This window comes from Rhopalosiphum maidis, chromosome 2 (genome assembly GCF_003676215.2).
Source record: "Rhopalosiphum maidis isolate BTI-1 chromosome 2, ASM367621v3, whole genome shotgun sequence".
In the NCBI taxonomy this organism is placed as follows: Eukaryota; Metazoa; Arthropoda; class Insecta; order Hemiptera; family Aphididae; genus Rhopalosiphum; species Rhopalosiphum maidis.
Window position 1 is genome coordinate 49,703,489 of NC_040878.1, and position 57,416 is coordinate 49,760,904.

At 25.6% G+C, this 57,416-nt stretch overlaps 5 protein-coding genes across 5 annotated transcripts; 2 read left to right on the forward strand and 3 right to left on the reverse strand.

The window, feature by feature from the left end:
- Positions 1 to 11,235: 11,235 nt before the first annotated feature.
- LOC113554751 (probable cytochrome P450 49a1) lies at positions 11,236 to 17,775 on the reverse strand. Its single transcript, XM_026958724.1, has 11 exons — positions 17,530 to 17,775; positions 16,443 to 16,646; positions 14,904 to 15,150; positions 14,429 to 14,545; positions 13,101 to 13,177; positions 12,819 to 13,020; positions 12,531 to 12,699; positions 12,290 to 12,459; positions 12,118 to 12,196; positions 11,580 to 11,780; positions 11,236 to 11,457 (listed from the first exon to the last, which is right to left on the reverse strand). The coding sequence occupies exons 2-11, from the start codon at positions 16,624 to 16,626 to the stop codon at positions 11,350 to 11,352; spliced, it is 1,554 nt and encodes a 517-aa protein (XP_026814525.1). The 5' UTR covers positions 16,627 to 16,646; positions 17,530 to 17,775; the 3' UTR covers positions 11,236 to 11,349.
- Positions 17,776 to 19,103: 1,328 nt separating this feature from the next.
- LOC113554752 (MATH and LRR domain-containing protein PFE0570w-like) lies at positions 19,104 to 21,335 on the forward strand. Its single transcript, XM_026958726.1, has 5 exons — positions 19,104 to 19,127; positions 19,517 to 19,718; positions 19,802 to 20,251; positions 20,866 to 21,025; positions 21,107 to 21,335. Exons 1-5 carry the CDS (start codon positions 19,104 to 19,106, stop codon positions 21,333 to 21,335), a joined length of 1,065 nt encoding a protein of 354 aa, XP_026814527.1.
- Positions 21,305 to 27,002, reverse strand: LOC113554753 (probable cytochrome P450 301a1, mitochondrial). Its single transcript, XM_026958727.1, has 10 exons — positions 26,991 to 27,002; positions 26,131 to 26,341; positions 24,584 to 24,830; positions 24,360 to 24,476; positions 23,963 to 24,241; positions 23,395 to 23,560; positions 22,885 to 23,054; positions 22,739 to 22,817; positions 21,706 to 21,906; positions 21,305 to 21,530 (listed from the first exon to the last, which is right to left on the reverse strand). The coding sequence occupies exons 2-10, from the start codon at positions 26,330 to 26,332 to the stop codon at positions 21,414 to 21,416; spliced, it is 1,578 nt and encodes a 525-aa protein (XP_026814528.1). The 5' UTR covers positions 26,333 to 26,341; positions 26,991 to 27,002; the 3' UTR covers positions 21,305 to 21,413.
- Positions 27,003 to 32,569: 5,567 nt separating this feature from the next.
- On the forward strand, positions 32,570 to 47,308 carry LOC113553336 (PAX-interacting protein 1-like). The gene is given in 24 exon segments (XM_026956620.1): positions 32,570 to 32,638; positions 32,640 to 32,690; positions 32,749 to 32,933; positions 33,063 to 33,243; positions 33,641 to 33,803; positions 33,863 to 34,026; positions 34,154 to 35,290; positions 35,723 to 35,932; positions 36,005 to 36,136; positions 36,198 to 36,368; positions 36,439 to 36,604; positions 40,928 to 41,064; positions 41,128 to 41,292; positions 42,875 to 42,997; positions 43,700 to 43,801; positions 43,891 to 44,128; positions 44,193 to 44,383; positions 44,463 to 44,663; positions 44,665 to 44,720; positions 44,827 to 45,011; positions 45,114 to 45,343; positions 45,403 to 45,571; positions 45,643 to 45,945; positions 47,157 to 47,308. Coding segments are annotated over 24 exon segments (4,824 nt in total). The 3' UTR covers positions 47,252 to 47,308.
- Positions 47,309 to 51,517: 4,209 nt separating this feature from the next.
- Positions 51,518 to 53,958, reverse strand: LOC113552502. Its single transcript, XM_026955370.1, has 3 exons — positions 53,811 to 53,958; positions 52,101 to 52,469; positions 51,518 to 51,531 (listed from the first exon to the last, which is right to left on the reverse strand). The coding sequence occupies exons 1-3, from the start codon at positions 53,956 to 53,958 to the stop codon at positions 51,518 to 51,520; spliced, it is 531 nt and encodes a 176-aa protein (XP_026811171.1).
- Between the last annotated feature and the right edge of the window lie 3,458 nt (positions 53,959 to 57,416).

Consider the following 57,416-nt stretch of genomic DNA (forward strand, 5'->3'; position numbering starts at 1 on the left):
AAATATCAACTATATACTTTATTTTTCAGAAATCTTATATATATATATATATAATTAACAACAATTAATGACAAACATTGTTTCTAAAATAATGTCATCTTTATGTCTTTGACAAATGCATTCTTTATACATATTGGCTTCTATGACTGGTATCACGTCAATATTGTTCGCCGATAATAGTTCGCGCAACAATTGCTAATGTAGCTATTTAACACAGTCCATACAGTCAAGTTCGACGACAGGATAATTATTCAAATGAGACAAGTATTGTTGGCACATACATTGTTCATAAATAAAAAAAATAAGACTTGATTGTCATGTAATATATTTTGTTATCTATGCGGCAGTTAATATATAAGTATATAACTAGTAGTTAGGTAGTCGTAGAGGTTAAAGAAGAGATTCGACCATCCCCATTAGTGGATGGAACTGTTATGATTTAGTAGCGGCAAGTCTTCTACGAACTAATTATTCAGTTGAAGGATGGCACAGTTTTTTTTCATCTGCATTTAATTCATCCAAACATCCAGCAATTTGGAGATTTATTCATGCACTCCAAAAATAAGAAAGTATTAATATGTACTTTAAAAATTCAGCAGTATGTCGTGAGATAAGAATCATCACTAACAAAACTTAATCTAAATAAAAGTGAAAATTAAAAAAATAAAAATATGTTCAGATTATAATAACCGTTCAAAAATTGATTATCTTCGAATGTTGCATACGATTTTCAATTGCAAATATAAAAACTATTAACCTTCATATTGGCATCCACAAACGTGAAAAAATACTTAATTACATATTATTTTATTATTTATTAGTATATTAATCAGAAAAAAAAATATATATAATAATAATAAAAAATATTTTAATGTTTTTTAATGTTATGTGATCCTGTTTTAAATTAACAATATATTAAACATGTAAACAATGTATATACACGAGCAACTATCGCGTGAACTTTATTCGGCGAACAATTTACGCATACCTTCTATGACCAAATTATACTGACGAACCTAATGCTATCACCAATTATGACTTACCAAGTCTCGCTTATATTTATCTGATTTCGTTTACCTCATATCTATCATTCTTTTCCAAATTAACTAAAATTAAGGATCATAAAGTAAAGTTGTTTCCAATATTTTACCGAGTCCTATTTTTAACTATGTCAAAGCTCTTTAATTGTATCCTGAACTTTTGAGATTTTTCTGTGACATGTTTTATCTTATACTATGGACCCTATATAGACAAACCCTCGACCTGAATGCCAGAACCCTAACAATTCAAGGTCAGGGGATTGATATAGCAACACATCATATTTTAATATATTATGCGATGGAAGATCTACTTTCTATTTTACCTAAATGTCAAAAATGTATATCTAAAAATATTTAAATATATTTTTTTGGACAAATATTTGATACATTATTGACATTTTATCATAGCCAATTATATACAGAACTATTTACATTCAATTATGTCAAAGCCCTATGTTTCTGTTTTGAGGTTTTACTGTGGCGGGTTGTTAGCTTATCGACAAGCCTTCAACCTTGATAGTCAGAACCTCAACACAAAAGAAGGTAGCTCTTAATAAATCGTTTGACTTAACTATAGGCGATGGGAGATTCACTTTCCTTAATCTAATTTTTTAATAGTAATATTTATAACTTAAAACGTTTGAATACATTCTCTTAATTTCTATTTGTTATCAATTTATCATTGTATTTATATTATTAAGGTGTATAACGCACTAATTTTATCACATTTTTTAACATTGTATAAACACAACTTTAATAAATAAAATAATCACATGTTTATGATTCAAATCAATCTTTATACGGAATTTATAATATTGTATTAATTTATAACTGTTTATTATTTTATTGCAATCGTGTAGTATTTTTTAGCCCAGGTAAGGACACACATTTATTTATTCAGTCATTACTACAGGTGTTACCTAATAGTTAATACTTCACTATAATAAATTTAATATTAGTAATAGTATTTTGATAGTTAAACCTTTTATTTAAGCGTTTATATTAGTACTTTGGTATTTTTTTAGATAAAATTGTCCGATATTAAAGCTTAGAGCTATGATAACTTTAAAAGATAGCTTGGCCACATTCCTTGTAATAAAAAAAAACATATTTCTTTTCTTTTGAATAGTGTGATATTGTTTAAAGAAGTTCATAGATATAATGTAAGGTTAAATAAAACTAAATGACTAAAATATTCTTTAACTATATCGAAAAATATTTTAAATATAAGTATCTTAATCACCTTTAAATAAATTTTAAATAATTATATATATATATGTTTATAAATTTACAGCAGGGAAGAGTGGGTCCACTTATTATTATAAACATTACACATTTTTATTTTCATTATTGAATTAAATAGCAGGTCCTTGTAAATTAATTGATAAATTTTTATTCACTACAGTGTACACAATAGATTCTATTGAATAGAATATTGTTTATAGTGCGATTTTTGTTTATTTTGAAACGAAACATAGATTTGTATCTAAATTACAAACGTGAGTTACGATTAATGAACTATTCTTAACACAAACTTAAACCTTTTAAGATATAATACAAATATATTTTTGTTTACCATCTTTTTAATTAAATAACTGTATTCATTTGTGTTTTTAATTAACGTAATATATCAAATTATATTGTAAAATATCTAGTATTTTGGTAGTTTATTAAATACCATATTTGTATTATTATTTTCAAACTTGTATTGAGTCATCAAGCATTATTACTCGCACATAAATATTTTATCACAAGTAAATGAAAAATTCTGAAAATACCATTAAAAGAGCTTAAATATCTTGAAAAATAAATCATATTTAGAAAATACTAGGTACATACTATAAATATTTTATGGAAAATGCAAATATGTAATAGTTTCTTTTTAACCATTCAATGTACCAACTAAATCCAATTTACTACCAGAAGATACCCTCAAAATTGAATATAAAAGCATATTTTTTATTGTAAAGTGTAATTAAGTTAGAAATATCAAAAATTACATTACTACAGATACCTTCATTGCTCCACTTACAATCTAAAACAATCTAATCAGCAAAAAAATAATCATTCAATAATGTTTATTATTTGTTTATTAACTGATCAACTGTATTTCAAATCGTATACTTTAATTACCATCAATGTATTATTTTAAATAATTATGTTTATACGTTTACAGACTGGATTGGTAAGTTCGTCAATAATTTTATACATGTTAATTACGCACATAATATTAAAATACATTTGATTCTATTAAAAAATATATTATACATATCATAAAAATGTATGAATACACGAGTATTGAATGAAATAGTACGTCATCGTGAATAAATGTATAGACTTTTATATATTGCAAAATCGAACATCATTTACTATTGTGTATTTTTAGTGTGATAATTATTCATTTTAAATCCATATTGATTGTAAAAACCAATATACATGAGACATAGGTCTATGTTCCTAAGTAAGTTACGGTTAAAAGACTATTCTTGTCACAGGCTAAGCATTTTTAATATTTTTATGAATATATTTTTGTTTAAAATTGTGTAAATTAAATAACAATATCACATTTATTTTTAAAATTATTGTAGTATTGTAATAGTTTTTGATTCATAACACTAATCAGTTATTCACGTTTAAACATTCACAGGTGGTGAAAGTAAGCTTATATAATAGTGTAATGTATTAATACTATGTTATATTTATACCTAATTTATAATAAATATTTTAGTCATATTTATATTTAATTTAATGTTATTCTGTAACCTATTGAATTAGAAGTTTATGAATACGAAACCACCTCTAAAATTAACATTAATCAAATGTAGATAAGTTTAACTTAGTTATGCCTATACCTATACCTATACCTATACTTATAAGATCATACTTGATTTAAGTAATAACACATTCCTATCAAATCGTCATAATATCCCCTACATTTAATATTAGCGAATTCGATTCTAATTATCTGTTTCCATACCATATTTCTTAAGTTTTTTTTTTAATAGTGTGTTCAACAGGCTTTTAAGGTTTTTTGCATACTTCCACCAAGCCTTGGTGGGAATGTCTTTACCGACTTCTTGCCATTCCCACCGTCATCCCATCATCTACTTCTTTTATATTATTATTATAGTATACCAAAATATTAGATTTTTTCAATTTTTTACTTTTTATTTTATATTTCATCATTTGCGATTCCTCTAAAACCTTAATCCAGAGATTCCCAACGTTTTTTGACTCATCACGGCACCCTTAGTCGTTTCCTAAAAAACCAGAGACACCTTATACCTATTTCCTATAGACTAAAAATATATTTCAAATAATTTCGCAGCACCCTGATTGGGAATCTCTGCGTTAAGTTCTTGAAACCTGTTTCGACTTAGTCTGTTAATTTGGGCTCAAACAAGTCCAAAATACACCAGTGATGAATGATGACTATAACTCTAACTCAGCTCTCGACTTTCCACATTTTAAAAAAAACATCTAATCTAAACAGCCGTAGGTGAATAACTCATCGAGGACTGATTTTTAATGAACCAATAATAATCTATTGAATTTCTTTGAAATCAAGTTACCGAAATACACAAAATAAGCAAAATAAAATATACCTTTACATAGTGTTTAAAAAAATAAAAATAATTTAATTCAATGATAATGTGGATATGGGTTAAATTAGAATAATACTATACAATTCATCAGAAATTTATAATTTAATTTACAATTTTTGTACATGTTTAGGCTGTGAAGGTAAGATAAACGATGTTACTTTAAATATTTTTTAAAAAAAATTACAATAAAAGTGCTGCCCAATATAAACATTTTTATTATTAAAATTGTTATTCATTACTATTAGTACGCATTTAATTGCGTTTGTAGTAGAACATTAGAATTATAATATTATACATTTTTATTAAGAATCACTAAAATTAAATAACTTTTATGGTGAGTATAATACTTAATTTATTATTAATTAAGATAAAAATTCTCTGTTAAGTTCAAATAAAATATCGTATAATTTAATATTAAGTATAATATTTATAGTTAAATATTTTAGGTAACATCACTGGACGACTTACCCACTCACCTCCTGGTTTCTTCCCTCAATTTTTCTTATTGAGCGCATTGCATATTGTACACATTTTAATTTTTATATTAAAGATAAAAAAATACAATAAAATAGTTATAACCAAGAAGGCGTATTTATAATTTTCATATTTTTCTTGCAAATTTAGTATCAGACACCATATTATTGTAATAATATTACATACAATATTAATATTTTAGTTAAAAAATAAACTTTTTTATGGGTGGAAATTGAAACTGGTGAAAAACTGTACCTTACTTTTGGAGAGAAATAGTTCCACGGTAAATTCATATATTACTCACTGGGAAATTAGTTTAAAAAAAATAATGACTCTGTGACTACGTGGGTGGGTATTTAAATTATATTTTTACAAATTAAAAACGAGGTATACTTATAGTATATAGTATACCTAGTAACACATACAATATTAAATAAAATAAATTTTAATAGAATAATATGACTATTACGTATATTTTAGATGATAATCCATACGCCAATGTCATAAAGTCATTTAATTATCGTAAGAAAATTATAAGAATACAATATTCAACTTAAATTGAAATAATAACAATTACTTATGTATAACAATGTATTATGGATAAACTATATTTCGGGGGAAATACATTTGGGCGTAATATTTTCCTTCATAATAACACGTTTGTGTACATATATTTTTTGCAAATATTTAATATATTAGTATATTATATTAAATCTAAGCCTATTAGCTTTAGTGCCTTACCTAGAAGACACAGCGAGGAGGTTGGCTCAATAGTCTTCTAATAATATTTAAAGATTTTTTTTTTAATGTCCTAATAATTGAATTTTGTTTACCAGTTTATCACTAGTTTATTATTTATTTATTTATAATATTTTATATTATGATCTTTTCTATTAATTAATACATTTTTATTAGACCGCAAAATGTAGTTCTAATATTTTATGTAATTTAATATATTTTTTTTAACTTCATAAGTTTCCCAAAATTATATCAAACGATTTAATACTTAATATTAGATTAGATTACACAAAACTTGCGATTACTAGTTACAATATTCAATATTGTGCCCAACGGCGTTTTAATAAATACACCCAAATGTGTTCACAATTTTCAGATATATTTTTTTTAAATTGCACCTAAACGGGTATCCTCCAATATTTCGATACATTGAATATTATATTTATATAACTAAATTTTCTTCCAAATTATTTACGATCTTTTTTTTAGTGAAATTTTTTTACTATAGATATTAATAAGAGCTTATAAATTATGACCTTATTACGCCACATTTTTTTACGACTATTCGTCCTAAAAATGTATCGAAGTCCTTAATTTGTAAATCTTTCTTGTTCCATTGTTCAATGAGCCATAAATTTAACTTTTAATTTTCATCTGTCGAAAAAAGAAAGTCTTACAACTATCTGAGCTTAATGGTAATAAAATATTATGTTGATTAACATAAACGTCATTGAACTAATTTTATCAAATATTCCCTATGTCTCTTCTGAATCCTAAGAACCAATTAATTTAAGCATTAACAAAAACTAAAAATATATTTATTATTATTTTATTTATCAGGGAGTGAAAATATAAAAGGAGAAGGTAATAACAAAGTAAAGTGTAAAGTTTTATATGTACAAAATTTTACACTATTTTTCCTGAAATTATGCTACACTATTCATAGTATAATAAATGGATGTTGATTGAGATTAGAATTAGTATAGTTCCAAGCAGCACTAACTTATTTATTAAATTTTGTTATAGAAAACAAATTAAAAAAGAAGACCGTAGATGAACTTTCAAGTATTTTTTTTTTATATATATCATTTTTCTGGAGTTTAAAAGTGTAAATAATATATTATATACAAAAAATAATTCATGATATAGAAAATGAATATTAATCTATCATGATTCACGATATTTTAACATAACTTGAGTTACATTTTTAACGTATTTCAGTTGTTTTTGATAAAATTAATTGTATTATAATTTATAAATAATCTCATTTGAAGAACTTAGATTTAGATTATTTTCTTCAGATCGTCCTATCGAAAAGTAACAATCAAATCCATTTTTTTTTTTACCAAAAACCAAACCTAAAATTGAAGATTGAGGCATATTTTATTACTCACTTTTATTAAAAACATATATTTATATAATGTATTTCAAAAACAATAAATCAGCAGTGATCAAATTTACAAATACCTACATTGCAATCTCTATTTTATAGTATGAACATATAATTGATAACAAATATAAAACAAAAAAATTGCCCAATTCTATTACTAATCAATATAAATACGTACCAACATTTTTTAAGTTGTATAATTCTTTATTTTAGAGTATCAAAAAAAATACTACAATTATCATCAAAAAATATGTACAAAAATGTATACAATGATGATATTATATAGTACGTATTCTTGTGAAAAATAATTAATATTTATTGGTTTTCAGTTGAATAATAAAATAACCGTGCAATATAACCAGGGATATAATTAAGGGTAATGAGGGGGTGAATTCTACCCAGATTAGCGTTATTTTACTAATGTTTTGCAGTATTTATAATTTAATAATAATCCAATCATAATATTATAAATAATTGTCTTCTTAATAGAGTTTAAGGTTTTTTTTTTTTTTTTGAAATAATAAAATGTACAATTTTCTATTATAATAAAATGTAATCCCCCACCACCAAGTAAAATGCTTAATTACCCCACTGAATAAAACACTAGATATAAATTATGATTTTTACATAATAGTAATTTAAAACTATAATACATCTCACTGAAAGTATATATAAGTAATGGAACACATTAATATACCAATTTCTTTACTATCTACGTAATGACATTACAAATAAATAAAATAAACAATTTAATGTTAAATAACCAGCCGAAAAATCAATTTTATTTTATATTTCCACGTGATAATAACTAGAATAATAAATTGTTTAAAGTAAATAAATAATACACGTGATAATACACGTGATACAAAATGTTTAAGTTTAAAAGATAAATTAATTTCAATATTTATTATTTCTTAAATTACATAAAAATACTAACATTATTATACATGTATTTTGTTTAAATATCCAAATTTGTCAAAGTTTAAAATCGAAGTTCAAAATGTCACTTTTACAATTGCACCATGATACTTGTTAATTATAGTATTTAACTGATCGAAATTTTGGGTGACGCCAATGGTTTATAGTCGGGATCCAACTTGCTGCTTTCAAAATGAACACAAATGATCGCGGACCTAATTTACCTAACCCCTATTCAACATAGTTACAGTATCAATGATACCTACTCTGCGCGTGATAGCCGGTAAGGCAGCCTGGACAGGTCATTTTCGTTACGTAAAACCTTAAATACAAAAATAACTTGTTTCGGAGTTATATCATACATTCATACCACGAATATTTTAAAGTTAAATTTAATGATAAATGGATAATAATAAATGTGTACATTATTTTCACATATTAGTATTTGTGATGTGATAATACTAACAATATTTTAAACGATTCGTTTTTTTCAATCGTTACAAATATTACAAAAGGTATTTTGATATTTTATTATTTCTTGTACTTGTATATTATATAAACTATATTCATTGTTGAAAAATGTATACACTTTTTTTTAATTTTATAAATATATACAAATTTTACATGTCTGCAATTAAACCATATTTTAATTTTAAATTAAACTTAGAATTTTAAACATTTTTATATTTTTATTATTTTATTAAGTTTGATAAAATATTTTAAAAGTTTGGTTCGGTTTAGGGTCGAATATTGAAAAGTCTATATGTTTGAACCGTTCATATTAGTTGGTTTTGAGAAAAAAAACTACTCTCAACATAAAAAAATATCAAAAAACTATATTTTGTTGGTTTATTTCTAAGTTACCTATATTCAATATTGTGATTGAGATGATATATCCTTGAAAATATAATGAATCATAATATAAAATCTCATACAATTAAAAATAATTATATATATTAATCTGTAAATATATTTAATTCACTTTGAACTGACAATTATTTTATTGGAGTGTGTCTGAAAAAAATGGATTGAATTGACAAAAATTAATGTTAATGATATTAATGTTCTTAGGTAGCCATTTAGTTAATAACTCCAGAACGACCAGAACTATTGAATAGTTTCTTGTTTCATTTTAAATTTTCAGTTATTAATTATTTTTAATTGTTTGAGATATTATTCAATTTCACGACAATTTTGTAGTATTCATCTAATTTATTAATACATACATAAAACCTAACAAACAGCCAGATGTTTAAATAGTTTTGGTTAATTTTACATTATGTAATAAAAAAATGTTATTTTTTTATTATTATTTACAGATGTACAATTTTTGAATGTAATACAATGGTGCAAATTAAAATATATTACCGGTGAGAATCAAGAAACTAACGAGAGTGAAAAAATCAACGAGATTCAAACCAACGTGACTAAAATCAATACCAAAAATAAAAAACGCCAAAAATTTTAGATAGTTGTATTTCAATGTTATTTAAATAATTAACTAACTTTCATTGTATTTTAAAATATATAAGGCAACTAGGTAAAAATTGAATTTGATGTGTTTTAAAAGGTTAACGTGCTTAAAAAAATAATTATTTTATTATTATATTTACGTAATAATAAATATTTTTCCTTAGTTTTTTGTTTATTTTTATATTTATAAAACAAAATACTTGGTTTTTTAATTATAACTTCTCTAAAGCACAAACTAGATCCAATTTTACTATCCAAAACCATCTTCAAAACTTAAAATTGAAGCTTTTTTCGATTACTTATCGTGCACACTTACACACAAAAAACATATTTTTAAAAAATCAATACATTTATCGCTCCACTCAAAATACAAAACATTTTTACATACATTATACATATTTTTGATACTTTCAATTTTGTTATAAAAAATAACTTATATGGACCTATTATCTGTACAAATTTAGTAAAATCACACACATAATATCAAATCATTAACTTTACAATTATTATCATACTCAATTCAATGTATAAGTATACTTATATTTTTAACTCAGTCCGTTATTTATACATAACTCGACTTGTCTTGAAATAAATTGGAATTCATTAGATACATTTATTGTCTATGTATAAATTAAACAAATATCACACTATGCAGCGCTTGTTAGAAGTAATTTATTGTGTCAAAACATGCATAAATAAAATGTAAGTGTTCAAAAAAATGATTTCAAATGCTCTCTGTGTTTCGAACAAAAGGAATCACTGAGACTTTGAACTATTTTCTATCAAGTCTCATATACTTCTTTAACCAAATAAAGTTTGCCAGCAGCGTGAATTCCTACTTCCAATATCTTCCCATATCTTTTGTAGGCTCAAATGTAGATCTCATTATAATAAAAACATGGCCATGCATTAACATAATCGAATATATAAGTAAGAAAAAAAGACTTAAGACACTAATTTTAATCACTATTTCTATTAGATAACTCAATAACTGTTCTTTATTTACAATAATAATAATAATTATTATTATTACTATTATTATAATTAATTTACTATTTATACTATTGTACTAGGGACTGATATAACTCGATCCCGGTTTGATTTTTTTTTTAATCTTTCCTTTTTACTTATATTAAATAACCATTAATTGTTTGGATAACCATGACAGGAAAACTTAATAAAAAAAAATAATAATCTGAAAACGCTGTTTATTAGATAGGTTTCGAGTGTACTATATCATATTAAAGTTGGTAAGCCATTTCTTTGAGACGCTTTGTCGTTCTTTATTTCATAAGATATTTTGTTATATATTTGTATTACTATAAGTACTTTTTTCTACTTTTAAAACGGTAAAAAAATTTTAGAATTATAACTTAAATACCTACCTTAAAAACTTAAATATTTAATATTGAAATCCTCATTATAGTCATTAATTTGAAGAAATAACCTAAAATTCTTTCCAAAACAAATCGTAAATAATATTATTATCAAACATCAATAATCATTATATAATTAATACCTATATTTTTTTATGTATATTTAAATCTAAGATAAAAACATATTTCAATTATTTACATTTTAGTTGAATTGATAGTAACACCATTAAAGTAGTAATTACTTATTTAACTACATAATATATAGGTACATATTAAAACATTATATATTTTTAATATTTAGTATTTAAAATTGACATACAACTTCTAAGAACTATTTAGTCTTCAATCATTTTGAATTTCAACGGGCCATCTGGCATGTATATTGGATGTACAGTATATTCTAAGTTACCATACTCGTACTTGACTTCAAAATTCTGAAAAATCTTTGATAAAAAAAATTACAATAGTAAACAAATTATTATAATATTTTACACATATTTACAGGCAACGTCGGTATTTCGGTAAAAATATATTGTCATAACACATAGTTTTATATAAAACCTACCTTTGAAACAACTGTTTGAAGCTCCAAATCGGCAAATCTACGACCCAAGCACATTCTTTTTCCATAACCGAATGGTAAACTAGCAAACGGATGATGTTTATATCCACTTCCTTTTAACCACCTTTCCGGTAAAAATTGTTCAGGGTTTGAAAAGTATCTACTGCTATTACTAATAGCGTAATGTTGAAACACGACTTGCACCTATTATTGAACAATATAATTTAAAAATATATAATATACATTAATACGCTTAGATAGTAATTAATAAATATTAATAAAATATTTAAATTACAAAATCATAGGTTCATAATTTCAAATAGCCCTAATGGCCATTTAGTTAGACAACAACATAAGCCATTATAAGCAAACATTAGTCGTTATTCAATATGCCACGAATTAATATAATCCTACATTAAAAACAACGATTCGCGTTAAATTAGTTTAAATATTTACTATAATTAAGTATAAATAAATAAATATTCTATATAAATATAAAAATATATAATGTTACCCTTACGTATTCAGTAAATATACTTACTCCTTTTGGAATTTTATATCCACTTATTATTGTTTCTTTGGTCATACAGCGACCATTCCCAATAACCACAGGATACATTCTACAATTAAACGATTTAAACGCATTACATAATACTCTTTAAATTCTACTTAATAAATAATAGTTTTCACAAAATCAAAAAGTAATTTTGAACCTCAGAGTTTCTTTTATGCATGCTTTTAGATACTGCAACTGTTCAAGTTTGTCGGTAGTTAATTTTGAATCAGCCTTTGGCAATATAGTTCGTATTTCTTCCCTTAATTTCTTCTGTTTATCTGGATGTCGACTTAATTGATAGAGAATCGATGCAAGAGCTGCTGAGGTCTATACATCGTTGAAAATTATTATTTATCAGTATTAAAGTGACAACTTTATTATTACACACGTCATCTCACCGTGTCTATGCCAACGATGAACATGTCTAACGACAGTATCTGAGCTAATTTTGGATTAGACGGATCCAAACTAAGTACTCTTTGTAACAAAGATGATTGACTATCAGGACAAAATGATTTTTGAGACAATAATTGATCCATAGATCGATTTATATGTTTGGATGTAACACTATAATGATAAATTATAATACAATTTGTTATATACATGTAATGGTACACATTCCATTATCTACTATCAAATTACAAAAAATTTTGTTATGTACCTATATATTTAGTTATAATTCTCACTTTGTAATAGTATCCAACGCGTTAATATACTTTCTCCAAGTCGGTGTACTAAATAATTTCCAAAATGGTATTTTCAACTCCAACTCTGGGACATTTGCAAAAAACGTGTTGATAGCATCTATTAAATTTTGTGTATCTGAGTCTACTGTGTGTTCATCTTCAAGGCACCCGAGTTTTTGATCTAATGCCACTCTAGCGATGGCTAAAAACATAAAATAAAAGGTATAAATATATTATTTTTTATGCAGGACATTAAGCAAATACGCTGTACAACCGACTTACATTCAAGCGACCATTTATGAATTTCATTTAAAAAGTCATCAGGAACTTCTTGATGATTATTTTTAATTTTTTTTATTCTAAACAAAAAAATACATAGGTACTTTATAAATTATATGTACTTATATATTTTATATTAATATTAACATTGCAATGTGTGACAACAATAATAATTATTATTAAAATGATCAAAAATTAAAAAGAACCTATAATTTATTATTTTGAAAATTAAAGATCCCTAATATATTTATATGTTACAAATTATATTGCATTTTATAATATTTAAATTAGAAAACGAATTTTGACAAATGAAAGAAATTGTAAGAGAAATATAGTTTATAAAAGATAATAAATTATAAAAGGTTAGAAATACCAGTAGCCAGTAGATTCATACCCACTAAAATGTAGTGCAAAAGTACTAAAGTCGATTTTAGGGTTCGATTTATAACATGTAAGTTCCACCGGTATATTTTTTGACTGTCAAAATAAGTTTAAATTTTATCGATATAAAATTAATGTAAATTCTACTGATATTATAAAAAAGTAAAATTCAATTTTTCGCGCCCAATTATAATATATATTATATACATATATGTATATAATAAAAAGAAACAAATTAAAACTAAATTTAGCAACTATGCCTATTAAGTAGATATACTCGTAGTTATGGATATGTAGTATAATGCTTTATCAAAACAGAACGTAAATATCGTACGTTAAATAATAAAATATTATAATCTTAACGATATAATAATAATTATAATTATATTAAAAAAACCAAACAAATATTTAAACAATAAAAATTATAACTTATGACGTTAAGCACGTTATGTAATATATTTTAGCCTTAAATTGATTTTATTACTATTAAATTTTAGTATAAATAGACAATAGTAAAGTAATTTATAATAAAAATTAAATTGATCAAAAAATAATATCGATGCAGTATATTTATATTTATTTAATAACTGGTTAATTACTTAGTAGGAGAAGAATTTACAAGTTTTTTTACGTTCATTTTTTAACATAATTGATAAAAAATACAATAGCTCTTAAAATTTTTATAGTATCATATAATTATATTTTTAATTATTATATTAAATAATAATATAAAATACCTGTAGTTATATATAATAGTTAGTATTAATAAGTACTGTGTGTCTGTGTGTATTACATTTTTTTAAATAAATAAATAAAATACAGACAGCAAAGATATAAGCCTAGTCATAAGTGGTTATAAGTAGTAGGTAGTAGTATAAGTAATAGGTACCTATCTAATATTATTTATTATATATATATGTGTGTTTATAACAATTTAATAATTTGTTTACCTATTTACAAACGCTGATGCTGTATCTTCAATGGTACCAATATAAAATTTTGCTGTTCTCGGTTGCAGCATAGGTTGTTGTACTTTACTTCGAAATTCATACCATTTTTGACCATGTCTAAAACATAAAATAAGCAAGTACCGTTAGTGGAATATTCCAAAATTCAATACAGGAATTCGAATTCTTTATACTGCAACGTATTATATGAGTTTCTGGTCACGCATCAAGGCATCATTATCTATACCTATTTCTATACAGCCTTATATTATAGCCTATAAGTGTCCTTATAATATAATGTGTATGACCTAAAATTATATATATATATGTGTATGTACTTATTTTACTTAGCTTATTGTGTACCTATTATTTTTTTATTTGCATCATATCGATGATCGAAAGAGAACTATACACACACTGTTAAAAAATAAAAATGCTTAAATTAATTATCGACACGTGACTGATAATATATACTTACACAGCTATAACACCGGCCAAATCACCAAAGAAATCCTTCCGTAAAACGTGCTTATAATAATTTAATGATGGCATAGACGGCCGGTGTGGCATAAGCTCTTCATTTCTAAATACTTTTTCAATCTCGTCCGCATCGTACAGAAATACCATATCCGGTCTCCCGAGCAATTTTTCGATTTTTACAATGTCTCCATACTCTTTCCATAATCTCAATGAGAGCTTGTCAATTTCGGTTACTTTGTAGTCCCCTATGTAATTATACAACATATACAAAATTAAAATATTATTAATTTAAACACATTTTTTAGAGTGTATACAAGAAGATTGAGTGTTTTATGTATTGTATAAATATTATATTATTAAGGCTGTTAGAACACTCAATAGTGAGTAATAAACTGTGAGTTTACAGTTTAGACTAATAAGTGGACTTGTTTATGTACTTCTCCCATGTCTAATTAATATTTTGAACCTATCTATGAATTTATTAGATTCTGTTATAAATTAAGTAGGAAAAATATTTTTTTTTATTTAACAAGCTTTAAAATCAAAATTTTTTTTCAATTCTACAATAATATAATAATATGTATTAAACGTTAATTTTTTTTACATAATTTAGTAAAAAGGATAAATAAGAATATAAATCTTTTGATAAAAATTAAATTAGATCATTGGTACCTAGGATCTGCTTGGGAAAATCTTTTACCCAGCAGTTTCTTCTAATAGTAAATAAAAGGGACAATTATTTTAAGCAATATTTGAAATATTATAGAACTTTAAGTGATTTTAGCTCTTTCACACTGACGTTCATTAATGAATACATATTGGTCATAGTCAATAGACATTCCATGTACTCTCAATTATCCACGAGCGGACTATTCACGTTGCGGATTATCCATTGTCTTCCGCGGAATCATCTACATACCTTTATGTATACAAAAAATATATTATATATCTTTACATTATACATAATTATCGGTTTAATTGGGTTATGATAGCCAATCACTCGATAATGACGTAAAATACAATACGCTTGTTTAATACATATTAATAATTTTTGGTAACTGTTGATACGTTTAATTCGTAATTTTAATTTTTCGGATTATCTGCGAAATTCGTTTATCCGTGAATGCCTTGCCACCCTATTCGGCGGATAATCGAGAGTACACTATATTTTAAATTGTCTGCTCCAATATCCGTAACTTTCTTTTTATAATTGTTGAATAATTAAAATTCTATAATTTTGTACCAACTAATATTATATTACAAAATAGTATAGAATACGATAAGCTATTTTTTTTTATATATAATATATCAACTGAAAATTTAATTATAAGTACTAAAGCAATTAATAGTAATTAAATTATTAATTTTAAAAATCATATAATTATTTATATTAATAATCATCATGAGTTTATTTTTCGCATAATATCAAAAATTGACGATAAATGTTTCGAAATAAAAAAGTTTGTTTACTCTGTAAATTGATATTAAATTTAATAAATTGTCGATGTATCATATTGATATTATAATATACACTTGCCGATATATGACATGAATCTCCAATTATTGCCCAACAACGGTAACGACTTAGGGCCTGGTAGTTCCGAGTATTCTTTGGCAAAATCTACATCGTCTTGTGATATGCTTGTAAGGACTGCTGTGGACTTGTTAGCATGACAAATTTTAATCCTTAAATTCCTCAACTGTTTGGCCAACACGGACATTTTATTATTTATATTATGACCTGAAAACAAACAATTGCGCGCATATATTATTAATCCGTTGCTTATTATAGTGTACTATTATTATTATTATTATTATTATATTGTATCATCTTGTTTAGTATACCACGTGGTTGATCGAGGCGCGATGTGATGGAGTAAAAAACCTGCTCCGGACGTACCTATGTAACAAATGACATCAATAAGTGTATAATGATTCCCCTACAGGTATAGATATCCCACATAGATTGTAGGCATATAGCTAGCGAATTGATTCATAGGTGTTATAATGCGTCGTGGTACATCATTACATAGGTAGGACAGGTACTCGTTCCTATATTAGAAATTTTATTTGTCCTAGATTTCGTTTCGCATTCTCATCGTGAACAAATACTGATAACTTTACGTTTAAAAAGCTATACTTTCGAATTTCAAAACAATCGTACATGATAGATTATTTTACAGAAAATAAGTTGTAATACATAAAAACAGATTATGAATTTTGTTATTGATTGCCATAAACAATTTTGTCAAAATAAATTTTTTTTAATAAATAAGAGAAATTGTAAACAGTTTAAATAATGTTAAATAACCTTTACATTGAAAATACTTCGGTTATTTTTTAAGTTTTCACTAAGAATAAACCTCTTATAAACTAGAATATATCCACTCCTTTTAGTTTTTGAATTGTGTGTAAGTGATGTATGCATATACATTTACACAGATTTCATATTTATAATCGTAATACTTATGTATTGTAAAATATTATTGTTTCTAAAATATATTCATATCTGTAAACCTGGTAGGCATGCTGTTTGTATTGTTCACAGCATTATTATTGCCCATTCGTGCTTAATAATTACGGTTATAATTTATTTTACTTTTAATAAAAATTTTATTAATTACCTGTTCAATTATTAATATGTAGTTGTAAACATTGTATCCGCTGTATATCGTATGAAACTCGATGAAAAAATCTCAACCGAAGTTTATAGTAAATTTATCACGATGGTTTCCGCAACAATACACGACTAACACTAAACGCGTATAGCTGGTGCTTGTTACAATGTAGGTAGGGTTTTCTCTTTCGTAAATTCGCCGTGGGATAAATTAACTTAAATGCTTATTTCATAATGTACTACCTATATGTATATATATATTAATAGTACACGAGCTAATACCCGTCAGTCCGGTTCAGAAAAAATGAAATTTGCAGTGAAAGGACGGTATTGCAACGAAGATACTATTATATAGACACTAATTTCACGATTGTTTATCCCCTGCCCACCGATCCATCTGGTTGGACGTAGCTGATATCATTATCAAGAAACGTGAGTAATAGTGTAAATTTATACCGGTTCTAGCTTACTTCACACGAATTTATTTTGTCAGTTTGTCATAAAATATATTTCTAATTAGTTACGCAAAGTATTATTTTCATTTATTTTCCGCTTAATAATATCTTCAGTTATTTTTCACATAATAAATAATGATAATATATTTCTGTTTATTTGCACAGTCAAAAAAAAAAAGATGATACCTACTTTTTTAGAAAAAACATATAAGCGATAATGTTCGATTATAATTTATAATATACAGAGTGTATCTTATGTCGTTGTACGCGGGCTTTTTTTATAATTAAATGGTACGATAACATGGAATTAATAAAAAAAATTGAAAAGACATGTTTTTTTTATTTTAAACGGCCAATTTTTGTATGACAATTTTAAAATTTTTAAACAAGCAGTTGTACCAACGTAAAAAGAAACTTATTTTGCAAATGATAACAACTATAGTTTTTAATAAATTCTTATAGTGTGTGTTTTTTTTTTAATTTTAAAGTTAAAACCATACATTTTGGTTCATTGGTTTGTGTACTACAAGACTCTAAACTTTAATAAATTGATTAATAAATTTAATTTAAATGAATTATATTTCTAGAGCAAAATACATTTTTTTAGAAATCTTTTAATATACCTAATATATGAAAAATACATAATAAATATAATAATTGGATTGTACATATCTATTTCTTAAAATTAATACAACATCAGATTTAAAAATATCACAACTTGATGCAAAAAATCTAAAGAGGAGGACATTTTATTAGCTATGTTTAAAGCATGAGAGAAAAATGAATCAGCATTAGATGTTTTAAGAAATAAGAGATAACAAATATTTCTTTACTTCTAGAAAAATATACAAGAGTGCAAATACATAATTAACATAATATGTATTTTTATAATCTATATTGAATTATTGTTATTAAATCCAATATTTAAATTACTATATTTAAAATATATTTTTAAGTAATCAGATTTATTTATCTACAACATTTTTTAATCTTGAAAATTAGCAATAATAGGATTCATTAGCAACTACAACTATAAATAAACAATGCTAGTTTATTAAAAAAAAAAAAGTAATTTATACCTCATATTATATTGTACTTGGATAAGTATATTGTATAAAATATGAAAATGACTAAAAAATATCACTTTACGGTACGTATCACCATCCTTCATACTACTCATACATCCATTTTAATTATATGATATATAAATTATTGAATATCCATAAGTATACGAGTACGGTATATGAGATGTGTACATTCCGCAGAGTGAAACATAAATAACTGACATATGTTATTATTAACTAATTATATGTAATAATTTTAACTCTAATAAATAAAAAATAAAAAGTGTTTTTTTAATTAACAATGATCGGGATTATGGATAGTTATATCAAAACAATTTATATATTAATAGAACAGATGTAATTAAATTTTTCTGTAGCACCCTGCATAATCTATAAACTATATCTAAATCATTGTTAAAATTACTGATGTTCTTTCACCTAATTGGTACTTAATGGTCCATTTCGTGATTTAAAGATTGCCGAAAACAAATTAAAGAAAGAACGGACCGGAAAGATTGTAGATAATAACCGACATAAAAAAAGAAAGAAGAAATCCAAAAACAATCAAAAGCAGTTGTTTAAAACAGACAAAGTAAGTGATATAAATTTAAAATCAACTGATTTGTCGAAAAAATATTGTGATCAGGCCATATGCAAAGACAACAAAGAATTAAAAAGTAAGTAGTTATTGTCGATACATAAATAATCAATTTACTGCACCAATGAAATAAAAATGCATATCCCAAGTTTAATTTTTCAGAATTAAAAAATAAAAAAACAGATACCGATTTGACAAAAAATAAAAAATCTCATAATCTAATTAGTGAAAAACCACCGAGCTCAACTGAGTCAAGAAAGTCATACGTGTTTAAGAAGCGGATCGTTAGTCGATCGAAAAATTATGATTTTATTTGTTACAGTAATCGTTTTAACCATTTACCTGAAAACCATAATTGTATAGAATTGTGCAATAAACAAGACCATAAAAAAAATGATCAGAAGAATTGTCAATTAAATAATGAAAAGGTTAATGATCAATTGGATAATTCAATTACAGCAGTCACGCCTTCAAATGATAATGACAGTGCAAACAAATGTTCAAATTCAATTTTTTATACAATTCAAAATGAAGAATCATTGTACAACAGAAATATGAATTTTAATGATATTAAAACAATATTCATCAATAAAGGAACCAAATACATTAAAAGTAGGTACTTAAATTATTTAAATAACGATATAACGTTTAAATTTTTAATAAACGATTAAAAAATGTTAATATTTTATTTTTATTCTATAATTATAATCGATTCCTAATTTTAAATAAAAATAACTGCACCTATTGTAAATAAGTATTTACAAAAAATTTTTAAATATGAAGACATTGAATTCATCATTTACACGTACATATCTAATAAATGAACACGAATTTTTATCTAATATCATGTTTTTTTCTTAATTTTTTTTACATAACTCCATCATATATAATAGAAAAATTGAATTTTTTGTGAAATTTTTTGGTGTTTTTAGAACATCTTTTTTATAATTTATTTTTGAACTTCAGTGACTAGATAAAAATAGTATTGTAAAGTGTCTTCTGAATAAAAAAAATACACTGTCGTACAACACATTTCCGTTATTTTTAAACTATAACAATGCAGTTTCGTATATGAAAATGAAAACATACAGTGCATATTATAATCTTAAGATTAATTTTAAAGGCATTATTTAAAAATGTTTATGATAACCCCATCTCTGCAAATATAAATAAAATTATTTAATATTGAAATTATAGCAGATTTTTTTTGTTTATCAATATTTAAGGTAAAAATTGTCAGTATACAGACAATTTTATAAAAAACCATGAAATGAATATTTTCAATGATTACCATGGTAAACATCAATGGGATTTTTATAGTCATAATGGTCAAAATACTTATAGTATAAATAAAATTGAAAATCCAAAGAGAAATAAATATACTAAGTATTTATGTTTTTTGAAAAAAAAAATGTAACTAAACATCAATAGACGTACAACTTTATTAATAATTTGTGATGTATATAGGAATATAAAACCAATAATAGATACGCATCACAAGAACGAATACGAAAAAAGTTTGGTTTACATAGGCCCTGAGTATACGGATCAGGAAATTACAAAAAATCAAAAATTAAATTTGGAGGACATGGATATTAATTTAAATCAATTATCCAATTCAACATTTATTAACACAATAAATCAGCAAGACTTACAAGTAAATAAACATGATAATATAAAAGTATATAAAGAATAAAGTAGTAAAAATATACTATAACAAAAAAAAAAAAAAATAAGTATTCTTAGTTTATGTTCAAATGAAATGTTGATTTTATTATGACGTAGGCCTCTCAGTCATTTTGAACTTTAATTCGCCATCAGGCGCGTACATGAATGTTACTTTGTAATCCAATGGTTTATGCAAATACTCAAGTTTGTGCGATCGTATCAACTATACAAAATTAAATATTATTTCATAAAATTATTAACTATGCATTTTAAAATTATATTATAACATGATATCATCTTATTACAATTTTAATCAGAATGCAAAAATTAATATAAATAATAAAATAAATATAATAAATTAAAACAATTATTTGATTTAAATATAATATACGAATTACCTTTGCCAAGAAGACTTGCATTTCTAAGTCGGCAAATCTTCTTCCTAAGCACATTCTTGGACCATGCCCGTACGGTAACGAAGCAAATGGGTGAATATAATCTGATGATTGTTTCAACCATCTTTCGGGTTTAAACTGTTTACAGTCCGTTACATATTCTTCCATATTCCCCGTAACAATCGTTGGAAAAACTAATTGAATCTATATGAAAAATAAACTTTATTACCATACCGTTTTTAAAAGGTTATAGCACTCGTTATTTTGATAAGCCAACATTTTTATAAATAACGAATATTTACTGTTAAAATAAGCATTATTTTAAGTTTATTTAGTGTTTCTTAATAACAATTAAATTTATATAATGTATTTTATTTTTGTATTTTGTTAAAACATTTTTTTTTACATTATGTGCAAATCTATATAGATATCAACCTCTGCAAATAAGATGTTCGCGCAAACTAGCAATACTCAAAACCACTCGAAAATGATTGATAATAGTTCAGATTCGTTTTACGATCAAGCAAACAAACTAGAAGAAGACAAAGATAATCCTAAAAAATATTATTTAAAATGTGAGAAAACTATAAATAAGTATTCAGATGCAAATGTAAATTGGACGAAAAATATCGATTTAGATAAAAATAAAGAACAAGACAAAAATCATAATAATGAAAGCAGTGAAAATAATTACAGTGCTATAAAATCTATTCGTATCAATAATTTAGAAAATTTCACTGCATATTTTGATAAAAGTAATTTTTATTTTTATTTTTTAATTAGGAATTACAATTAATATATTTTTATTTTTGTAGTTTGGGAAATCGTTATGCAAGAAATTTCAGGATACTGAATAATTAATAATTTATTTGTATTCATTAGTAAAATAGAAATTAAATACAATATTTTACAATTATTATTCCTTTAATTTGACTAATTTATTAGTATTTATATTTACTATACTTTACCTATATTTATTATAGGTATATTTTATTGTAAAAGTTTATTATATAATATATTACAACGTTAAACTTACACCTTTTGGTATTCTGTATCCACAAATCACCATATCCTTTTGAAGAGTTCTACCATTACCAATCACAGTTGAATACATTCTGCAATAATAATAGTTCAATAAGTAAACTGAGAATGCGTGTTGTATATAACTTTATATAATTTTACCTCAATACTTCTTTGATAAACGCTTTTAAATAAACCATTTTTTCTAATTTACTTGCATCAAGTTTATCCTCTTTATTTGGTAAAATTTTCAATATTTCTTGATGTATTTTTTCTTGCTCTTCTGGTCGTGTGGCTATTTGATAAAGCATTGAACATACGGCCATCGAAATCTAAATAGAAATTAATTTTACGGATCTTAAGTATTTTTTTTATAATATATTAGTTATGTTATACATACTTATGAAAATAGAAATTACAAAAAAAATTATGCTAAATAACATTACAATTAATTAGTGGATAGGGGTAGCATTAAACATAACAAAAACAAATTTCATTATGTAGAATTTTGAGATAGGTACGTATAAGTAATGCACAATACAAGCGCCAAAAATGTTATTCATTCAAAAAACTATACGCTAAAATATTAATTTTAAAATTTATAAATTGTATACTTATAGGAATAATTTTAATTCACATGATTAAAATAAACATAAATACATTTTTACAAACCGTATCAATCCCAACTAAAATAAGATCCAACGCCAATATGTAAGCAGTTTTTGGATCAGATTCATTCGCTAAAATTCTTTCAACCAAAGACAATTCGGTTTCATTTACCGATTGTGATTTATTCTTTAATCTCAACATTGCATCGTCAATATATTTCATACAAATTCTATAAAAATATTAATAATTTGTTAATACAGATAAGATTATAAGGAATTTATTAAGGTACCTATATAACTATATACACGTTTAATATTAACATAATATTATATAAGACATTTTGTCTACTTTTTGTAATGTAATAAACTTATTTTTTGTTTAGCGGGTGCCACTACATACCTTACACAACTCCTAGCCTATGTCTATTTTTGTGCTAATAATGATATGTATATCCCTGATATAATTAGGTGCTACTTTGGCTACTTTTTGGCCTTTTCCGATCTCAGTAGAAATGTAAAACTATCTATTGTTTGGACGCATCTACTTATAATTAACATTGACTTTAATTTAAAGTTCTTATTTTTTTTTAATCAGGTACCTGTGGTGTTATTATAATTCGTTGCATGCTTACTCAATGAAATAATCCATATTTGAAACATATTTTTTCCAGAGCGTGGATGGCAAGTATCGCCAAAACGGATACTTAAGCTCTAATAAAGCCACGTTGCGGAGAGCGTATTTTGCGGCATTGATTATTTTTTGTGGCTCTGAATTTTTTGGTAAATCTGGCCTTAGACAACCTAGTCTTGCGTCTAATGCCACACGGCCGATACACTCTAAAGCCCATTTATGAATTTCATTATCAAAGTCAGCTGGCATTTCAGAATTTTCGTTTTTCATTTCTTGCATCCTATGCAGGAAGTATTATAAAATGAATAATTATTACAGCGATGAGAAGATCTATATTTTTTATGTAGATCATGAAAATGTTATGAGTATAAATATATTTTCCATAACTATAAACGTACCGTTTTATAAAATAGTCGGAAACTTCTTCAATTGGTTGAATATATTTCTTAACAGTTTGTGGCTGTAAAACAGGCTTTTGAACTTTAGTTCTGAATTCTCTCCACGGTTCTCCGTGTCTAATGATAATCAATTTATATAATATTATAACACATATTATTATTATAATAATTAATATTGTACTGTGTACATATTGTATTTGTTGTACCTATGTCTTAATACTCACACTCCGACGACGCCCGGTAGTCTCCCGAAAAATTGTCCTCGAACCTGGCTTTTATATTTTACCAAACACGGCATAGAAGGTCTAAACGGTGTATCACCTTCTTGTCTATACACTTTTTCTATTTCATCAGCATCGTAAACAAATAGCAAATCCGGTCGACCGACAAGATTTCCCAACTTTGCTATTTTCCCATATTGTTTATACAGTATGTAGGAAACATTTGCCAAATCTGATATCTGATATGGACCTTCGACATAATATTGGTATATAATAATTGAAAGTTTGAACTTAAAAAATACAATATTTGAATCATTACAGTATAATTTATATACAATATTATATACTATGTAAATATTATTTTATTCAGGGTTTTTTGTTTATGTACTTGGATGTAAATCATTAATATATACTATATACTACACTAGTATATACTGATATATGTCATATTAATTGATAAGTAAAAATATAAAAATTCGTTTCAAGGAAACAGGTTACAATTTTATTTTGCATATAGTTGCATATTTTTAGGAAAATTTGACATATTTTGGCATAATAATGCAAATATTATAAATTTTAATTTATCAACATATTTTTAATATATTTCCAGTATACCTAAGTATTAATTTTTAATGACTGTAAGATTAAAATTTGCTTATTATCTTTAAAAATAATGTTTACATTATTTTATAGTACCTATATTATCATTCATCAATATTGATAGTATATATATATATACATAACAATTAAATTATTGAAAATTTAAATGTTCAATCCACAACACGCTAGTCTGATAAAAATCATAATACACGAACGACTGAAGAAAAAAAACGTATAATAAACTTAAAATCAAAAATATTAGTTAAAATAATTAAGGTTTCTTGGTAAATTAAAATAAAAAAACTGATATAATTTTAAATTCTAAGCAGATTAGCGGTAAAATCATATATTGTAAAGATTGAAGAAACTTTTATTTCTAGTAGAAAAATGTTATAATTATGAACTTCAAATGATGTTTCTAATAGAAAATTTTATCTAGTTGTATGAGGGTCAACAGTAGAATTTTCTCTTTAAAACAATAATCAGGGAAAGTAAATTAAATTACAAAAAAGTTAGATCAGTTTTCAATAAAATCGATTTTATTTTTTGTTATGAGACTTAAAATGTTTAAAATTGTTTATACATACATGCATTTTCAAAACATGATGAAATATTTAAAATATTTAGCTTTTTTTGAGTTATACTTATAGACATTTTACATTTACTCTTTTTTTTCTTCTTCAACATTTTTGAAATAAAATTTTTGTTTGTGAGTAAAATGACTTATATTTATATCCAAGTTAATAAAATGTTCCTTCAGTTAAAATAGTTAATTGATAACAATTTTTTTCTTTATATGTATGAGCTTTTATCGTGTAATTAAAGTTGTGTACTTTATATTTAGGTGCTTATTTGAAATTTAGGAATATATATATATAGTTGCATTCATAATATTTAAGCGATTTTTATATAGTGTATGAATACTTTTGAATCCTAGCTGTATACAATACCTATAACTGGTAACATTCTCCAAGTGTTTCCTATAATAGGCCATGGCATGGGTCCTGGCACCTGACTATAGTGTTTGGCTGTGATAAGTTCATTAGTCACTTCTAAGTCTTCAGGTGATCCCGTAGAGACGTGTGGAGAATGTGCAGTAGCGGTTGATCGCCATCTCATTGTATGAATTTGTAACTGACGAATATTTTTCATTGTGAATAACTGTGGGCATTGTTATAAATTTTTTATAATATTTGCGTTTAGCTTCTTTTAGTTATATATACATATATGTATATATGTTTATGGCGTTTATGCATTTAATTAAATTGCGTCAATAATAACAATAATATTATTTAGAAAATATACAGTACTATCTAGTGTTTGATTTGACATTATATACATATTATATAGTGAAAGGAAGATTCAAGGGCAACCAGTAGAAAATATGTTAATGATCGTCATTATTATAGGTAGTAGGTATACCTACTTTTAAATGTATTGTATCATCATTTTATACTAATTGTATTATAATATCAATGGATTTCTACAAAAATCTTATTCATAAAAAAAATTTAAACAGTAGGTAATATTTACAATGTTAATAATTAATATATCTCATTGGAATAATAGAATATCTTTCTAAATATAAAAAGATTTCAATAAGCAAAATAATAAACATGCAATATTTTTAAAAAACCAAAAGTTATATGATTCCAAACAATCAATAAAAAAAAAATTTATATGTAAATAATATTTATTATTTGATTTGCAATACAATTATTAATTTTCTTATTGTATAATTTAGTATACGTATTAGATATACGTATTAACAGTATTATTTTATATATTATAGATAAGTATAGTATCTTACTTTTCGAAGAATATCATTTAAGCAACTGCAGCAATACAAAATGAATTATCCCATGAACACTTACGAACGCAGATGGACACTGGGCATCATTAGACTTGAGTACGTTGAACTAGTGAAAGTTCTACATATTAAACTCATTTGTAGTGTAGCCAACACAAATGTTTATTTATGGAAAGAAATTAAGCCACAAGTATGATGTCCTGTATATTAGACTAATATAACATTAAAATAAATAGGTAGACATAATTGGATTAACTAAAAACTTAACATGAACACCATTCAAATTGTATAACATAACATATAATGGTGTAATGATCCATAATGTATCTATATTATATATACATATACGATATGCATTGTATAAATATCTATACACGTATACATAAACGCTTCTAATAAAACTATATTTTTTACGTATTTTAAATAGGGATTTGTATACCAAGTATTATCAAGTATAATAACTTTAGAAAATATTTCGTAATCAAAAAAAAAAAAGAAATAGATTGTTAGCTTTTTTACATAGTATAGGTATCAACTGTCAAGTGTATCACGTCTTTGAAAAGATCACTGTAAATTAAAATTAATGTACTCAATTTGGGTTCAATGGTCAATGATTTTTTATGAAAAAAAATTGATATAGTCAACCTATATTTCTAATGATATTTCATTATATTTATTAAATTGAAATGGTTATTTTCCGTTTAAATTTTCGATTTTGTCAACATTTTAACTTATAAAAAAAAATATGAACATATGTATTTAAAAAAAATTATAAGCTGCTGTAAGAATAACTTATAAGAAAATCTTGTATTAATAATGTTCAAGACTTATCTATTTTGTAGGTTTGACTAATTTTGTCAACATGTAAATTGTTCAATAAAACTTCAAACGTTTACAAAAAAAATTGTGACCATTTATTTTCAATTGTAGTCATTGTCTATAGACTATAACTACCTAATACCTATGTATAACTTATATGAGAAATCTTATTTAACATTATGAAGCTCTTCGACCTAACGTCTTAACAAAACATTTTTTTATCGACATTTATAGAATGTGGCGTGAGGCATGTCCAATTGATAAGTATAATATAGTGTGACGGTGAATGATTTAAACCTGATAAACACTGAAACGATAAAAAATAACACAGTACTTACATCAATGCATCATAATATTTTCCCCAAACCATTGATGTAATTGTAAATTTTATATCATTATCAGCAGTTCAATTATCAACGACCGAGTAAACTGTTCGATTATCACCGCAGACATATAAAAGTAAATAATTCGTTGTCGAAACCTTGGGGTCTTTAATCTCCAAAAAAAAAAAATTATGAATTATCCGTCTTAATACTTAGTAATTAGTATATTATTTGGTCTTTATATTTTTATATTACAATTTATAACCATCTAATAAGTTATTAGTAATAACATAGTTGTATGTCTATTACATTTTAACGCAGAGTTATCAAATCACACACATACATTATACATATTATGTGCCCATATAAAAAAATATTTTGAAAAAGTGCTTTCGTTTAGTGAGTCAAATGTGTATTCCATAGTAAATTATAATTATTTTGATTTAAATTTGCAATTTAGTAAAATTGCATTACTTATTCTAAGTTTCCAGCATAATTCTTCACATTTATAAAATAGGAGCACTGTTGAAATACCTAAAAGACCAATCTTACCCAATAAAAAAAGTTATTCAATATAAATCGAAAAAATTAAAATTTTATTAATGGCACAAAATAGTCAAAACGTTATGCAAAAAAAGGTAGATAATTGGATACTCTGTTATAAATTAGGAATCGAATGGATCACCATTATATGTGTGTTAAATTTTAATTCAATGATATGTCATTGAATAAGAAAAACAATTCTGAGCGAAGAAAATCTGTCGGCCTATACAACAAACTATTTTTCATGATGTGTTTTTATGATATATATCTATAAAAATTAAAGTTATTTATTATTATGAATATTATTGTATATATTCATAATAATAATAGAAATATTTGTTTACAATTTAAAATATTTACGTTTATTCGTTTTTGAGTTAAACCTAAAAGAATAAAATCGATATTGTCGAAAATTTGTTAACGTAAAAATTCTCGTTTTACTTTAATTTTTTTTTTGTTTTTCACAATTTATTATAAAAAACACATGCTATTTTTAATTTCAACCTTTTAAAAGACAAAATAGATCTAATTTTCTATCTAAAACTATTTTTACAATCAACTACTAATCAGAGACACAAACGACATACCTACACAAAAAACACATTTATTTTAAATTAATCAGGTGTCCCTAAATGCTAATCTAACCACATTTAAAGTAGAAACATATACCATTAAATTCATGTAAATTATTCAATGCACAATAATATTATTTAACTTTTAGGCATGAATAAAAAAGCCATCCAATTATTTGATAAAATATAGGTATTATGTTGATAATTATTAAATAAGCTTTTTTTATTCATAAAATATTTAAAAAAAATAAAAATAAATAGGTGTAGGTACTAATAATAATATTACTTTTCATTAATATCTTAAATTTTTGCATATCTATACCAAAATACTAGTATATAACTAGTATCTAATTCTATAACTAACTAAAATTAACAATATATAGTTACATTCTAACATTATGATTAATGCGTGTGGCTTCACTATTGTTCTGTGCTATTATTATATTGTTCATTCAAGCACATAAACGTGAATAATCAAATATTATTACATTATACTTTATCTACTCATCTACAGGGTAAAATAAAATAATAACGTAAATCAATTTATAATTAACTATTGTTACAAAATATAATTTAATTATATCCAATTATTGTAATAATATTACATATTCAGGTATCTTGTGCGGCTACATTGGTACTACTTGGGTAGTACCAATGTACTACCCAGATCACTGAGTTGGGTTCGAGATAAAATTTATGATGAAGATAAACTACTAATTGGGTCCAACTATAACAACGATAACACACTAAGGTCCGACTATAAAAACTATGAAAACTTACAAGTATTGATAATAATATTATGTACCTAACTTATATAAATTTATTAAAGTCTTAAAAACTGTCAAAATCGATATAGTTACATAAAAACATGAAGTGTGCAAAACAAAAGAAAAATTATTTTATTGAAAAAAAATGTCGGAAAATTGATGGGTAAAATAAATAGATTTGACTTTGTAAAAGCTCTATCTTTTAAATTTTTACCAACCATGTGAATTTGCTTAACCATTTTATATCATTGTATACCATTTTATAATTATTTACTGTAAACTAGAAACTTAAAAAACATTTTTAATCATAGGTACCTATGTTCTAATTTATAGATCACTGACAGTAGTAAAAATAAGAAAGTAAATGTGTTTTCCATGGACCCAACTAGAGTAGTACCTGAAAAATTGTGGGATCCAACTACACTAAATAAGGGACTAACGGATCCAACTAGTAAACACCGATTATTTGCGTTCTCAAAAAAGGTATATTTTACAGGTAGTACCTAAATTCAACAGGTAACTTGCGTCTTGTTTTGTGGACGCAACTTGACCATATTATTCTTGCGCCTTCCATAATAGTCGTCACTCATGACCGAGTTGTGTCCATAAATATTATATTTATGTTAGTTCGCGACTAACGATAAAATATTATCACCATTTACTATAAAAAGTTACTCTTGAAAGCAAAGAGATTACGGTCTATGAAATGGCATATATCAGTGGCATACCTATACAGACATTATTTTCACTATAGGTCAATTTACCACCAGCATAGCTGCATATTCAACTGGAACATTTTTTAGGTCGCCGGGTGGTTTTAATAATAACATAAATAACACAGATAGAGGAATTTTAATTTACAAATAAATATTTATTATTATATTATACATATGTATAGTAATTTAATCTTTCAACACTTTTGATTGAATCTGGTATTCACTATGGGCCCAGCCTAGGGCTCCCCTTTATATATTGTGTACACCACTAGGTTTATGACTTTTTTTTTAAACTTTTTGGTGGGACGCAAATCACCTACTGACCTCGGACTTAAGTAGTATGTACCGCCTTGTGCCTACCTAACCGTCCTAACTTAACTTCCCTATTATTTTATGTATTTTACATTTAATCAGTACTTGTACATTTTGTACTTGTCCACTGTATATCTATATGTATAAAATCACTATCAGAGATAATCTTGTATAATCTAAAAATCAATATTTTAAAACCGCGTTTTCCGCAAGATCTGCTTCTTCAGAATCAAGCGAAGACGAAGATTAATATCCAACTGTAATTAAAAATTGTAATTTATAACTTGTAATTAGTAGGTAATCAAACTTTTAATAGCATGCAATATGCTGAAACATTTTAATTTTAATAAATAAAAAAAATCAATAAGTATTATATAGTTTAGTTATTCAGTTTTGATGTACAACTATTGAACTAGGTAATCGGTATTTAGGTATAATGTATTATTATACTTCGACTTCAAATAATACAGTTTATATGTATATAACGAGATGCATCGTTTTGTTACTAGTGTCATCTACTGTCTACATCCACCATTTAAAAGATGTATTATTATGTCATTGTAAAATAAAATGTTTGAAAAAAATATCTGTTTGTTGTTTTACAATACTTTAACGTTATTTATTTAACATTTTTAAATTTTTTATTATTTTAAACGATAAAATACATTTTTAATTTCATATTCCGAAACTAAATATTTTTTTGAGTACCTACTCCGTAACATATAAATTTAATTTAGAATGAGTAATTGATTAGTAATAAACTTTTAACACGATAAAATTTCTTCTCCCATAAAAATTACATCAGTTCCAAATGCCGAAGCATAAGGCATAACCGATGTCAATAATAATTAATAAGTACTTATACTCATACCCATAGATAATTAAATAAACTATCAACATATGGCGATTTAACAAAAAATGTTACCGAACAATTTAACTGAAGTGTGAGCTTTTTTTATATTTCACCTATATCGTTAAATTTTTTTAGTATATTATTCATTATACACGCTTAATTTTGATATCCTAGGTAGGTAGGTATTGTAAATTTATTTAATTTCGACAAACATTACAGAAAACACAATTATAAATTGATTAACATGATGTGCTCATGTATTGCATTTTATTTTATAAATATATACATTAATTTTAGTAATTATACACATTGTATATGTTAAAATTTAAAAAATTATAAATTGGTCAAACATACATAAGCATAAAAATTAAAAATTAACAATATTTTAAATAGGATAGATTTGGCGATTTCGTTCGTTCTTGTAGCTGGTTACACTGTAAGCGTCTACTGATAAGGATTGTTTATATTTTTCTCAGGATAATGATATTATAGGTAGAGACTAGCTATTCCTGCCGAGTACTCATGACAAAAATAGTAATTATTCTGTAAACCACTAATGTACATTTCACAAATGTACAACAAATGTAGTCACTAGACAAATATTTCTAAAATTATTGAAAATCGAAATGGTGATAAAGCCCGGTTAACATTTTGATGGAAAATTATTGTCCACGATGGATACTTCTGTAAAAGCCGATGAGGCACAAAACTCTTCTTTGCCACGGGATGGCGATAATAAACTACAAATTATTTGAAAAAATTGTCTATTTTGCTAGTGGTTCGATTGGTGACGAGGTAAGTACCGATTAGTTTGCCCACGGAGTTGTTAATTTTAATGTTCTTACTGTTGTAGGCATTATTGGCGCTCAAAAACAGCAATGCCGAATCAACATGTTTACTGTCTGATTCTGTTACACATTGTATTGTTGGAAAAAATTATGTAGAAGCTGATGTCAGTGCTGCAAGAGAATTATATGATGTTACTACTGTAACTCCAGAATGGATCCGTATGTCAGTTTTATGCAACAAACTACTGCCGTATCCTTTTATTAAAATATATATGTTCTACCTAAATTATTTACAAGATGTATCTAACTAATGAATATATTTGATAATATTAACACTTGTGCCAATTATGTGTATCTTTCCTTATTAATATTATTTCAGAACAAAACCATTTAATCTATTTGAAGATAATCTATTTAATGGATTAACTGTATGTGCATCTCAACAGACAGTAAATGATTGTAAAATCCTATGGGCTCTAGTTACCTATAACGGTGGCACTTTCCAACTAACATTGAATCTTAAAAAAACTACTCATCTGGTGGTTACCAAACCATTTGGGGTAATTTATGATGTATTTCTAAATAAATTCATGAAAAAATATACATAATAATTTTTATACTGTATATTATAAAAACTGATATCTTCTGTAAAGAAAAATAACTTATGCTATACTTATAATTACAAGGTTAGGTTTTACATACATCAATAAATTTTTAAATATTTTTAAATTGCTTTAAGCATAAACCCTGTTAATAAATAATAATTATTTATCATTTTTTAATTAAAATATATTATTAAACTAATAAATATATGTTTGAAATAGTTTTTTTTTTTTATTACTATTTTGTTAAGATATAACATAAATTTAAAATATTATGAATTAATGAATTATCTATTTTATTTATTTGTTTTGTAATTTATTATATAAAACTATGTAAAAATACTATTTTGTTTAGAAAAAATATGATGCAGTTTTATCAAGTGGTTCAGATAAGATCAAAATTGTAACACCTGATTGGATTATTGATTGCTTGAAAAACAAAGAATTATGTCCTGAAACTAATTATCATCCTAGGCTTCTTGTTATGCCTAAATTACTACCTACAAATCAATCTTTTAGTATGTTTGATAATTATTATGTTATTTGAAATTGTATTTAACATTTTTATCTGTTATAGAATTACAAACTAGTGGTTTGTCAACAATTACTGGATTTGCTGATTTTGATGCACCCATTGAACAACCTGGAGGTGTTATTCCCAAAAATCAAGGTTTAGAACAGTTAAAACAACGTTTACCATGGAATCAACCTCCTACACCACCAACATCTCAACCTGTTCATGTAAATGAAATCTTTATTTCATCATATTTTCTTATATTTAATATAGTTTGTTATTTTATAATTATTGAAAGGTAATTTTAATTGATAAATATGTAATATTAAGATTTTTCGTAATTTTATTGTCTAGACCCAATCGTCTCAAGTAGCTCAAGGAACAGCTCAATCAAATACTACTCAATTAAAACCAATGATGTCATTAATGTCTACCCCACAACTTCAACGACTATCACAACAACAAGTTCAACAATTACAGTTGCAACAGCAAACACATGCTAATAATCAGCTTTTATCCCAGCAACAAATACATATGCCCCAACAACAAAATCAATTCCAACAAATTCGCACTCAACAAATGCAACATTCAAAACAAATTCAATTACAACATGGACAACAGTTGCAATATCAATCTAATCAACAACAAATGCAACAAACCCATATGCAATTGCAACAACAGGGTCAACAAACTCATCTTCAAATTATGCAAAAAGGTCAACAACAAACTCTTCAACAAAATCAACAACACATTCAAATGCAACAAAAAGTTCAACAATTGCAGTCTATTCCTGGTCAACAACTTCAAAATCAACAGCAACAAGTCGTATTGCAACAGCAAAATGTTCAAATTCAGTCAGGCCAACAACAACAACAACAAAACGTCCAGCAACTTCAATCTGGCCAACAATCTAATCAAATACCACTATTACAGCAACAAACAGTACAAATTCAACATAATCAAGTACCTCAGTTACAGCCACAATCTGTTCAAATTCAGCAGGGTCAGTCACAACAGCAACAAGTTCAAATACCTCAATTACAACAACAAACTGTTCAACTTCAACAAGGTCAACAACAGGGTCAACTAACTCAGTTACAGAAACAAACTGTTCAATTACAACAAAATTCACAGCATTCTAACCAGTTGCAACAGGGACAACAAATCCAGCAAATTCAGTCACAACAGATACAATTTCAAACAAGTAATGGTCAGCAAGTACAATTTCCTCAACAAGTTACTCAAAATGCACAAGTTCATTTACAACAACAACAACCTCAAATACAAAATGTACAGTCTACACAACCTTCTCAGATTTGTATTGTTTCAAATGGACAACAGCTTCAACAGGCTCAATCTAATCCACCAAATCAGCAGCAACAACTCCTACTTCAACAACAGCAGAGATTGATGTTCCAACAACGCATTGTACAACAAGGTGGTGGGACGGTTTCAACTCAATGGCGTATGGCTCATCCACCATCTAATATGGTACTATTATTTAGATACATTCTCTTATTAATGTATATAAATATTATCAGTAATGATTTATGAGTATCTATCCTACTAAGTACTATTTCATCTGAGGAGACTAAAAATTTTCTGTATTATAAAATACTATTTCAAAATAAGTTTATTTCACACTTAGCGACGATAGTATAATCTTGAAAACATTAGACTTACATTAATACAGGTTATTTTACCATTCATTCTATATTTAAGTCAACTATGCATTTTAAATTACCTTCTCACTAATTTACTGTTTATCGTTGTTAGTTATTTCTAATTTATTTTTATTGATTCTATTTTTAATTACTACTTCTCTAACTCTCTAGGGGTAGACATTGTCTCCAAAATTCTTTAAGGACTACTGATAGTATTATTGCATGTATACATAATGGATTTATTTTAATAATTTTATAGCCACGTGTTCAAGTTAACCAGCAACAAACCCAACAAATTCAACAACAACAAACCTTAGTTATAGGACAACAACCAACAGTAAACATGAATAATGCAAATACACAACCAACTACTCAAACTCAGTGGCCCCCACAGCAAACTTTAACCATTCAAAGAACTATTCAACAGCCGATGGATCAGAGACAAGTAATATGGTCACAACAGTCTCCGGTAATTGATCACCTTTTTACCATTTATAATTTATTTAATAACTTAGTATTTATAAACAATAAATGTTTCTAGCATGGGCCACAACAGATGATTCATATGGATGCAAAAACACATCAACAAATACAGGCCATGAATCCTGCCGAACGATTAGCATTTATTAATAAATTAACAAAACAAAGGAACCTTGTCTTACAACAATTTAATGTACGATTGAAAATAAATAGTTACATTCTATATCAATAACAAAATAATAATTGTCATTTAGGCTCGCCAACAGCAAGCCGCAGGTGTAGCTGGAGGTACAAATATTGTTAGACCATCAACAACGCCCAATGGTCAAACCACTGTGATACGTACTCTCAATCATCAACTAATATCGTCTACTGGTATGACACCAGCTCAACAAGCACAGTGGAATCAAATACGCCAACAACAAGTAATATATATTATAAATTATTCTATTCAAAACCATTATGGTTGTTAAAATATTTGATTTTTTTATAAAGCTGTTGGCTCAACAACAGCAGCAGCAACAACAACAAATGGCTGGTGGAACAGTCACTACTGGATTACAAACCAATGCAAAAACTGTAAGCAATACATTGGTGAACAATCAGCAAGTTGCTCAACCACAAACTACAGTTTGGCAACAGTCACCAGTTACTGAACAAGGTTAGTACCTTAGTATTTACTATTATGTTCTAAGTATGTTTCCAAACTTCTTTTATTCACTGTTAAAGATGTATTCATGATATTCAACAAACTAAATGTGGTGTGTCAAACCAATTTGAGAAACTAGTTATATATTAAATCAATTAATCATTAAAAGGCCGCAACACCCGCATGTGTTGTCTCCGTCTTAGTTGTCTTACAAGTGCAAAAAATAGCAAATTTACGCTCAGCAGATCAAGTTTAGGTTAGTTTAAAAATTAGAGTGAATCAACCTATTATGAAACTTGATGATAAGAACATTATCTATGTTTGTATGTTGGTTTTCTACGGTATTTAAATTTTTTAGCAAGTTTTGCGTATATAACATAGTGTAAATTAAGAACGCTCATAACTCACTTAAAAACTAAATAATCGTAAAAAACCAACATAAAACCACAGATGGTTCTTACATGTTTCATAATAGGTCAATTTACTTTATTTTTTAAACTAACAGAGCTAAACAAGATCTGCATAGTGCTAGATTTGCTAAGTTACATACTTGTAAGACGGAGACAACACATGCAGTTGTGACACCCTCTTAAAAATAAGATCATATTATCATTCTTTATATAAACATTATCCAGTTTAGGTAGAGATAGTAGGAATAGGAAATACATAAGGTCCAAACTTTTTCTCATTAATTCAGTTACCTAAACTAATGTGGACAAGATTCTACAATTTATACTAAGTTATACCTTGTCATTGAAGGCTTTGCCTATGTACCCAAAAAATTGTATAAAATAACTACTATAAAGTCATCAAACTAATATCAGTCTAATAATTTACACTTGAATCAGCATATTATGCAAATGTCCATTTGGCCATTTGCTAGCTACAATAATTTTACTGCTTAAGTTTAGAAAGCTAATTAAAATTCATTAGCCTTTTTTCTAGATCATTATATAGTAAATTTTTTGTAAGTTTCTTTAATCCTTTATTTAATTCAAAAATGATTTAAAAAGTTATACATTTATTATCATTTAAATATTAAAGATCTAAAATAACTTATAAAAGATACTAACAAATTTAAAATGTTTCCGGTTTTTATTTGATATTTTAGTTCCTTCTAAATAGTTTAATTACTAAGATACAATGTTCCAAATCTCTTAAATGTTTTATTTTAATATAGTTGAAACTAAAAAAAATATTGTACTTCAAATTGTATAAAAAAATATTTATATAAATATAGATTTTAATTAGTCTTTTACAATAATAAAGTTAAGTGCTTTAACTTGATCCTTAGCATGGACAAAAAAAGTCCGAGTGGGCAAAAATTATGTAAGATTTTTAATATTGCTTTTCTAAATACCACACACCATAGAATACTCCCTGCCATTTTCAATTTGTTACTTGATAATGTCAAAAAATAATAGGCATTATACAAATTATATAAAATAATGTGCAAACTTAAAGAGCTGCACCCAAATTTCGTCCCAATAACCTTTTTCTATACTCATTCTGTCGCAGTTAAAAAAGAATGTTGACTAAAATATTTGTAAATATTAACAATTTAATAGTAATAATATGTATAAGTAGTGTTATAAAATGCATTGGTACAAAAAATATAGATATTCATAGTATTACTACATCTTCATAATTTAATAGTAACCTAACTTAACCTTTGCTGCTGCTAATGGCTTTTCACAAATATCATCAACAGCTTTTCTTTTTAATTTATTATTAAGTTTTTGATGATTTAAATTAATTTCTTCAGTCCTATCATGGCTGTGCCACTGTGGTTTAAATTTTTGAAGACAATTTCTTTGTTTTTCCTGATATAAAAAATTATTTGAAGTACCTTATATATGCTTTGTATTGTTTTTAAATACATTTCCAATGTTCAATATTGTTATTCAATTCTTTGTGAAAACAAAACTTAAATTAATTTTTAATAATTAAAATAATAGCAAATAATCTAAAATGATATGGACACGCAGAAATAACGACTTAAATGTTTATTTGGTATCATTAACTCAAAATTCAAATCATACTATTTTTATTTCAAATTATTTCTAAATAATATGTTATTAATTTATTATTAATTCGATTATTTGGTGTGATAAATTAAATTATATTTTAATATATATTTGTATTATTTTTCCATTAAACTAAATATTTAACACATGATGGAATTAGTTTATCCATTAAAAAAAAAACCCAGGACGAAACTAGTATATCTCTTAGAGGACGCGATACCCGCGTGTTGTCTCTGTCTTACTAACGTACATCATAACAAATTTTCGTTCTGCAGAATACATTTTGACATTTTGTGATGTTAGCTTTAATATTAGAGTAAATTTAAAGGTAAGAATATTATCTAGACAATGACATATAATTTTAATGTTATTATAATTTTAAAGTGAGTTATGAACATTTTAAAGTTGTAATATTTTACATAGCAGTAACGCCTGTAACTCACTTTAAAATAATAATATTGAACGAAAATTTGTTATGATATAGTGATGTACGTTAGTACAAGACACACAACACATGGCGTTCTCATAAATACAATTTTTATATTTGGAACGGAACTCGGATGCAGTCACTTAGATGTTTACCTCCAGATTATAAAAGTTTCAGAATTTTTTATCTGGTAATTGGCAAAGCTGGGCATTAACGAGTTAAAAGTTAAAATTAAATTAATTAACTCGTTACATTTTTTTCAAATTAACTTTTAACTTAATAAGTTACTTTTTTTTAGATTAACGTGTTAAAAAATAAAATTAATTAAATTAACTTAAAGTTAATTTTATTCAAAAGTATCTAAATTAAGTTAATTTTTGTCTGTAGAATAATGCAAGAATAATTCAAAATTTTAGGGTTTATTTTAGAAAAACACGGTTTTTGATAGCTAATCGGTACTAAAATATATCATTTTTAATTTTTCTGGTAATTTTATTGAGCGTAAAGAAAAACTATCTAATTAACAAGATTATGTGTCTGGAATATTTTATTTTTGCAAAAAATAAGCCTTGGTAATTGGTTGTATTTAATTGTGAGCTTAAAATATATTATATCTATAAAATGCACTTAATTATATACGCAGTTCAAAAATGTCTAATATAATATCATATACATATGAGCACTTAATATTATCGCCATCGACTATCGTTTAGGAAATATCGTGAATCTGTTAAATTTCGATTCTTTAACTCTAATATATTCATGAATAAAAAGTCCATCATAAACAAAAAAAATGAAATAAATGTTCAAAATACAATAGTTTTAGGATTTAGGCTATGCATTTGATTTTAGGTACTTCACGCTCAAAATGTATCTTATATTACCTACTCAAAATGTGTCATCCATCACATAAATAAACGGTATAACAGAAATACGAGTCGATTTAAATCATTACATATTATTTTTATAACTTTCTCTATTTAAAAATATAAAAGAAAGATAATTTAGTTTATATTATAACTTTTATAACATTAATTTTATAGGACCTTACCTACTAAAATCATATCTATAGTAATATTTATTTATTTTAATCATAAACCCAATTAAAAAATGAACTCCCAGCATTTCAATTGATATTATTTGTTACCGATAAATATTTATCAAATTGTTCATTGTTGATAAATTTAGGTAATTAACTTTAGATTACCTTTTAGGTACCTAATAATTATATAAAGAAGCAGACAGTGGAGAAGGTGATAGACAACTTAAATATAATTTTTATATCAAATTATATATTTTTAATATTACGTAGTTGTAGTAATACACGCGTCTCTTATCAGCTATTGAAAAACATAAGATAAATATTTTAAATGATAAGGTTTATATTATTAATAGGTTATAGAAACTGTTGGCTTATATTATAGTTATATTATTATATAACCTTATTTTTGAAAATGTTTAATTCTAAAAAATTGGTTTTCCCTAATTCCCATTACGGACTTAAGGTAAAACCTAAAAACAAAATAAGTAAACTTAACTATTAATTGTAATTTTTAAATTAAAAAAAAGTAGTCAATACTTAATTCACAATAGTTGTTAATAGAATTCGTTCTATAATTATTATTATATCATATTTTCAAATTTAATATTTTTATTTGTTATTATTTAGAATATTTAGATCATGTCCTAATTTTCGTGCATTCTGTGGTTTTTTTATAACATCAATTTTTTTATTTGTATAAAGCTCCAACACACAACTAAAATTAAATTAATTTAGTTTAACTTGTGTATAATTAAGAATTAATATTAATATAAGATTAGTAAATTAGTTATAGGTGGTAAATGTTTCATTTTGTTACTAAGATGAAAAAATTATTGCAGGACATCAACAAACTTCCGGATCTATGTCTGCTGCTCAATTGGCGCAAATACATCAAAGACAACAACAACTCCAACAGTTGAGACTACAACAACTGCAAATGGATGCTTCACAAAAACAACAAACGATGCAACAACAGGTATCTAAGGTAAAGTAACAAGTATTTGATATTGTGATTTAAAATACATGTATTGTTTATTAGGTTGTCCCTAATCAAGCACAAATTACTGCAGCAATGCAGCCAAATGTTGTACCATCACCTCAAGTTGCTACAGCCCCAACTTCAGTTGTTCAGCCACAACAGACACCAACATTACCTACAAATGAGCCAACTGAAACCCAAATACCGAGTCAAGAACCATTTACAGTAAGTGTATTATTAATTTATTACTTTATTTACATTGGAAAAGTGTACATGTTATTGGGGCGATTGCTTTTTGGTGACGGACATTATTTTGGTGTTCTTGATAAAATGTTGGTTTGAGGTTTTCTATTTTTACTTGTTATTGTTATTTCACTAAATTCTTTAGAACTGTATAACTATACATTAGTTGTATGGATATCATTTGGTCTAGTAGAAACCTGTAAAATGTATGACGTGTCTTACTTAAATATTTAATAACAAAACAAAAAGTTGAAAGTATGCATATTATACAATTATGTTATTTATTTTGACAATATCAAACTAATACTTTTTTAATTAAAAGTAATGATTCAATTGTATTACATACATTTGCAATTTTCTTTTTTAAATATCCTAAAATCTATAACACAGTTTTACATTTGTAAATAGCATATTTTCTTTAACAGGGATAATTACAGGATCAATTTTTAATTTTGGAAATAATATTTTGTGTATAATCATAATTTTTTATTGTTTGATTTAAAAGTTTTGCAAAAATCTTTTGATGCTTTATAATGTATTTTTATGTGGTATTTAAATCTGTTATTATTCATTTTAAAATTATTCTGTACACTTCTTATTTACTAATTTGGTATCGCAATTAAATAACATATAAGTTTTTATATTCTACTATTTTCATTCCATAATAAGTAGTTCTAAATATCTTCCATTCATAATGTTATACGTAATATTAATACATTATATAATATTATGTACTTATTTTAGCTTATTTTTTGCCATTTATATTATTGTTATATTATATTTTTATTTTTACATTACATAAATAACTTATATATACAAAATATTATTTATTGATGTCTTGTAGTAGTTAAGTCTTTGAAAAAAAAAAATTAAATTTATTATTTTGTAAATTACATCATTCAAGCTTGAAAAAAATATGTGAAATAACACATTTTTTTAATTACAAATATTGTTTATTTATAATATTTATATTATTTGTATTATATATTTATTTATTTAAGGTTTGTGATTTTTGTATTTACATGTAAGATTTAAAATAATAGTTCATCAATTTAAATTTTAGAGTAAAAATTTAAATTTAATTTAAATTTAGATTCATAGCTAGAATGTTATTCATTGAACTAAAATAGGTTTTCTAATGTCAAGGATAGATTTTCAATAACAAAGTATTTAAAATATTGTTATACAATTTCTCAAAGGTTTTCAAGAAAATCACAAACGCCGCCTTAATCAGTATTATCTTAACTTCTAAAGTTAGTTCCATGCATATAATATATATATATAACACAATTTTAGTGTTAAATTTTAAAATAATAATATCCACTTATATTCTATGTCAATGTAACCAATGCATTAGAAAATATATTACTGTTGAAAATTTTCTAATAATTTATCTTTTGTTATTAAGCTAACAATTTCAGGTGAAATCAAAATCATTCAGTTATTTAAACATACAGTTTAATTTTAATATTATGTTATACTTAACGCATACAAATATCCAATTTATTTTTGGATAAATGGAATATTGTTGCTATTGTGATTGCATCAAAAATCATTTTTCTAGCAAACATCTCAATCAAATCAACAAGCGTTGGTTGTAAATCCTAAGACCAAAACTGCGCTTGCTAATATGTTAAGTATACGTTTACAAAATGGCATATCATCATCCACTTCAACACAGCAACAGGTAAAAAGTAAACACACGATGGACCAACGCTGTTTTGAATTTTGTCTTCGTAGACACATTTCTATGTGCATAACTTCATTCAATTGATTTCTAATATTGAGCTAATCCATACTCCTAGTGCATGGTCATTCTAATCTAAACTATTGATAATATTATTTAGGATATTTAAGACGATTTAAGCTTACTATGAGATTATGAAACTTCCATGTTTAAATTAATATCCTATAAATGCCACCCATTTTGTATTTTATACTAGCAGTTTTTATTGTTTTATAATTATATCTATTATATTTGTACTAATTTAACATATTAATTTATTGCTTATTAATCAAATCTTTTATCATTTTTAACAAAACTTATTGATAATTCAATATGGTGTATTTATGTTGCTAACATAATGTAGTCTAATTTCTAATTATACTACAAAATTAACAAAAATTGTTTACTTAGATCTACTGGTTTACATTATAAATCTAATCATATTATTAGTTTAAAAATATATATAATAATAATAATTATTATAATTTGCTAATTTAATATTTGATCGATGTTTGTTATTACAGCATGTGTTAGTATATAACAAATTATAACAATAATAGTTCATACCAATATTCAATTAAATAACATGCTAATATTTATATTTTATTTGTAATTTAAAAATATATAGCATACATTTATTGACCTAAAATTTATGACTTATAGCAAATATCAGGACAAGAGATTAGTGCCGCAGGGCAATTAAGATTGATGACTGCTCAACATCATGCTGCACAACAGCAAGGCAATACTCAAGGCACATATCAGGTACTATATATATATATTATAGCATTATTGTATTGTTATGTAAAATAAATTTATGTACATATATTTATTTTTTATTTGTGTATGAATAGTCTCGAACAGTTTTAAATAATGTCACCAACAATACTGCAACAAATCGTGCTGCTCAAGTAGTAGGTCGTACAGCAGTCCAAACTGCAGTCGCTAATAAAACATTACCTGCAAACTACAATCAATCAGCTGCTGTAAGAGTTGCAGCAGTCTTAGCAAAAAGTGCTGCCGGACAAACTGTTGGTCATCAACAACTTCCTCATCAAGCTAGATTTTTTGGACACAACCCAAATCTCAAATGTACTTAAAATGTATAATCATCATATTATACAAATGAGATTAAACAATTTTTTGTAATTTCCAGTACCACCCGATAAGTGTTTGCTTGGTTGTATATTTCTGATTGTTGAATATGATCGAAGTCCAGATACCATAAAAGAAGTACCTACCTGGAAACAAATCATCCTGGACCACGGTGGAGAAATTGAACCATCTTATACCTTACGTCTTACGCATATTCTTTGTCAAACTCAAAAGCATCCACTCGTTCAACAGGTAGTGTAATAATTTATAAGTAAAAACTGTCTTTTTTATAGCTGTTGTAACATTGTTAATTAAATAATTATGCTGTTAGGGTTTACGTGATGGAAAAAGATGTATTACAGCTTACTGGCTTAGTGATATAATAACCAAACAACAACTTATGCCTCCATGGTATGCTCTTCATTTTCCTACTCCATACAGTGAGGAGAGACCATGCCGACAGATGTTGATATCACTAACAAATTTTGAAAATGATGAACGCAATCGTGTTAAATTCATGATAGAATTAACCTGGTGCTCGTGTTACATCTTACTTTTCTGCTGATAACAATATTTTGGTTACAAGAAAGTAAGCAATTTACTATTTAAATAACTATATTAATTCATATAATATTTTTATATAATAACTAAATTGTTATTGACTAAATTCCTAAATTGTGTTTTAATGGTTTTAGATTAGAAGGTAAAAAAGTTAAAAAAGCTAGAGATATTAATCGACCTGTGGTAAATGTGCAATGGTTAAATGAAATCCTTTTTGGCCATCTATCGTGTATGTATCAACCAGAAAATGTCAAGTATCAACAGTTCAATCTTAACAATCCATTCAGAGTTGATTACAATCTGGTACTTCACTTAATGGGTAATATATTTGTAATAATCAGCATTTTAATATTTATAAAATGAAATTTCCATGTATTTGTTAACAATTATAATTTTTTTGATAATGACATTGTGTTTATAGCGGCATGGAAAATTCCAATTAACGTAACCCAAGAATCGTATGACAGAGTACGTAATAATCCCGTTCCCGTTAAAAGAAAACGGCCTAGACCAAATGCTAATTTCCCAGACCAAGAAAATAATGACTTAAGTACAGCTGATATAATCATTACAAATATCAACCCACCACCAATAGAATATCGACCATGTGTCATGCTTTCTGGATTTGGCTTGGGAAAAGAAGAACAACGGGTATGCTATATAATATTTTTAAATTAATGATTAATACAGTTCAATTTTCTCCTTTGCAGATGGTCTTACAACTTGGTGGCACGATTGCTAAAAATTATTCAGATGCTACTCATTTAGTTATGAAAGAATCTGTTAGAACTACAAAATTTTTATGTTGTGTTTCAACCGTTAAACACATTGTGAACGGGGAATGGCTTAAAGATTCTTCTACCCAACATATGTTTTTAGGTATAATGATGAATTTATAATTAACAACTGTATTTTATAATTATTTAAAATATTTTCATAAAAAATAATAGGTGAAGCAATTTACACTATTGAAGAAGTTTCTGTTGATCAGAAAGTCATTTGTAAAGTACATAAAATACTATCAAATCCTAATCGACACGAGTTGTTCAAAGGAAAGATATTTTATGTGACTCCAGGAGTTACTCATCCATCAGTGTTTGTTGTTCGGCAAATAATAGAATCAGCCGGTGGTACTGTTGAAAAACAAAGAAGATCACTGAGAGCTATACAAGAACTTGAACCTAACACATATATCGTGATCGCATCTAATAATGATCTTCATTTGGTTGCTGATCTTATTCGGTCATCTTACGGTAAGTAAACATTAATTTGGATATATTAAAGGTCAATTAACTTTGATATATTTTATTGTTATATAATATAATTTAATGTGTTTTAAACAACTGTTAATTTGTTAGCAGATAGTTTAAATTTAATTTTAAATTGGCTAATATTTTACTCTGTATTATTCAATATTAAATGCAAGATTCAAGCATCTTTATAACAAATTAAAAAAAACTTTTCATCTTAATGTTATAATTATATAGCCAAGAAATTAATATAACTTCATCCCACATGCTCTCTATAAAAAAAAATGGCATAGTAACATTTCTTATTTTATACAGTCATTAGTTTAGTATTTTCTACTAATAATTAAATATTATAATATTAGAGTACTTGTGTTTTTGATTTTTTTAAGTAATTTTCATAGCTGCTTATGTATACATTTTAATACTTTATAAACAACAGATGTTATTTAATATTTGATATACTTTGTAAAACTATTATATTTTAATGTGTTGCTATTATCACTATTCTAATGTTAGCAAAACATTTTGTATACAAAATATACACTACTATTATGAAAAAATTTTAACCGTGCAGGTCCAATATGTTGTGATTTACACAGTTTTTTACAATAAATAAACACAAACTTAAATAAATTTCCTTTGATAGCTATAATATCATATTTATCTGCAGTTTTTACTTTTATTATTATTTTATTTATTACCTAATCTAATAATACTCAAGTTCAATACACAATATCAATATATACCCATGGGTCTTGCAAATATGATATTTTGTAATTATATCCTCAACATTTAAGTTCGGTACCTACAATATTTTTTTTTTATATTTGCTTGTAAAAACCTATTATTATACAGTTTCAAAGTAATGCACCAATTTTGAATGACTGTAATTCTTTATTGAAAAATAAATAGTAAAATATAGTTGTATTATTGTAGTGTGTAACTATTAAAATAAAAAAATTAAAATAATGTTTATACATACATAATACTTATTAAAGCTTATTAATTAATTATTAAGATATAGCCCAAAAATATTGTAGATCCTCCTTAAAATTCAGTTTGGTGCAACCCTATGTATGTACTGTATTAGATTTAACTAGATTAAATTTTGATGTAAGTTGTCTGCTATACCAAATATAATTTCACAGTATGTCACATTTTCTAACCTATGCCTTTTTAACATGTAATTTTTAATAATTGTATTCTTGTTTCAGGTATCTACTCTTCCGAGTTTGTACTATCTGCAGTTATGACACAATATGTCAATTATGACATGGCTTATAAAAAAGCAAAAAAAATAACGAATTAATTACAGGTAATAATAACACTGTGTGTATATATATATATATATATATATAGAGAGCATAATATTATCACCTGTAAAAGTTTAAATCTTTAAATGTTTTTTTCCTTTTTATTTTTATTCAACTGAATGATAAAATAGTTGTATTATAAAAAAGATTCACTTTAAAATGATATTTAACTATTTTTATTTTTTTATTAGGTAATTATTGTATTGTATATTCCAAGTTCCAATCTTAGAAAATATTGATTAATTCATAAACCCATTATTTACTTGATTTGATAATCTTTTTTTTTTTTTATTGTTTTTGTTTATGTAAAAATAAAATATTCTAATACAACATTTTATCATTTTATTATTTTGGTAACATTGTCTGTCACACAATGCTAGGTTAATTTATAATTCTTACAGAAATTTTTGTAAGTCACATTTAATATGTTTTAATTTATAAATCTATATCTTTTGTATTGATAATATTTTCATTTATACTGTTAATTTTAAAAATGTTAATAAAATATAATATGTTTAATTATGTAATTAATGTTTTGTTTGTTTACTCCAATTTGTCAATCAGTAGCGAAAACATATTAGTACAAACATTGAGCATATTATAATACACATGCGCAGACTTTATTGGTAGCTGTTAAATTAATATAAAATACTCATAAAACTAATCTATAATATACTATTATAAAGCTAAAGAGTTTGTTTGTTTGTTTGAACCCGCTAATCTCAGGAACTTCTGGTGGTAAACTGGTTCGAATTGAAAAATAATTTTTGTGTTGGATAGACCATGTTTTGTTGAGAAAGGCTTCAAGCTATCTAATACTGCGCTGCGACCAATAGGAGCGAAGTATCAGTGAAAAATGTTGCAAAAACGGAAAAAATTATTAATATTTGAAGGCTTCCGTTGCGTGCGCTGCATAAACGGTTCAAGTTACTCAAAAAATATGCATAAAAGAATTATTTCTCTTGTAATGATCTAAAAAAATGTCCGCAACAGTACATGTCTATCTTTTAAGATTGACTCACTATAACTTTTTTTATGGTAATTAAATTTGGTCGAAATTAATGCATATTGCCAATTATTTGCCAAAGAGTTTTATCAACATAATATTAATCCTTATCCAAATAAATGTGTTGTTGAATGCCACAGTATTTATGAAGTGCATAAATGAGTGTGTTTCCGCACCAAAATTGAGCCACGACGCTGTCGGTCAGCTACGTGTCGACATCGATTCCGCGCGCCGTGCACCAATAAACGAAATACGAGCACTCTGTGTCTCTGTACTAACGTTCTTGGAATATTGATGTGTTTTACAAATAATCGGTAATACCAAATAATAATAATTTTGTCGTAGACAAATGGGTATCAAATTAAATACATAATAAACGCAATATATAAATCATATAAGATAAAACATAATATTATAGTTGGCACTTCTAAACTTTTAATGGTCAACGAAGTCCACGGGATAAGGTATAGTTGTTTTATAAGATCCCTTAATTAAGAATAGTTTAAAGTTTAAATTTAGTTAAGTACCAAATAACAAATAAAGTTCTACTTGTAGACTATAACTTACGTGAAAAATACACGAGTGTCCTTTGCCCTGTATATTTCTACCAGTCAATAATAAGCGTACTGTTGACGTAGCGAATCAAATGTTGGTGGTGTATATAATGTATATGCCGACGAACATCAAGAGTGAAATTCATCAAATGTTTTAGTAAAAACAAGAGTTTGCAAATTTTACATTTTTTAAATCAAATAATAATCTGAAACATTACTTATAATGTTGTAAAAATAGTATTTCAAACACATAGGCGATTAGAAAAAAAATACGACTTTTACATTGAAATTGGCACAACCAGAATCAAATTTTAACTGTACCTTACAAATTGTTTCCTTTTTAATCTATTTGGACATTTCCTCTACATCCTTCTATTATAAGTTTGTATATTTGATGTATATCATGACTTGTAATAAATTTAAATTCATATCAATATTTATCGAGTATGTTGTGCATTTCGATGTAGAAATGCTAGTGGAAATATTGGTAAAAAGTCAGACAAAAAAACGATTACGGATTATTATTGGAAAATCAATATTAATAATATGTCATGGCATATTATATATTGTAAACGGATCAAAGCGGCAGATATAGTATAGATATGGTAATGAGCATGCAGGGTTCGGGACATATAGCACTAAAAAACACTAAAATATGCGCTTTGATATGACCCGATAAACTTAAAAATATGCACTAAAACTGAAAAAAAGCACATAAAAAATTATTAAAAAGGATTTTTCATATGAATATAAAAAAAATTGTATTTAAAAAAATTAAAACTAAAATTAAATTTTTAAAAATTGGGTTTTGAATGTTCTGAAAAAAAATATACATTAATAAATATTTACTAAAAATTTGTAGTTAATAAAATGTTTACCTTTATGATTGCATTGTTTTCGAACTGGAAGTCTATTCTATTATCGACTAGAATGCACTTATATATCAGACGTTTTTCAATTAACCATCTCAAATAACTACAGGGTTTTCGATTTATTGAATATTTATAAATCACGTTCATGTGTAACATTTTTGTGATAGATAGCTACACAAATTTCAAATAGACAATAGTATACTAACTAACTACACGTACTCAAAACAGATTTTTGTAATTAATCGTCCAACACGTTAATTAATATATTTTGAACAACAATATTATTCATCAATTGTTAAAAACCGTCGAATATGCGTCAGTATAACGAAAAAAATATATGCAAAATAAAATTCCCTGTTTGAATTCTCCGTACTACAAAACGTACATGTACATCACCTATGATGGATACGCAAACGCTATAAGTCCCGTACCCTGATTATAATATAACGTGGCATTTAGAACTTGTGTAGTTGTGTAGCGTTCATATACGATGTTAAGTATAATATACGAAATGTTTTATTAAACTACTCGCACATTAAAAATCAAAGAATCCGAACAACCATTTGTTTACAGTATTTATATTTTATTACACTGATAATTAATAAATAATAATATAATTATATTAATTGAATCATATTTGAGTATGTACGTGTGTGTGCGCGTGAATCTAAGTGATCTAACGATCATATTATAATGTTTATTAATCCAGTGGTGGAAATACTGGAAATCTTCAGTGATCTTACCAATATCGTTTATTGCAATAAAACCGAAATGTATATTTATTGCAATACGTACCTATCATAAATTTACTGTTTCACTATTTCAGGCATCCGGCATCGACATGTTATAATTTCTTGTGATTTACACCATTTGTACGGTTTTCTAACGACCATTAGATACAATGATAATATACATACAGTAGATTTATAAACTCTTATTTTGAGATTTCTGTTTTTATTGTCGACGAGAAAAATATCGGATGACGATTTGTATACAATTATGTTTATTGTAATAGCCTGGTTGATAATATTTTACGACGCAGTAACGTACCTATATTGCCTATATGCTTAGCCGTTCTATAAGTATTACGTGTGAAAAACACGTCGCGAAAAATAAAATTTTTAAAAAATTGGGAAGAAACTTTGCTGTTTAGCATGTTTTGAGTGTACCATGGCATAGATGAGAGAGGTTGCTATACTTCAATTAACGTGTCACTGTGTCAGTTTTAATCTCGATTCGACTTAAGTCATTTCACATACTCAAAAACGAATATGAGCAGAGATCCTCTACAATAATTAATGTGTATCTGCCGGCTACAATAATAAATTAATGTAAATATATTGAAAATTCCAATTGTGTATGAAAAACAAAAGTAAATGTATAATTTAGAAGATTTTAGTTGATTTTAGTTGATGTGTTGTGAGCTTATTGAAAGTATTAAATATATATTTATTTATTCTTAATCAGGAAGCAATAACCGCGAAAACATTAAATCATATACCTACGTGGTTAATTTTGAACGCGTGTCGCGTATTATTGTAAGTCGTAGCGTATCGTAGTTTCAGGAAATATATTCAAGATTTTCAATTGCCGTCTATTATTAAGGTTTTTCTGATGCTACTCAAATACTTCAACAATCCAAAACTGGATAAAGGTGTTTTAATTATTATCTTAATAAATATTAAGTTATACTATATATTACCCTCATTGGCCATTCAATATGAATTAAATATTTTATAACTTAAAATATTATATAAATTATATTTACTAAAAAAAATGTTATAATTATTAAAATTATAATAATTTAGATGGTTCAAACAACAATTATTTTTATGGTTCTTCAACTATAATGCAACAAAATTGCAAAAAGTCAGTATAAAATACACTACAATAGTGTATTAAAGAAAAATAATGTATAGGTGTCACGCCTTTATTTTAATGTAATAATCTAAATTATAATTTAATACTTATGAAATACATTCAACTTTTTGATTTTTAAACTATTTTATACATCACTTATAAATTATTTATATGTGTAATTAATATGAGTCTGAACTTTCTGAAGAAGATAATAATTCTGGACTTTTAGAAAAGAGAAACTGTGTAGTTTGATTTAATGGTTGAGGCTGAATAGTATGTTGTTGGATTGGCACATGATGGTTTGAATATAATGGCAAAAAGTTACTTGTATACATTGATGTTGCTGAAGATGAAGTTACTTGTGCGTCAAGTAGTTTATCCAGTGTGCTTAAAATAGCACTTTTAAATATACGCTGATTTTTATTATTGAGCTTTTTAAAATCTTGTATTAAACTTTTTAAGAATAATAGCTCCGGTGAATCTTCGGTTGGAATGACTTTTGGAGTAGTTTTTGATTTTAAATAACTGTTCGTGAGTTCTGCTATCATCTCACTTGACAGAACTTTTTTTTTGTTTTTTGGTTTCTTAAACTCGTGTAAACTTGAGCTTTGTTCACTATCTATTTCTTTATCCACATTGACATTTTGGTCGAACTTAAGTGTCATATCAGGTTGTTCCTCAAAATTTGAAATTCCAGATTCTTTAACATTTGTATCAGTTGGTTCATCCAAATCGTCCGCAATAAGATTACTTGTCATATCTTTATGTTGGAACATATAATCTTTTAAAAACGTCATGTTATCGTATAAATGCCATTTCCTTTTTTTTGTCGCTTCTGAACCAGATGTTAATTTCTTTTCTTCGCGTAATTGTTTAGAAAACGAATTGCATAAAGTTGTCCATTTGGTTTTACACTCAGAAACTATAAAGAAAAAAAAAATAAAACAAAAAAAAAACTGAAGACTTTATAATATATATATTTCATCTATAATACATTTATTTCTCATAATTTATTTTTAAATGTTCCAGTCATTTAGCGTCTGGTGAACGTTTTTAACGTCTGCATTACCATTTTCGTTTGGAAGCTACAACTAATGGATTAATTGTCGATTCTGTATGCTCGGCGATATGGAAATTACTATCTCCTATTTATTTGCCATCACCAAAAAAAGAAGACTGGATAAAAATAGCAAACGATTTTAATGGGATATGGAATCTTCCAAATTGTATTGGTGCAATCGATGGTAAACATATTTCTATTATTTGTCCTCCAGGTGCCGGATCGGAATATTATAATTACAAGGGCTATCATTCAATTGTACTACAAGCGGTAGTCAATGCTCACGCAAAGTGTGTTGTATAGACGTTGGTGATTATGGTCGATCTAGTAACGGTGGAATTTTTTAAGAATCTTTATTTGATAAAAAATTAATAAATAAGAAATTAAATTTGCCTACACCAAAAAAAATTGACCAGAATATAAACGAAGACTTCCCTTTTGTATTTGTTGGCGATGAAGCTTACCCACTTTTACCAAACCTAATGAGACCATTCCCTCGCTGACAATTAACAAATAAAAAACGTATTTATAACTATCGTTTATCTCGTGCGAGGAAAATAGTAGAGTGTGCATTTGGAATTATGGTAAAATAATTTAATGTATTGGAAAAAAAAATGGTAGTTGGCCCCGAGAAAGCTACTAAAATACCTCGGGCGATTTGTGTATTTCGTAATTTATTTATGACAAGGAAAGCGTATCTTGTAGAAATTCATAATTAAATAGAAAATAATTATAATCAAATAGAAATGAGAAACGAAGCAAATATTGTTCATCATAACAGATCTTCTATAGCAGCTATCGAACAACGTATTAAGTTTATGGATTTTTTCAATTCAGAAAATGGTTCAGTTCCTTGGCAAGACAAATATTTAGTTTAAAAAAAATAATTATATTTCTAACTTTTAAAATATAATATAAATGTAACTAAGATAATATGAATACATTTGATAAATTTACTTTTATTTTCAATATAAGGTTAAAAAGTAAGTTTACATCCCTTTTTAATTTGTACATTTGAAGTGCTTAAATTTATTTATTCTATACTTTTTTTTATAATTATTCAATATAATTTACTACTTATTTCTATAAAAATACAATAACCAATGATCAATTGTATTTTGTACCATTCACTTTACTAAATAATTTGTTTAATTTTGTAGTGTGTATGGTGTATCAGACATATTTCATAATATTGTATTTTACCTGGAGCTTTTAGTATTCTGGAGATTTCTTTCCATAATCTTTCCTGAACATCTCGGTTACTGTGTAATTTATCTTTATAATCATAGATCGTTGATCTTTGTTGGACAAGTGTTATAAGTGTTTCCGGGTCTATATTTTCAGCGGTCATACTAAAGTCTGAGTAGAAAAATTGAAAATAATACATAATCTGATTATTATTTGTTCTGTTGTTCATATATTATTATGTGGACATATAATGTATCACACATAATGAAGATGTATTTAATATGTTTATAATTATCTTCTTACAGGTACACAATGTACAATATATAAAAATATTAGTATATTAATGTATAAAAACAGTATTATATTATAATAATTTATACTACAAACGACCGTTTTGCAACGACTAAGGTATCCAACTGTTTTTGACTGATAAAATTGTTTTGTTTTGACAGACGGAATAGAGTATGTTCTATTTTTAGAAAACATGGTTAGTCATGACTAGAATTGACTGAAGAGCAAAAATGATTTGTTTTGACTATGACTTATCAGTGTACGGGTTTTCACTCAATTACAGTGTTTTTTTTTTAATTAGTCATAAAGCTGCCTAAGTCTGCTTTAAGCAGTTTTGTTCTTTTGGTGTGCAACTGGCCGCAATAATTAACCACATAATTCAGATCAGATCTCTCTCAAGGCTAGGTTCACATGGATGCGCGTTTAATTTTTATGATCATTCACATCCGCGCGCAAACACGCACGTCAAACGCGAAGTATTCTTGTTCGTATTATATATAACAAACAGTTTGCATTATATATTATACATTCAACGAACATGGACGTGTCAGATGCTGTGTATTTGTGGGTCGTATATCGAAGAATGAGGAGACGAAGACAAAAAGAAGAAAGAAAATATTGGGTCCATCCAATTTTAAAAACTAGACTTTCCTCAAGTCATTATATTACTTTATACCCTAAACTGAGGGATCTTGACAAGGAAAATTAGATTGGCAAGACAACATGATTTAACGAGTGTTGTAATTTCTAAATTAGTAAAGAAATAAAATCAAAGGCGGCCGAAGAATATCATGTTTTAAGGATTAGTGTTTAGACATTTCATATTACATATGAACATTTTGGCTATGTTAATGTGTGAGATATAAATGAACATTGGTGTGTGTGTAATCTATAATCGCATGTTTCGCGATCAAATTTCAATATTCCCAGATTTACGATAATAATTAAAATAAACTACGCAGTATGAGAATTCATCTCGGAAAAAGGTACCGTATATTATTATTTTTCTATATATTTACTATAAATATTCATTCATATCATGTCGTACCCGCATCATACAAAAATCAATTACAAATGAAAAATTAATTTGCATAAATAAAAATAATAACTTACTATTGCAAAGTATATTATTTTACTGTATTTATTTTTTATCACAAAAAACAATATAAGTACATAACAATTGTTATTATTTTTTTATGTCAATTAATTTTTCATTAATTTTTTTATGTATTTTTCTATGACGTGATTACATTATGAATGAATATTTATAGTAGCTAAAATAATAATATACCTTTTTTCGACGAATTCTGATACGGCATGGTTTATTTTGATTGTTATCGTAAATCTGGGAATTGAAATTTCGTCGCGAAAAATGCAATAATGGATTACATACACTATTGTTCATTTACTTCTCATACATTGACATAGACAAAAAGTGCAAGTAATATGAAATGCCTAGACACTAATCCTTACAACATGGTATGCTTCAACCCCTTTAAAAGAGATCTGATCTGAATTAGTTTCGCTCTGAACGTTGGAGGGGTTTCTGCCAATTTCTGATCCTTTTTTTTGTAGCCCAAGCAATATGAATTTGGAGAAAATGAGTTAAAATTTGAAGTAGTGTTTAACATTTTACATGATATTTACAGTAACATTGATGATAATACTTTGTGCTGTATGATAATTAACATTTTGAGTTTGCGTATATTTAGTTTTTTTTGGGGCAAACAATTTTCTACCAAAAAAAAAAAAAAAAACTTACAGAAATATGTAAGTAATAATAATAATGATCTACCTTTTATTTTTTTATATCCAGGTCTCAAGCCTTCACGTATTTTGTGAAAAGTCTCCTAATAACAACAAAAATATTTACATTCATTAAACTATAATAGAAAGTACATTATAATAATAAAATATACATTGCAAACTATAACATGCATGCGTGTACTGTTTATATTTGAATCAAAGGCCCACGTGTTTGTATAATATTAGAGGTACATTAATCATGCTGATTTTAATGGTAAACAATAACACGTATAATATTTGTATAGTATAACTGCTCTGAATTAAATAATTAAATGTATTAAAAAAACATTAAAATACACTTGACATTTTGAAAAATGCACTAAAACCCCTTTTAAATACATCCAAATTGCAAAAAAGTCCGTATAAAATAAAATACAATAGTGTATTAAAGAATAATGATTTAAAAAATATAAAAATTCCAAAAGCGTTAAATATTTTAAACTAAAATAAACATAGAATATGGAACTTAATTTGACATGGTTACAGAACATGTAAAATAAATTATAGGCCTAAATTAACAAAAATTAATAAAATGTCTGTAAAAATTATGATTGATAGATATGTTAAAAATATCAAAAATAATAATAACAAATAAACCTAAAAGGTAAAAATAAAATTAATGTTTCAAAAGTGAATTCATTATTATCTAATTTTACTCTGTGTTAATTCAACTATGTTTTATAGTATTAGGTATGGTAAAAATAATGTAATTTCCTATACAAATTCACAGCATTAATTATTATAATAATTGAATGTTTTAATACTTACAAAATGTTCTATACTATTCTCTTCTATTTTCCTTTTATAAGTTAACGACATTGAACTAAATTTTTGTGTCAATACTTCAATGGGATCCACCTTATAATATAATTACGAATTTCAATAATTTAGAGTGTAATAATAATAATAATTTAAAAATTATAAGTTTATAATATTTTATTGTATATATTTAAATCATAGTAATATAATATGTACCTGAATTTTACAAGTACTCGTACATTATATTAAGGTTACATTGAAAATCTCCAGTCACGGAGCATAGGGAATTAAACCCATGAATATGGAGTATATGGAGAATTTAATTTTTCGTATCTATATATTTATATTTTATACAATATTATTTTATAATATTTATGTAAATAAAATATATGTAATACGTGTAAAATTATTAAAACTCAGTATTGGTTACACCACTATACTAAAATATTTACATTTAATATTTATTTATTTAATATTTATATTTTTTTCTAAAATTTTTCGTTGGACAATAATAATTGCGTTTGAATAATATTTAAACTGTATAATTTAGATATTAAACGGATATAATAATATTTAGTTAATAGTTATATTTTTAATAGCATTTTAGTGTGAATACATATAGATTATAGACACATATTAAACATTTTATTAATAAACATTCAACAAAATCTTAGATTAAATTTTGATTAATGCGTATTGTGTATTCGATATACGGAGTGACTCTTTATTATCGTTTTAGGTCAAAATACGAAAAATTGGCCATTT

What these genes read in the sequence shown, in the direction of transcription:
- LOC113554751 (XM_026958724.1), bottom strand. Translation starts at nt 16,626, where the DNA reads ATGTCCGTGTTGGCCAAACAGTTGAGGAATTTAAGGATTAAAATTTGT. An exon ending in TGCATAAAAGAAACTCTGAG is followed by an intron (nt 12,197 to 12,289) that starts GTTCAAAATTAC and finishes GTTTAATTGTAG; the next exon opens with AATGTATCCTGTGGTTATTG. An exon ending in TTCAAACAGTTGTTTCAAAG is followed by an intron (nt 11,458 to 11,579) that starts GTAGGTTTTATA and finishes TTTTTATCAAAG; the next exon opens with ATTTTTCAGAATTTTGAAGT.
- LOC113554752 (XM_026958726.1), top strand. Translation starts at nt 19,104, where the DNA reads ATGACTAAAAAATATCACTTTACG. An exon ending in AGGAACCAAATACATTAAAA is followed by an intron (nt 20,252 to 20,865) that starts GTAGGTACTTAA and finishes TCAATATTTAAG; the next exon opens with GTAAAAATTGTCAGTATACA. An exon ending in AAGAGAAATAAATATACTAA is followed by an intron (nt 21,026 to 21,106) that starts GTATTTATGTTT and finishes TGATGTATATAG; the next exon opens with GAATATAAAACCAATAATAG.
- LOC113554753 (XM_026958727.1), bottom strand. Translation starts at nt 26,332, where the DNA reads ATGAAAAATATTCGTCAGTTACAAATTCATACAATGAGATGGCGATCA. An exon ending in GAGAATGTTACCAGTTATAG is followed by an intron (nt 24,831 to 26,130) that starts GTATTGTATACA and finishes ATTATGTCGAAG; the next exon opens with GTCCATATCAGATATCAGAT. An exon ending in AATATGGATTATTTCATTGA is followed by an intron (nt 23,561 to 23,962) that starts GTAAGCATGCAA and finishes ATATTTTTATAG; the next exon opens with AATTTGTATGAAATATATTG.
- LOC113552502 (XM_026955370.1), bottom strand. Translation starts at nt 53,958, where the DNA reads ATGACCGCTGAAAATATAGACCCGGAAACACTTATAACACTTGTCCAA. An exon ending in CAGAATACTAAAAGCTCCAG is followed by an intron (nt 52,470 to 53,810) that starts GTAAAATACAAT and finishes TTTTCTTTATAG; the next exon opens with TTTCTGAGTGTAAAACCAAA.